Source organism: Oncorhynchus nerka, linkage group LG24 (genome assembly GCF_034236695.1).
Source record: "Oncorhynchus nerka isolate Pitt River linkage group LG24, Oner_Uvic_2.0, whole genome shotgun sequence".
Lineage (NCBI taxonomy): Eukaryota > Metazoa > Chordata > Actinopteri > Salmoniformes > Salmonidae > Oncorhynchus > Oncorhynchus nerka.
In genome coordinates, this window is record NC_088419.1 from 53,965,388 (window position 1) to 54,037,476 (window position 72,089).

Sequence of the window (72,089 nt, forward strand, 5' to 3'; positions counted from 1 at the left end):
TTCTTGGAACAACAACCTTCAATTGTAAAAGGCGCATGGGGTTGTTTTAAGCCGCAATTATTGTAGCAGTCAGTGATCTCTGAGCTAAAAGAAAATTGACCTTGAAAGACACAGCAACATTTTATAAGAAAGCAAAACAACAGAGAGAGGGTAAAGGAACAGAAATCTGAACTTGGTATTGATTTATACATGTAGGTGGAAAAGAACCCCCCCTCGTTAAACAGAATTTTGGAGGGAAGATGTGATTTAGGAGAATCAGTTACCGGCCAGAAGAGGAGTTGAGACAGGATGATGGCCAAATCTCTGTCCTATGTTGTTAAAGCCCAAGTGCAGTGTAATCCATTCACCTGACAGGTAAATGAAACAAAAGTCAAACTTTTTTTGGGGGGGCTCTAATTTGACCATTTTCCTATTTGTTTAAAATGCAATTTTGTACTGATGGTAGCCTAGCGGTTAAGAGTGTTGGTCCAGGAACCGAAAGGTCGCTGGTTCGAATCCCTGAGCTGACTAAGTGAAAAATCTGTCGATGTACCTTTGACCATGGCACTTAACCCTAATTGCTCCTGTAAGTCGCTACCCAGAGCATCTGCTAAATAACTCAAATGTAAATGTAAATACGTACATAAAAGCTTATTCCAAATTAAACTAAAACCCCCTCCTCTCTGTCATGGTTTAACCCCGTGACAGTGGATCAGGTTCTTTCAATCGCATTCATCTCTCTACTCTACAGCTGTATTTGCATCCCACATATCAGCCCCTTTTCAGGTGTCCTGATTTTTCATTTTACAAAAAAAGAGTCTACTGTATGTCCTAATAACAATCAGCGAATGTCATTACACTTTTTCATTTTTTTGTAACAGATGTCTCTTTCCATTTATCGAATGGCTAGTGCACAATACACTGTTCAGAATTATTTTGGGGTGGAACAACAGCACATGTAACTTACTTGTTGAAGTGATTTGTTTGACAATCATGACTGGTTGTGTTCATCAGACATTAAATACATGTTTACCATTAAAATATACTGAACAAAAATACACTGCTCAAAAAAATAAAGGGAACACTTAAACAACACAATGTAACTCCAAGTCAATCACACTTCTGTGAAATCAAACTGTCCACTTAGGAAGCAACACTGATTGACAATAAATTGCACATGCTGTTGTGCAAATGGAATAGACAACAGGTGGAAATTATAGGCAATTAGCAAGACACCCCCAATAAAGGAGTGGTTCTGCAGGTGGTGACCACAGACCACTTCTCAGTTCCTATGCTTCCTGGCTGATGTTTTGGTCACTTTTGAATGCTGGCGGTGCTTTCACTCTAGTGGTAGCATGAGACGGAGTCTACAACCCACACAAGTGGCTCAGGTAGTGCAGCTCATCCAGGATGGCACATCAATGCGAGCTGTGGCAAGAAGGTTTGCTGTGTCTGTCAGCGTAGTGTCCAGAGCATGGAGGCGCTACCAGGAGACAGGCCAGTACATCAGGAAACGTGGAGGAGGCCGTAGGAGGGCAACAACCCAGCAGCAGGACTGCTACCTCCGCCTTTGTGCAAGGAGGAGCAAGGCCAGAGCCCTGCAAAATGACCTCCAGCAGGCCACAAATGTGCATGTGTCTGCTCAAACGGTCAGAAACAGACTCCATGAGGGTGGTATGAGGGCCCGACGTCCATAGGTGGGGGTTGTGCTTACAGCCCAACACCGTGCAGGACGTTTGGCATTTGCCAGAGAACACCAAGATTGGCAAATTCGCCACTGGCGCCCTGTGCTTTTCACAGATGAAAGCAGGTTCACACTGAGCACATGTGACAGACGTGACAGTTTGGAGACGCCGTGGAGAACGTTCTGCTGCCTGCAACATCCTCCAGCATGACCGGTTTGGCGGTGGGTCAGTCATGGTGTGGGGTGGCATTTCTTTGGGGGGGCCGCACAGCCCTCCATGTGCTCGCCAGAGGTAGCCTGACTGCCATTAGGTACCGAGATGAGATCCTCAGACCCCTTGTGAGACCATATACTGGTGCGGTTGGCCCTGGGTTCCTCCTAATGTAAGACAATGCTAGACCTCATGTGGCTGGAGTGTGTCAGCAGTTCCTGCAAGAGGAAGGCATTGATGCTATGGACTGGCCCGCCCATTCCCCAGACCTGAATCCAATTGAGCACATCTGGGACATCATGTCTCGCTCCATCCACCAACGCCACGTTGCACCACAGACTGTCCAGGAGTTGGCGGATGCTTTAGTCCAGGTCTGGGAGGAGATCCCTCAGGAGACCATCCGCCACCATCTGCCAATTGCACACTCCCTCAAAGCTTGAGAAATCTGTGGCATTGTGTTGTGTGACAACATTGCACATTTCAGAGTGGCCTTTTATTGCCCCCAGCACAAGGTGCACCTGTGATCATGATCATGCTGTTTAATCAGCTTCTTGATATGCCACACCTGTCAGGTGAATGGATTATCTTGGCAAACGACTAATGTTCACTAACAGGGATGTAAAACCAATTTGTGCACAAAATATGAGAGAAATAATATTTTTGTGCGTCTGGCAAATTTCTGGGATCTTTTATTTCAGCTCATGAAACATGGGACCAAGACAATACATGTTGCATTAAAAATTTTGTTCAGTAATACATGTCTTTACTATTAGGCCCATACAATTTTTGGGGGGGGCGACAAAATTTCCTTTGTGAGAAGTCCCATGAAAAAAATATAGACCCTGAATGTCACGGTATGATTCTCACTCTGCCCAAGTGCTCGTGAAAAAGGAGGTAATCTATCAGAAGAACAGAAATACTAGCTTGAGGAACCCTGCTGAAGGTTAGAGTGTACTGTATTTTGACAACCTATATTTCAAGATATGGACGATTAAGATTTATTTAAATCAAATCCAGCTTGGCAGTTCATTTATCCTTGTGTCATTTAAACAAACCTAACAGACAACAGTCCAGTCAACTGTCTGTCTGTCTGGATGCTGACATGCTTTTATGTCTATTGACTATCACCAGCCAATTGAATCAGGTATGGGTTTGTCCGTAATCCAGGAACTGGATTGCTAGATGAATGAATAGATGATATTACTATTGCAATATAAGGTTAAACACAGTGGCGTTTCCCTTCTATTCCCTTAGTACCCTACACACCCAACAAATGACACGGCATAGCCTATGGCATTTCCAATTTAAAATGAAAGTAATAGTAGTATTTGCTATCAGCTTTGATGTGGGGTTTCCGGTTTCCTTAAATTCTACGGCAAATCTTTGACTGCTTCTATCACTTTCTCATTGAGATAACTGGAGCCTACAGCAGTATAACACAAACATGTATGAACGAGAGCCAGATTAAGATTTCATCAAAACTGTCTCTATAGAAGTCTGTATACATCACTGTTATTTTTAATTTCAGTTCCAGTTTGGTTCAACTCTGGTTCCAGTCTTATCAGGGATTAGAAAGAAGGCCAGGGCAGCAAAGGCCCAGTCTCAGTGTGGGTCACCCCAGCGTTGACCAAGACTCTGACGTTCGTCAAGCTCCCATGCGCGCTCGCCTGCGGTCCACCCCTGGGCCACCACCTCCCTCTGAGAACGACAGAGAGGTCAAAACACGGTCGACCCACACCACCCCACTGCCACATCCCCTCTCCCCTTCTCTCTCCCTTCCAACCACAGACTCGGCTGGAGGGCTACTTGAGGCCTGGATGGAGCTGGAGTGTCCAAAACACAAAGGATGGGAAAGCTCATCTTATTTTGCACAGTAGCCTAATCTTGTGTTTTTTTCAATGACTTGAATGGTATAATGTTGACTTATGTCTATGAGGTAGCAATCCCTTTGCTCAATGAGGGAGTGTGGAAAAGAAATGATAGGTGGGTTATCCTTCGACGTTTGTCAAAGCTAGTGGGTTATTCAACAGTAATGCAACACTGACACAATGGTATTGCTTTATGACACACTCCATTACATGTCCAAAATACAGCATAACATCAACAGCCCGCTGAAAAGAAAGTCCCACTTTCATGCAGTTGCATAATGAACCATACCCATCAGTCACGCAACACTTTATCATTATGATGTTCTCTGACCAAAACAGTGGTGCAACGCTGCATACTCCCTATCTCACCCAACTAATTGCGGCAAGCACAGAGACACAGAGGAGAAAGAGAGATTGAGTTGTTTATCCCAGTGCCTATCGCTGTCCAGATCACAGAAGAGATCACAGGGAGATAGGCAATAGAGCCTGGGATCAGATAATCAGGGAAGGTTGGTTGAGAGAGAGGTAAGGTAAAGGAAAGACTGGGGTTATGAAGGGAGAGGGCAGGGTGTGCCCAGATCCACAGGGCTCTGGAACGCCTTACTCACAAAGGCCTCATTGTCTGGCTTATCTGGCTGCCATCAGCACCGCTGAAGGCAATATTAGAGCTTATCTGGGACCGGGGGGCTGATTGACGGAAGGACTGCTGGATGGATTGGCGGACAGATGGCCTTGCTGTCCCAGTGCACAACTTGACAACTTCTGTAGGAACGAAGGATTGACATTCCAATGACATCTGTTTCGAATCACACTGATATGTGCTCTCATTCATGCACATGTGCATGCACCCTCACACATGCATGTGTACAGTAGTGGTCCTTACCTAAAATCACTTGGGAAACCAAGCCAGGAAAAAAAGCCATATTACAAGCTATGTGTTGTGATAATTGTGTTGTTTTCTTTATAACTTGTTAATTCATATGCCTTGCCACTGTGATATATATAAGCCTAAGGTCGAGACAATAAGAAGACACCGTGGCAGAATAAATTCAACCACACCTTTGTTTCATCATAAAACCGGAGAGCAACATCTGTCCGGTGAAGTCCACAAAGCACATTGCATATAACAAACAGTTACATGACCTACAGCATGGTCAATCAAGTTAATGTTTCCGTCATTTCGGACTACTAAATAACTATTGATTTAGAAGTCGCAAAAAGCTGCTTCCACTATTCCACTACCATTACAACTTCAACATTTCAACATCAAATCAAATTCCATCGCTGTATTTCAGTCTCCCGGTCCAAGCTTTGATGTACCTGTACTAACCTCACCTTCTGGATGGTAGTGAAGTGAACAGGCAGTGGCTTAGGTGGTTGTTGTCCTTGATGATCTTTTTGGCCTTCCTGTGACATCATGTGCTGTAGGTGTCTTGGAGGGCAGGTAGTTTACCCCCGGTGATGCGTTGTGCAGACTGCACCTACATCTGGAGAGCCTTGCGGTTGAGGGCGGTGTAGTTGCCGTACCAGGTGGTGATACAGCCCGACAGGATGCTCTAGATTGTGCATCTGTAAAAGTTTGTCAGGGTTTAGTCAGGTGACAAGCAAAATTCTTCAGCCTCCCGAGGTTGAAGAGGTCTGTGGGTGGGTGGACCATTTCAGTTTGTCTGTGATGTGTACGCCGATTAACTTTACACCTTTTCCACTACCGTCCCTTCGATGTGGAAGGGTGCTCCCTCTGCTGTTTCCTAAAATCCATGATCATCTCCTTTGTTTTGCTTATGCTGAGTGAGAGGTTGTTTTCCTGACACCACACTCAGAGTGCCTCCACATCAAGCCCACTACTGTTGTGTTGTCTGCAAACTTGATGATTGAGTTCGAGGCGTGCACGGCCATGCAGTCATGGGTGAACAGGGAGTACAGGAGGGGGCTGAGCACGAGCCCTTGTGGGGCCCCAGTGTTGAGGGTCAGCGGGGTGGAGATGTTGTTTCCTACCTTCGCCAGCTGGGGTCAGCCCGTCAGAAAGTCCAGGTTCCAGGAACCAGTTGCACAGGGCAGGGTTGAGACCCAGAGACTAGAGCTTAATGATGAGCTTGGAGGGTACTATGGTGTTGAATGCTGAGCTGACAGAAGTGAGTGCTACGGGGTGGTAGTCATTCAGTTCAGTTATCTTTGCCTTTTTGGGTACAGGAACAATGGTGGCAATCTTGAAGCATGTGGGGAAAGCAGACTGGAATAGGGAGCGATTGAATATGTCGTTAAACACACCAGCCAGCTGGTTTGCGCATGCTCTGAGGACGCGGCTGGGGATGCCGTCTGGGCAAGCAGCCTTGCGAGGGTTGACACATTTAAATATCTTGCTCACGTCGCTCATGGAGAATGAGGGGGGGCACAATCCTTGTTAGCGGGCCGCAACAGTGGCTCTGTATTATCCTCAAAGTGGGCAAATAAGGTGTTTAGTTTGTGTGGAAGCGAGACGTCGGTGTCCGTAACGTGGCTGATTTTGTTTTTGTAGTCCGTGATTTCCTGTAGACCCTGCCACAAACGTCTCGTGTCTGAACCTTTGAATTGCGACTCCACTTTGTCCCTATAATGATATTTCGCTTGTTTGATTGTGGAGGGAATAACTACACTGTTTATATTCAACCATATTCCCAGTCCTCTTTCCATGGTTAAATGCAGTGGTTTGCGCTTTAAGTTTTGCGCGAATGCCGCCATCCATCCACGGTTTCTGGTTAGGGTATATTTTAATAGTCACAGTTGGTACAACATCTCCAATGCACTTCCATATAAATTCACTCACCGAGTCAGCGTATAGATCAATGTTATTCTCTGAGGCTGCCTGGAACATTTCAAAGATCAAAACGATCTTGAAACGTTGATTCCGATTGGTCAGACCAGCGTTGAATGGTTCTAGTCACGGGTACATCCTGTTTGAGTTTCTGCCTATAAGACGGTAGAAGCAAGATGGAGTCGTGGTCAAATTTGCCAAAGGGAGGGCAAGGGAGGGCCTTGTATGCATCTCAATAGTTAGAGTAGCAGTGATCGAGTTGTTTTCCCAGTGAGTGCTGCAATCAATATGCTGATAGAATGTAGGTAGCCTTATTCTCAAATTTGCTTCGTTAAAATCCCCAGCTACAATATATGTGTGAAGATCCTTGAGGGCCGTTGTGATGTCTGCTTGAGGGGGTATATGAACAGCTGTGAAGACAACTTATGAGAATACTCTTGGGAGATAATAGGGCCGGCATTTGATTCTAAGGAATTCTAGGTCGGGTGAGCAGAAGGACTTGAATTCCAGTATGTTGTTATTGTTACACCATGAGTCATTAATCATGAAGCATACTTCTTCCCAGAGGAGTGTTTATCTCTTTTGGTGTGACACGTGAAGAAGCCCGGGGGCTGAACCGAATCCGACAACGTATCCCAAGAGAGCCATGTTTCCGTGAAACAGAGAATGTTACAATCTCTGATGTCTCTCTGGAAGGCAACCCTTGCTCTAATTTCGTCTACCTTGTGTCAAGAGACTGGACATTGGCGAGAAGTATACTTGGAAGCGGTGGGCGATGTGCAGGCCTACGGAGCCTGACCAGGATGCCGCTCCGTCTGCCTCTTCTGCGGCGACGTTGTTTTGGGTCAGCTTCTGGGATTAGATCCAATGTCCTGGGTGGTTGTCTGAACAAAGGATCCGCTTCGGGAAAGTCGTATTCCTGGTCGTAATGATGGTAAGTTGACGTCACTCTTCCCGTCTGTATGTATAACACTTACGATTTTCTGGATTAACAATGCAAGAAATAATACATTAAAAAATGAAATACTGCATAGTTTCCTAAGGACTCGAAGCAAGGCGACCATCTTTTTCGTCTCCATTTCTAAAATGCAATCATCAAATCACCTTTGATTACTCTAATACAGTGACAACTAAAACACTGATTTGTGTGTGTGTGCATACGTAGAAAAACATGTTGACTCAACCTACTTGTAGAGAAAAACCAATGCCATCCTCCTGTCTGAGCAGTCTATTACTGTCATACAGAACACACTTCAGGTTTTATTGTCCTAGGCTACCTGGCTAAAATACTTGCTAGCTGGCTAATCGTTGCCCCTTTCATAGCTAGTTAACATTAGCCTACTACAGGGCTGCCCAACCCTCTTCCTGGAGATCTACCGTCCTGTGGGTTTTCAGTCCAACCCTAATTTAACACACCTGATTCTACTTATTAGCTGCTCAACAAGACCTTAACTATCTGAATCAGATATGCTAAATTAGGGTTGGACTGAAAACCTACAGGACAGTAGATCTACAGGAAGTGGTTTGGGCAGCCCTGGTCTACTACATATAGCTACATATTGAACTTCCATCCTCTCAGTTCAGAGGCACAATGTATGAATTTATGGTTGGATCAGAATCGGCGTTAAAATCATTTGCCAGTATGGAGAATTAAGGAATTCCACAAGTCCAAATATCCAAATATCTCCACCCAAGACTAATTTAGGAAAGGGACAATTTTAAATAGCTAGCAACCAGAGGACAACAACACAATGAGATGCAACAATTCAAGTTTTTTTCTGTCAATGACATTAGGCTTTTAGATGATGTGATTGGTGAGAAGCCAAATCCAAACAGGCTTCCTTTGACACTTTTTTTGTTGGTGCAGCAGAACCATTCACAGTTGAGATCACTCAGTTTAGCTCAACGCTGATTGGCTATTAATCTTTTATCTAATGAGGGCAAATGCTCGCTGGTTTCCCTTGCATTCAAAGATATGGGCGGCAACAATATCATACTCTTTTTGACCAGACAGCATCAGATAGATGGGTTTCACTCGCTCGGATGCCTGCATATACAATGAGTATACAAAACGTTAAGAAAATCTGGTCTTTCCATGACAGAGACTGACCTGGTAAATCAAGGTGAAAGATATGATCCCTTATTGCCGTTGGGGGTACGCCAAATAAAAATGTGAAAAAATATATATATATATATATTTTTTTTCTTCACATTTTCAAACACTACATTTATATTTTACAACGGGGCTACACATTTGGGTAAGGTTTTTTTCTCGCCTGAGTAGCCTCGTATCACTGCCAAAAATAAAATAAAATCACCTAGTGTTCAGTGAAATAACAACAAAATGTCAAATACAGGCAGCCTAGTCAAATAATTAACATCCAATCACATTAACCGTTACTCTCTTGCAGGAAATCTTCACTCTTGCGCAGACATTTAGAAACGAAACATGACAACTTGAAAAATAAGCCACGGGAGCTTTTGGAGCGAGAATAAAGATGACTTTCGAGTAGTAAGACATGTATAAAAGCCACAGATATCATTAATAAGAAGGAGCTAGAACCGTCTTATATGGTGACCTACCGAGCGGCTAGGACAGGCAAGCCCCATACTATTGTGGAGGACTTAATTCTTCCTGTTGTCACGGATATGGCTGGGACAATGCTGGGGGAAAAGGCCCAAAAAACTATACAGACAATGTCTTCATCAAACAACACTGTTTCTGCCAGTGACATGGCAGGAGATGTTTTGAAACAATTACTACTTCACATACAATCCAGTGAATGATATGCGTTACAGCTGGATGAGTCAACAGACGTGGTGGGCCTGGAACAGCTCCTGGTATATGTCCGTTACGTTTATGGGGGGTCAATTAAGGAAGACATCCTCTTCTGGAAACCAGGACAACAAGAGAGGATATTTTTAAAGTACTGGACAGCTTTGTGACATCAAATGGACTTGGTCAAGACGTGTTAATATCTGTACTGATGGCGCAAAAGCCATGACAGGGAGAAATAGTGGAGTAATAACGCACGTGCAAGCAGTTGCTCCCGACGCCACTCGGGTACACTGCAGCATCAACCAAGAGACTTTTGCTGCCAAAGGAATGCTTGACAGGTTGAAATGCGTTTTGGACACTACAGTGAAAATGGTTAACTTAGTTAAAGCAAGGCTCCTGAACTCTCATGTATTTTCTGCATTATGCTGTAATGAACACGAGGGGAGACCTAAAGCTGGTTTAAAGCGCAGGGCGCAGAAGGTGTTTATTGCGAAGGAACACAGGAGGAGGCACGTAGCTGGGTCCAGGTGCAGGCAGAAGGTCATACACAGGGGGTCCAAAAGGGCAACAGTACAGGCAGGGAAAAGGGTAGTAACGTAGTCCGGGAGATCAGGCAATAGGTAGATAGGCTATCGGATTTTCTGTTAAGGTACAGGCAGGGAATTGGCAAATGTGTCTTTAGTGAGGTAGGCAAAAACTATCATACAAAGTAAAATCACGGGCAAAACAGAGCTCCGAACAATACTTCACGGTGATGGGGTGCAAAGAACTGAACTAAATAGTGTGTGATAATGACATACAGACAGGTGTGTGAACAGGTGATTAGAATTCAGGTGATTGGGATCTGGAGAGTGAGCTGCGTAACGCTTTTACAACATGCAGAAGTGCGCTGGTTATCAGGGGGCAAAGTATTGACACGTTTTTTTAAATGGAGAGACGAGCTTAAAGTTTTCTTCACTGACCATAATTTTCACTTGTCTCACCGCTTGCATGATGACAACTTTCTCACATGACTGGCCTGTCTGGGTGATGTTTTTTCTTGCCTGAATTGTCTGAATCTAGGATTACGGGGACTATATTCAATGTGCGGGACAAAATTGAGGCTATGCATTAACAAGGACAACACACAGGTCTTCCATCATTGTATGAATTTTTGTGTGTAAATTAACTCAAGCATACGGATAATGTTGAATGTGATATAGCGAAGCACCTGAGTGAGTTGGGTGCGCAATTACGCAGGTACATTCCCGAAACAGACGACACAAACAACTGGATTCGTTATCCCTTTCATGCCCTGCCTCCAGTCCACAGACTGATATCTGAACAAGAGAGCCTCATCGACATTGCAACAAGCGGTTCTGTGAAAATTTAATCAGAAGCCATTGCCAGATTTCTGGATAGGGCTGCGCTCAAAGTTTCTTGCCTTGGCAAATTGAGGCTGTTAAGGCACTGATGCCCTTTGCAACCATGTACCTATGAGAGAGTGGATTCTCGGCCCTCACTAGCATGAAAACGAAATACAGGCACAGACTGTGTGTGGAAAATGATTTAAGACTGAGACTCTCTCCAATACAACCCAACATTGCAGAGTTATGTGCATCCTTTCAAGAACACCCTTTTCATTAACCTGTGTTGAGGTATTAACCATTTTGATGAACAAACAAGGTTTTATATGTAACATGGCTAAATAAAGAGCAAAATGATTGATTATTATAATATTTGTGCCCTGGTCCTATAAGAGCTCTTTGTTACTTCCCACGAAGTAACAAAAACGCTATGTTTAATAAATGTATCGTATAGTGTGTGTGTGTGGCAGGCTTACAATGATGGCAAAAAACAACATTTGAGAGTGCACTGACCCTGGTGTTAGAGGGGGTACGCAGCTGGAGGTTGAATGTTTGAAGGGGTACGGGACTATAAAAAGTTTGGGAACCACTGCTTTAGACAATTGAGACATGGGTTGTGTATGTGTGCCATTCAGAGGACAAGACAAAATATTTAAGTGCCTTTGAACGGGGTATGGTAGTAGATGACAGGTTTATGTCAAGAACTGCAACACTGCTAGGTTTTTCACTCACAACAGTTTTCCTATCAAAAATGGTCCACCACCCAAAGGACATCCAGCCAACTTGACACAACTGTGGAAAACCAGAGTCAACATGGGCCAGCATCCCTGTGGAACGGCTTCGACACCTTGTAGAGTCAGTCCATACCCCAACGAATTGAGTATATTCTGAGGGCAAAAGGGGGTGCCACTCAATATTGGGAAGGTGTTCTTAAAGTTTGGTTTACTCAGTTTAGGCTTCAAAAATAGAAAACAACATGCCGTCTCTAATGGGAGCACAAGGAAAGGGCGTTAAATAACTGTGTACACTCACATAGAAAGCATGTTGCACCACAAATGACCAAACACCATATAGTTAGCTAATACAATATGAAAAAATATATAATAAATACATTAGAAATAGTTCAGCATTTCAATTTCAGTTCAATGTCTCATCTGCGCCTGTTGGAAAGTAAGGCAAAATAACCCTCAGTACCTGACCAGTAAGAACACAATGAATACATGTTTTACAAAGGAAATAACAGCATAGCTAAAATGCTAGCTAACATGCTAAGGAAAGCTAGCAAATGCTAAAAACAACACTGAAAGCGAGCAGCTGGTGCTCAAGATTACAGTAAGCATTCCATTGAGTTTGTGAACAGATTTTAATAATTTTTTTAATGAATTCAGACTCAATGTATATTTTTATTTACAATAACATATTTTACCACTTATAATTGAAAAACAGCCATATTTACCCATTTCTAAAATCCGCAGAGCAGCAAAACATACCTTCTCTACAAAGAACCCAAGAAAATGTAGCCTTGTGGTTATACAGCTCTTTATTAACCAATTGTCTCATATCAGCTCTGTTACAAATTTGCATTGATCTTGAAATTAATATACCAAATTAATCATGGTAAAAAAATGATACAATACTATACACACTAGAGTATGTATTCAGAAATAGTACCCCTAGTGACCTGATTGACCCAGTCCACTCAGTCAAAGTGTCATACCTCTGTCTGGCATATCAAAATAAAAGCTCACATATTCATAACTAGGTCCAACGGGAACAACACATGCACTCACTCACAAACACACACAGTTCACTGATCCCTAACTGTCCCAGGACTCCAGACTTACAATGAACATAACGAAAAGATGCTTGTGTGTGTGTTCATCATAGGTCTCTGTTGATGTGTTTAGGCACATGTATATCTGACTGTTTGTTTACATATCGTCTTGACTCCTCTCGTGCAGGACAACAACTGTCGGAGCAAGGTTCAGCTAGGAACAATAGCCAGACATTTACCCTGAACCAACTTTGGGCTTAGAAGAATAGGTGGAGAGAGAGTGCAAGGCCTGACAAAGAAAGAGGCCAAACACATTATTAGCCGCTATCAATTGGCTTTAGGTTTACTGACAACAACAAATGGGAAACAAAACCAAAACCTTTCTCTGGCTCTCACGGAGCGTGAGAGCGGGCAGCTACATGTGCTGAGAACACTCAACGTGACTGGGAACAACATGCCTTGGGTCTGTGGTTTTACAGGAAACAGCGCTCTGTGTCAGAACACCAGAGAAGCCCCGCCCGAGGCCCGCTCCCATTGGCTCAGCTGTTGTCAGGCGCAGCTCAGGAGAGAACAAAGCCTGCACCAGCCAATCAGAGCAGAGTAAGAATGTTGGTGCTTTACCAACACCTTATCTCAGGCTGAAGTAGAGCATGTTGTTGTCACATCATGGGCCTTTAAAACTGAAAACCACAATAATTTAAAAGGCACAGTGGATGATGAGACACACTGTTGCTGCTTCATGGTGTGAAATGGTTCACTGCTTGACTGACATCAAATCAAATCAAATTTTATTGGTCACATTCACATGGTTAGCAGATGTTAATTTGAGTGTAGCGAAATGCTTGTGCTTCTTGTTCAGACAGTGCAGTAATATCTAACAAGTAATCTAACAATTCCCCAACAACTACATAATACAGACAAATCTAAAGTGGTGAATGAGAATATGTACATATAAGTATATTGATGAGCGATGGCCGAGCGGCATAGGCAAGATGCAATAGATGGTATAAAATACAGTATATGTATGTGATATGAGTAATGTAAGATATGTAAACATTATTAAAGTGGCCTTATTTAAAGTGCCATTGTTTAAAGTGACTAGTGATCCATTTATTAAAGTGTCCAGTGATTGGGTCTCAGTGTAGGCAGCAGCCTCTCTGAGTTAGTTATTGCTGTTTAGCAGTCTAATGGCCTTGAGATCTAAGCTGTTTTTCAATCTCTCGGTCCCAGCTTTGATGCACCTGTACTGACCTCGCCATCAGGATGATACCAGGGTGAACAGGCAGTGGCACGGGTGGTTGTTGACCTTGATGAATATTTTTGGCCATCCTGTGACATTGGGTGCTGTAGGTGTCATGGAAGGTGGTGCAGTTGTCGTACCAGGCTGTGATACAGCCCGACAGGATGCTCTGTTGCGCCTTCTTCACCACACTGTCTGTGTGGGTGAACCATTTCAATTTGTCTGTGATGTGTACACCCAGGAACATAAAACTGCCCACCTTCTCCACTGCTGTCCCTTCGATGTGGATAGGGGAGTGCTCCCTCTGCTGTTTCCTGAAGTCCACGATCATTATCTTTGTTTTGTTGACATTGAGTGAGAGGTTGTTTTCCTGACACCACTCTCCTAGTGCCCTCACCTCCTCCCTGTAGGCCGTCTCATCGTTGTTGGTGATCAAGCCCACTACTGTTGTGTCGTCTGCAAACTTGATGATTGAGTTGTGCATGGCCACGCAGTTATGGGTGAACAGGGAGTACAGGAGGGGGCCAAGCACAAACCCTTGTGGGGCCCCAGTGTTGAGGGTCAGCGAAGTGGAGATGTTGTTTCCTACCTTCACCACCTGGGGGTGGCCCGTCAGAAAGTCCAGGACCCAGTTGCACAGGGCTGGTTTGTGACCCAGAGCCTCCAGCTTGATGATGAGCTTGGAGGGGACTATGGTGTTGAATGCTGAGCTGTTGTCAATGAACAGCATTCTGACATACAGTTGAAGTCGGAAGTCTACATAAACTTAGGTTAGAGTCATTAAAACTCATTTTTCAACCACTCCACACATTTCTTGTTAACAAACTATAGTTTTGGCAAGTCGGTTAGGACATCTACTTTGTGCGTGACACAAGTACTTTTTCCAACAATTGTTTACAGACAGATTATTTCACTTATAATTCACTGTATCACAATTCCAGTGGTTCAGAAGTTTACATACACTAAGTTACAATACTGTGCCTTTCAACAGCTTGGAAAATTCCAGAAAATTATGTCATGGCTTTAGAATATTCTGATAGGCCAATTGACATCATTTGAGTCAATTGGGGGTGTACCTGTGGATGTATTTCAAGGCCTACCTTCAAACTTAGTGCCTCTTTGCTTGACATCATGAGAAAATCCAAATAAACCAGCCATATTTTTTTAGACCTCGACAAGTCTGGTTCATCCTTGGGAGCAATTTCCAAACGTCTGAAGGTACCACGTTCATCTGTACAAACAATAGTACGCAAGTATAAACACCATGGGACCACGCAGCAGTCATACCGCTCAGGAAGGAGACGCATTCTGTCTCCTACAGATGAACGTACTTTGGTGTGAAAAGTGCAAATCAGTCCCAGAACAACAGCAAAGGACCTTGTGAAGATGCTGGAGGAAACAGGTACAAAGGTATCTATATCCACAATAAAACAAGTCCTATATCGACATAACCTGAAAGTCCGCTCAGCAAGGAAGTTTTGCAACTGCACATGGGGACAAAGATTGTACTTTTTGGAGAAATGTCCTCTGGTCTGATGAAACAAAAATAGAAATGTTTGGCCATAATGACCATCGTTATGTTTGGATGAAAAAGAGGGACGCATGCAAGCCGAAGAACACCATCCCAACCATGAAGCACGGGGATGGCAGCATCATGTTGTGTTGGTGATTTGCTGCAGGAGGGACTGGTGCACTTCACAAAATAGATGGCATCATGAAGAGGAAAATTACGTGGATATATTGAAGCAACATCTCAAGACATCAGTTAAAGCTTGGTCACAAATGGGTCTTCCAAATGGGCAGTGACCCCAAGCATACTTCCAAAGTTGTGGCAAAATGGCTTAAGGACAACAGAGTCATGATATTGGAGTGGCCATCACAAAGCCCTGACCTCAGTCCTATAGAATATTTGTGGGCAGAACAGAACAAGCGTGTGCGAGCAAGGAGGCCTACAAACCTGACTCAGTTACACAACTCTATCAGGAGGAATAGGCCAAAATTCACACAAATTATTGTGGGAAGCTTGTGGAAGGCTACTCGAAGCGTTTGACCCAAGTTAAACAATTTGAAGGTGATGCTACCAAATACTTATTGAGTGTATGTAAACTTCTGACCCACTAGGAATGTGATGAAAGAAGTAAAAGCTGAAATAAATAATTATCTCTACTATTATTCTGACATTTCACATTCTTAAAATGAAGTGGTGATCCTAACTGACGTAAAACAGGGTATTTTTACCTGGATTAAATGTCAGGAATTGTGAAAAACTGAGTTTAAATGTATTTGGCTAAGGTGTATGTAAACTTCCGACTTCAACTGTGGGTATTATTTTTGTCCAGATGGGATAGGGCAGTATGCAGTGTGATGGTGATTGCATCATTTGTGGACCTGTTGGGGCGTTATGCAAACTGAAGTAGGTCAAGGGTGGCCGGTAAGGTGGAGGTGATATGATCCTTGACTAGCCTCTCAAAGCACTTCATGATTACAGAAGTGAGTGCATCATGGCAGTAGTCACTTAGTTCCGTTATCCTTGCCTTCTTGGGTACGGGAAAATTGGTGGCCATCTTGAAGCATGTGGAGACAACAGACTGGGATAGGGAGCGATTGAATGTGTCCGTAAACACACCAGCCAGCTCGTCTGCGAATGCCCTGAGGTCGCAGCTAGGGATGCCACCTGGGCCAGCAGCCTTGCGAGGGTTAACAAGTTTGAATGTTTTACTCACGTCAGCCACCGGAGAAGGGGTGGGGGGTGCAGTCTTTGTTAGCAAGCCATGACGGTGGCACTGTATTATCCTCAAAGCGGGTAAAGAAGGTGTTCATATCTGACCTAGTTTGGGGCCTTTCAGAAATAGACAACAAAAATGCATTTACAGTGTTTCCCAGGAGACCTATATTCTACTATCCATTAACTTTGCTAGCCTTATCCATTTAAGTGGAAATTTTAAGTATTTTATTACTTTGATGACTGGAAATGACTGTTTACGTGGACCTCACTTTTCCTCACATCTCACTTCACACAGCTGCTGTTCACAAACATTCACCAAAAGGTTTTGGGGGAGGCAAACTGGGGAGTGGTTCACTTTCTCAGGTGACCTTTCACCTTGAATGCACCAGATACAATCAGTGATGATTAATTGATATAGATCCATGCCCATTTACAATAATGCATCCCATCCCTGATTGATTGTTCCTTCAATTGGAATGTACTGAAATAACTCTCTGTTTCTGAAGATGTCAAAGGTGTTTATTGAGAATATTGTAAATGTTCAACTAGTTAGACTATGAGGACCCTGACCATTGAAAACTTTCATCTTATTAGATGGGTGTTTACGAGGACACTGGCGACTGAACAACATGGCTTAGAAGCGCTTGTTCGGGATGGGAAGCTTTTGGGTAAGGAACATCATAACATCACTCCACTCAGACTGCAATCTGAATACAACCACTCCTCAATCCATGGCATAGACTGCTAACAAAGTCTTCAAATAGCGGAGCTAACACCAGCACACATCTGATAAACCCAGTGCCCTTTGCTGATAATTAAACCACATCACACATTAAAAGTGAAGCACACTTCATTCCACAGAGGAGAAGTGAAAACCTGGAAATGAATGACAGAATTTAAAGTTGTGAAAAAGTCTATTTACATTGGAGCTAGGTTTGCTGTTGCTTTAAAATAACAGACATTTTCACATTCCTCCATAACTCCCATCATAAACTACCATATATTTGTGTGCTCTATTGTGAATATTATATGTTATGTAGGTGATATTTTGATAGTTGTAGATGAAAAATCACCATTTGGCATATTGATTATATTAGTGGTTAGGGGTGGGATTAAATCAGATCCGTGTTAGATCCGAGTTATGCAATCTCTACGAACGTCGGGCAAAATGCCTTTAAAAGCAGCATTGTTGGCTGTCTAGCACACTGCGCTATGAATTGAATCCTGGCCTAGAGGTATTCAGGTCAATAGTAAATGGCAAACTCTTGACATTATGATGAACTTTATGGCCCACTGGAGGAATACTCTGTCACTGGGTGAAAGTTCAGTGTTCGCCAGAGTCCAACGGATATTAACAGGGTGGAGTTCCTGGAGTTAAGGCCATTTCCCCTGTCACTTAGCCTGCTTGTTCACCCTCAGCAACAGTTATGAAGAACTTAACAATTGTCCACACTGGCAATCAGTCAGGAAAGGGAGGACTGACAACTTCCTCTTGACCCCAACCCCAACATATATGTGTGAGCACACACACACACACACACACACACACACACACACACACACACACACACACACACACACACACACACACACACACACACACACACACACACACACACACACACACACACACACACACACACACAGTGAGAAGGGAAAAGTGTTTTCCTGTGTCCTTTAGCATTGGACTCATGTGACAGTTGAACTATGATGAACAAAAGTAGACCTTTCCCACCTTCTCTGCCTTTCAGTTACAGGATGGATGGGGGGAAAACAAGTCTGCAATGTTGCATAAATAGAACAGCTGCAAAGTTATCTGAAGAGTTAAATGAAGTAGTTGATAATTGCTCACCCTAATTAGACAATGTACAAAAACCATAATATCAATCAACATCCTGTAAATGATGAGACTGCTCTTATGGATTTAAAAGAGCTGTTTGCATTCCTATAGGAGAGAAGACCAACTTCAAAGGAAACAAATGGTTGCTTGATATAGGCACTGCTCTTTCACATTGATTGATTTAAGCACTCCTTTTGATATTTGTACATTTTTGGAACACACTCCAAAAAGAAAAGGTTCCTGGAGTATCCTTTAGGGGTTCTTCAAATTGAAACTGTGGGGGAACCCCTATACATGTAACTTCTTTGAAGAACCCCTTTTAATGGATACTCAAATAACCTTTTATTACGGTTCATTTTTTATCTACACCCCCCCCCCCCATATTATTATTATTAATAATATGCATAACAGTAACAACAATAACACAATATTTTAGTTGTCAGTGTTTATTGTTATTTAAATGGCAAATCAGAATAAAACAATTTAAAAAATGAGGGGAACTCCCAGCAGAGCCCCAAGTCCAATGAGTATATCCTCTGGCGTGTTGATATTAATGTGTTGAGTTCTCCGTATCCATAGCCAGAATGATTTTGCAGTGCATGGTGATCAAACAGGTTTCCTGTTATATTCTATTCATCAGAGGTGTACCTGGGTGAAGTCTGTGGATTCAACATGTTCTCGTAGCATACAATACATATTCTTACCTCTTTGTCGATTAATATCCATTGAACTGTGTCCATTTTCTGATTTAGAAAGATTACCACAAATATGAAAAGATAGATGGTATCATCATAAATCAATATCAATTTAGATCATACAACCTTACCTTAAATTGAGGAGATCTTTACATTTTTCAGTTAAGTGCCGGCTCCTTGCTGTCCTTTCAAATTCAAATCAAAATATTTCAGTTAGGCTACAAGAACCCCCACTAATTAAGGAGGTTCCACGATGAAACCCACCTACTACGGGATTCTTGGAATAACCTTTTGGGGGCAATTTTCAGTGCCTGGAACCCTCTTAGAAGAACCGTTGTTGAACCAGTCATTTTTAGAGTGCATGTATTGTTATTTGGCATGGTATGAACATTTCTGTGAAAACATTGGTCGTTCCACCGGAGAGAATTAAGCAAATATTCTTTTTTAAAGTGAAGTACACAAAGCTTGTTCGTTGAGCAAATAATGAAGAACATGATTTGATTCATGTGGACTATTCAAAGTAATACTCACATGATATTTCTTTTTGTATTTTAAATAGCATTTGCAATCTATTTCTTGAAATAGGAATTAGACATAACATTTCACAGTAAATTGCAGAAAACACTTGCAACAGTCTTATGTCCAAAAATGGGTTTGATCATTGTAGACAAATCAAATCTCTTTGTACTACTACGGGTTGTGGCGGTCACTACATTTTGTCAGCCGGTGATTGTCAAGCAAATAACTGTCGGTCTCACGGTAATTGACCTTTAATCTCCAGGCTTCCACATATATCTTCAAGCCACTGATGCAGACCCTAGGAACATCGATATTTTCAAAAGTATAATACATCCATGTAATATAGCCTACACCTTCACAATAAATTCATGATTTATTTTTGACAGGTTTAAAGAAGCATGCTATGAAGAAAATGTTGTCTATTTCAGAAGAACAAAATAGCATACTCTGAGTTGTTCTTAGGTTAGGTCCTGATCAGGCTAAGCAAAATGGCTGTGGGTATTTTGTATTTTATTAGGATCCTCATTAGCTGTTGCAAAAGCAGCAGCTACTCTTCCTGGGGTCTACACAAAACACGAAACATAATACAGAATGACATAATACAGAACATCATTAGACAAGAACAGAACTACATACTTTTTTTTAAAGGCACACATAGCCTACATATCAATGCATACACACAAACTATCTAGGTTAAATAGGGGGGGGGGGGGTTGTGCCACGAGGTGTTGCTTTATCTGTTTTTTGAAACAAGGTTTTGTGTTTATTTGAGCAATATGAGATGGAAGGAAGTTCCATGCAATAAGGGCTCTATATATCATACTGTACGTTTTCTTGAATTTGTTCTGGATTTGGGGACTATGAAAAGACCCCTGGTGGCATGTCTGGTGGGAATAAGTGTGCGTGTCAGAGCTGTGTGTAAGTTGACTATGCAAACAATTTGGGATTTTCAACACATTAATGTTTCTTATAAAAAGAAGAAGTGATGCAGTCAGTCTCTCCTCAACTCTTAGCCAAGAGAGACTGGCATGCAGAGTATTTATATCAGCCCTCTGATTACAATTAAGAGCAAAACGTGCTGCTCTGTTCTGGGCCAGCTGCATCTTAACTAGGTCTTTCCTTGCAGCACTGGACCACATGACTGGACAATAATCAAGATTCGACAAAACTGGAGCCTGCAGAACTTGCTTTTTGGAGTATGGTGTCAAAAAATCAGAGCATCTCTTTATTTTTTGATATTATTTATTTTTTGAATTTTTCACCTTTTTCTCCCCAATTTCGTGGTATCCAATTGTTAATAGCTACTATCTTGTCTCATTGCTACAACTCCCGTACGGGCTCAGGAGAGCCGAAGGCCATGCGTCCTCCGATACACAACCCAACCAAGCCACACTGCTTCTTAACACAGCGTGCATCCAACCCGGAAGCCAGCCACACCAATGTGTCGGAGGAAACACCATGCACCTGGCAACCTTGGTTAGCGCGCACTGCGCCCGGCCCGCCACAGGAGTCGCTGGTGCGCGATGAGACAAGGATATCCCTACCGGCCAAGCCCTCCCTTACCCGGACGACGCTAGGCCAATTGTGCATCGCCCCATGGACCTCCCGGTCGTGGCCGGTTACGACAGAGCCTGGGCGCAAACCCAGAGTCTCTGGTGGCACACTGGCGCTGCAGTACAGCACCCTTAGCCACTGCGCCACCCGGGAGGCCCCGAGCATCTCTTTATTACGGCTCGACCTCTCCCCATCTTTGTAAACCTTTTTAGGCTGATATGACAACAGCCAAAGTGCAGGGCGCCAAATTCAAAACAACAGAAATCCCATAATTAAAATTCCTCAAACATAGAAGTATTTCACACCATTTTAAAGATACACTTCTTGTTAATCCCAATCCCGGTACACCACACTTTACATGTTTGACATTAGAGACGCTTCCATTAAAGAAAACCCTTTGAGTTATATTAGATAGATAGCTCTGAATCCACGATATGGAAGAGGTTGAAAAGTCATAGCACTTAAGTTTTTTCAACAACAGGTTATGGTCAATAGCATCAAAGGCTGAACTAAAATCTAACAGTTTAGCTCCCACAATCTTCTTATTATCAATTTCTTTCAACCAATCATCAGTCATTTGTGTCAATGCAGTACATGTTGAGTGCCCTTCTCCATAAGCATTCTAAAAGTCCTGAGGACAAAGATTTTCCTCTAAGCTCAGATTAAAAATATGACAGATAGGAGTGGCTATAGCATCAGCTTCCATCCTCATCCTCCATCTAAGTTGTCAATGCCAGGAGGTTTGTCATTATTGATCGTTGACAATAATTTTTCCACCTCTTCCTGCCTAAGTTTGACCACTTTGCCAATGAAAAGTATTGGCAACATCAAATGGTTTTGTGATGAATAACCCATACGATTCGATGAAAGATGGAGTTGAATGTCTTTCTGCATCAATTTCTTTATATCATTGATCTTGCCTTCATAATAAAGTTTATTCTTCTTTTTGTTGAGTTTAGTCACATCATTTCTCAATTTGCAGTAAGTAAGCCAGTTAGATGTACAGCCAGACTTATTAGCCACTCCGTTTGCCCCATGTCTTTCAGATATATACAGTGCCTTTAGGTCAACATTGGAATATTCAGAGATCCTCACTGAACTTCTGGAGAGAGTTTGCTGCACTGAAAGTAAAGGGGCTGAATAATTTTGCACGTCCAATTTTTCAGTTTTTGATTTGTTAAAAAAGTTTGAAATATCCAATAAATGTCGTTCCACTTCATGATTGTGTCCCACTTGTTGTTGATTCTTCACAAAAAAATACAGTTTTATATCTTTATGTTTGAAGCCTGAAATGTGGCAAAAGGTCGCAAAGTTCAAGGGGGCCGAATACTTTCGCAAGGCACTGTAGTATTTCAATTCCTCATCTATCCATGGAGCCTTAACATTTCTAACAGTCAGTTTCTTAACAGGTGCATGTTTATCAATAATTGGAAGAAGCAATTTCGTAAATTCATCAAGTGCAGCGTCTGGATGCTCCTCATTAATCACATCAGACCAACAAATATTTGTAACATCATCCACATAAGAGTCACAGCAAAATATTTTGTATGATGTCTTATACACTATTTTAGGCCCAGCTGGATATAGCCACTATATTGTGATCGCTGCATCCAATGGGTACGGATACAGCTTTAGAACAAAGTTCTACAGCATTATTAAAAATGTGATCGATACATGTGGATGATCTTGTTCCTGTAGTGTTTGTAAACACCCTGATAGGTTGATTCATAACCTGAACCAGATTACAGGCACTGGTTACAGTAAGAAACTTCCTCTTGAGCGGACAGCTTGATGAAACCAGTCAATATTCAGGTTCCCAAGAAAGTAGACCTCTCTGTTTACGTCACATCCACTATCAAGCATTTCACACATATTATTTAGATACTGACTGTTAGCACTTGGTGGCCTATAGCAACACCCCAAAAGAAAAGCCTTTACATGTACCAAGTGAACCTGCAACCACAGCACTTCAATAACACTTGACATAAGATCTTCTCTAAGCATTACAGGGATATGGCTCTGAATATATACACTGCTCAAAAAAATAAAGGGAACACTTAAACAACACAATGTAACTCCAAGTCAATCACACTTCTGTGAAATCAAACTGTCCACTTAGGAAGCAACACTGATTGACAATAAATTTCACATGCTGTTGTGCAAATGGAATAGACAACAGGTGGAAATTATAGGCAATTAAGCAAGACACCCCCAATAAAGGAGTGGTTCTGCAGGTGGGGACCACAGACCACTTCTCAGTTCCTATGCTTCCTGGCTGATGTTTTGGTCACTTATGAATGCTGGCGGTGCTTTCACTCTAGTGGTAGCATGAGACGGAGTCTACAACCCACACAAGGGGCTCAGGTAGTGCAGCTCATCCAGGATGGCACATCAATGCGAGCTGTGGCAAGAAGGTTTGCTGTGTCTGTCAGCGTAGTGTCCAGAGCATGGAGGCGCTACCAGGAGACAGGCCAGTACATCAGGAGACATGGAGGAGGCCGTAGGAGGGCAACAACCCAGCAGCAGGACCGCTACCTCCGCCTTTGTGCAAAGAGGAGCAGGAGGAGCACTGCCAGAGCCCTGCAAAATGACCTCCAGCAGGCCACAAATGTGCATGTGTCTGCTCAAACGGTCAGAAACAGACTCCATGAGGGTGGTATGAGGGCCCGACGTCCATAGGTGGGGGTTGTGCTTACAGCCCAACACCGTGCAGGACGTTTGGCATTTGCCAGAGAACACCAAGATTGGCAAATTCGCCACTGGCGCCCTGTGCTCTTCACAGATGAAAGCAGGTTCACACTGAGCACATGTGACAGACGTGACAGTCTGGAGACGCCGTGGAGAACGTTCTGCTGCCTGCAACATCCTCCAGCATGACCGGTTTGGCGGTGGGTCAGTCATGATGTGGGGTGGCATTTCTTTGGGGGGCCGCACAGCCCTCCATGTGCTCGCCAGAGGTAGCCTGACTGCCATTAGGTACCGAGATGAGATCCTCAGACCCCTTGTGAGACCATATGCTGGTGCAGATGGCCCTGGGTTCCTCCTAATGCAAGACCATGCTAGACCTCATGTGGCTGGAGTGTGTCAGCAGTTCCTGCAAGAGGAAGGCATTGATGCTATGGACTGGCCCGCCCGTTCCCCAGACCTGAATCCAATTGAGCACATCTGGGACATCATGTCTCGCTCCATCCACCAACGCCACGTTGAACCACAGACTGTCCAGGAGTTGGCGGATGCTTTAGTCCAGGTCTGGGTTGAGATTCCTCAGGAGACCATCCGCCACCTCATCAGGAGCATGCCCAGACGTTGTAGGGAGGTCATACAGGCACGTGGAGGCCACACACACTACTGAGCCTCATTGTGACTTGTTTTAAGGACATTACATCAAAGTTGGATCAGCCTGTAGTGTGGTTTTCCACTTTAATTTTGAGTGTGACTCCAAATCCAGTCCTCCATGGGTTGATAAATTTGATTTCCATTGATCATTTTTGTGTGATTTTGTTGTCAACACATTCAACTATGTAAAGAAAAAAGTATTTAATAAGAATATTTCATTCATTCAGATCTAGGATGTGTTCTTTTAGTGTTCCCTTTATTTTTTTGAGCAGTGTACAACAACTCCTCCCCCATAAGCATTTCTGTCTCTTCTATAAATGTTATATCCTTGTATTGCTACTGGTGTATCATCAAACAAATGATCTAAGTGACTCTCAGATATGGCTTATATATGAGCAAGTTAATGATTTCATTAACCTTATTTGTAAGGCTATATATATTAATATGGGCTATTTTCAGCCCTTTCCTGGATAGCTTATCAGAGATAGACATAGTATTGAAAAGAGCAGACAAAGCAAGTGAAAAAAAATACATTCAGCAGTCTATTAATCAATTGGTGTGTGTGTGTGCTGCGGGGTTGAGGCAACAAACCCATAGCCTTGGCTCTCTCATCCCTTCCAGGCTTCTGAGAGGGAGGGTGGACAATGAGCCTGTCGTAGCGGATGTACGTAATGTCCCCACGCACTCTGGCAGCTTTCATGGCTGGGATCAGTTCTTTCCTCTTCTGACGCACAGCTTCAGGATAGTCCTCGTTGAGGAAGATATACGTTCCTCTCAAGTTCTTGGTTCTTTCCAGAACAGCTACCTTGTCCTTGAACCTCTATCGGCCTGGACCTGTCACCTGGGCCTGTGGTGGGTTTTCCAATCCTGTGGGCGCGCTCCACCTCAATCTTCCTGTGGTCCATCTTCAATTTCTCAAAGAACATTTCCCTCACTTTGCCCTCAGACTCCAGCCAGGTGTCATGTGGAGATTCTACAATTCCGTGCACAACCATGTTGTTTCAATTTTGATTGTCCCTCAAGATTTATCTGTCATTATTATCATGGATTCACACAGAAAACTGATGTCCTCTCTCAATGACTTACAGATTGTTGTCATCAACTCGTAGAGCTGACCATGGGGGAACTGCAAATTGTTCTTCAGGTCCTGAACCTCTCGGGTCAGGTCGTCCATTATTTTATTGGTAGAATCCACAAGTATTTGGACAAAACACGTAAACTATTTTCTTGTTGTTGTAACAGCTGCTTATAAGTCTATTTTTGCTCGTTTAAAATATCCTTTATTTGTGATAGAGACACCACTGGCACTGTCCTCAATGGTACTCCCGCCGGCTTTGGTCTTTGTCATGGTAGCTAGCAACGTATGTTAGGCTGTTACTCCTTGCAGTTTCAGATAGGGCAGGTCACAAGGAAAATTGAAAACAAAAAACAGCAGGGATCTAGACAGCCACAAACCCGGGCCAATCAGTGGTCCCAGCCACAATGGCTAACTGCGTCGCGGGCTGTGTTCAAGAACCCTCGCTAGCTTGATGTCCAGCTAGCTAGCAGCTAGGCTAGCTCCGACGCCAAATAGCTCATCAGACCCGTCCTTGGTTGGCAAGATTACTGGAAAGATGCAAGCAGTCCCAGCAACTGATGCCAACTGCGTCGTGGGATCCAACATAAGAAGCTAGGTAGCTACCAAGAACTTTCTAATATACTTTTAAACAACACTAGTTCATTTAGCAGATTTGCTTAGAATTCCATGGCATTATTATTTTATAGTATGAAGAATACAATTGAACAAAGCTGAATAAAATATAAATATTTTCTGAGGGAGTGAAAACATGCGGCCATTCTGTGTTGAGCAGTTTAGTACTCCTATATGCTTCATTTAGAGTTATTAATGTAACTTTAGATGTTCTACAAATGTTGGTCTATATGTTTAGATTTTTAATACACTGTAAGGATGCATGATGTGACTCCAATGATGATTTGAAAAAAGTTGCTAGAAAGGCATGAGCTCTGCTTTGTTGTTTTTTTGCGCAGGCTGTACATGCTTCATTAGTCTCTCATTCACAATTTGACAAGCACTTAATAATTCCTCGAATTTCACAGCGGCATCCCCTTTGTGGCCCTAATGCGCCCTAAAAAAATCCATGCTTTTTGTGGCCAGTGGCCATAGTGCCCTTGGCCCTGAGTGCTGCGTTGTGTCTTTCTCCCTGAATGCTGTGCGCTCCTAAGCAACTCTCACTCACATGGCTCTCCATCACCTTCTCTGGGTCTTTCTCACAGGCTACAAGTGAAGACAGACGCATTAAGGGAAGCAACTGCGCTCATCCTTATCCAATTCTGAGGTGCATATTGAAGATATTGGAGGAACTGTCTACATTTACTTTTCGTCAGCCAACAAGATGAGTAGGCCTAAAAAATTAGCAAAAGCACTAGCCTATGTCAGTCTACTATCCCATATAGCACAAAAGTCGACCTATTCTATTCTGTGCGAGAAATAAATACTCCATACATAGTCTGGGACAGCTGTGGGATGCAATGCCAAATTAATACAACCACCGGCATCAATAAAACTTTTTTACGCAACGTGGCTGACGCAACAGATCAGAACATTTAGCTTCAATTGTTGATAAACTATTAGGCTATTTCTTCACATTATAAGCGTAGCAATGTGCACATGGCAGTAGGCCATAAGCGCCAATGTTCCATTAGCTGGAGAACACCATTATCAAAAGTGACCGCAAATGCGATTATGCATGTAATGCTTTTATTACAAAGGTGCATTTTTATAGGGGGAATTATCTTCCCCAAACTTGAAACTCAGGCAATGCTTATGTATGCCAGTTAGGCTCTAAACCCATTGGAAAGCGGATTAATGTGCTTAATTTTAAGAAGTTATTTGGCCACTTTAGTTGTGATACAAACCTTATCAAAATATATAGACCTATGGGCTAGGCTACATGAGGTGCGCGACTCTGATTTAAAAAAAAGGCTGTTTCTTATGCTGGGCATCATTCACAAGTTATAGGCTATAATTGTCACCCATCAGACTATTCATGATTTATCTTGTCTTTACATACAGTGCCTTCGGAAAGTATTCAGACCCCTTTACTTTTTCCACATTTTGTTACATTACAGCCTTATTCCAAAATGGATTAAATAGATGTTTTCCTCATAATTTTTTTCCTCACAGTACCCCATAATGACAAAGCAAAAACTGTTTTTTAGAAATATCACAAAAATAGAAATATCACATTTACATAAATAAGAATTCAGAACCTTTACTCAGTACTTTGTTGAAGCACCTTTGGCAGCAATTACAGCATTGAGACTTCTTAGTTATGACGCTACAAGCTTGGCACACATGTATTTGAGGAGTTTCTCCCATTCTTCTCTGCAGATCCTCTCAAGCTCTGTCAGATTGGATGGGGAGCGTCCCTGCACAGCTATTTTCAGGTCTCTCCAGAGATGTTCGATCACGTTCGTTCTTCTTTGCCTCAATCCTGACTAGTCTCCCAGTCCCTGCCAATGAATAACATCCCCACAGCATTATGCTGCCATCACCATGCTTCACCGTAGGGATGGTGCCAGGTTTCCTCCAGACATGACGCTTGGCATTCAGGCAAAAGAGTTCAATCTTGGTTTCATCAGACCAGAGAATCTTGTTTCTCATGGTCTGGGAGTCTTTAGGTGCCTTTTGGCAAACTCTAAGTGGGCTGTCATGTACCTTTTACTGAGGAGTGGCTTCCGTCTGGCCACTCTACCATAAATGCCTGATTGGTGTAGTGCTGCAGAGATGGTTGTCCTTCTGGAAGTTTCTCCTATCTCAACAGAGGAGCTCTAGAGCTCTGTTAGAGTGACCAAGGCCGTTCTCCTCTGATTGCTCAATTTGGCCGGGCGGCCAGCTCTAGGATGAGTCTTCATGGTTACAAACTACTTCCATTTAAGAATGATAGAGACCACTGTGTTCTTGGGGACCTTCAATGCTGCAGGCATTTTTTGGTACCCTTCCCCAGATATGTGCCGCGACACAATCCTGTCTTGGAGCTCTACGGACAATTCCCTCAACCTAAAGGCTTGGTTTTACTCTGACATGCACTGTCAAATGTGGGACCTTATCAAAGTCACGACTGTCTTGGTGTGTTTGGACCATGTTAGTTTGTTGGTGATGTGGACGCCAAGGAACTTGAAGCTCTCAACCTGCTCCACTACAGCCCCGTCGATGAGAATAGGGGTGTGCTCAGTCCTCCTTCTCCTGTAGTCCACAATCAACTAATTGGTCTTGATCACATTGAGGGAGATGTTGTTGTCCTTGAACCACACGGTCAGCACTCTGACCTTCTCCCTATAGGCTGTCTCATCATTGTCGGTGATCAGGCCTACCACTGTTGTGTCATCGGCAAGCTTGATGATGTTGGAGTCATGCCTGGCCATGTAGTCATGAGTGAACAGGGAGTACGGGAGGGGACTGAGCGTGCACTCCTGAGGGGCTTCAGTGTTGAGGATCAGCGTGGCGGATGTGTTGTTACCTACCCTTACCACCTGGGGGCGGCCCATCAGGACGTCCAGGGTCCAGTTGCAGAGGGAGGTGTTTAGTCGCGGTGTCCTTAGCTAAGTGATGAGCTTTTAGGGCACTATGGTGTTGAACGCTGAGCTGTAGTTAATGAATAGCAGTCTCACATAGGTGTTCCTTTTGTCCAGGTTTGAAAGTATGTGTGCATCAGGACAAGCCTCTTTATATGGTGAGGGATTATTTTCAGTTAGTCTGCAAAAATATTAACATGCATGTACGTGTGTGAGCAGTACTATACGTGTGGGTACATGGATATGTTTTTTGATAAGTTCTCTGTACTGCCCTGATATCCCAGCACAATGAAAACATGCTAGTCATTAATTGAAGTAACAATGGAAAGACATAAAAGTATGAGCCATCATTGTTGAGTATGGAGTAATATCTTGCCCTTAGAAGTGAATGAGTCATAAGTGGCTAGTGTGATGGATCTTTGTTATTTATCTATACAATTAAATGAAATTACGGATTGCCTCTTATTGGCTCGTCGTTCCCTTTGCCATAGTTTGTATAAGGGCACAGGGCGATACCCAGATGCAGACACGGGGGGCAGATGGTTTGAGTCTCTGATATTTATTATAATCCAAGGGGCAAGCAAGAGAATGGTCATGGATAGGCAAAAGATCATAACAAGGTCAGAGACCAGGAGGTACAGAGTGACAGGCAGGCTCGAGGTCAGGGCAGGCAGTATGGTCTTGAGCGGTAGAACTCGCACTTCTCAGCTTTTACAAACAACTGATTCTCCAGGAGGTGCTGAAGGACTTGTCAAACATGGAGAACGATGTCGTCGAGGTAGACAAAAACAAAACGATTCAACATGTCCCGGAGCACATCGATGACCAGGGCCTGGAAGAAAGCGGGAGCAATGGTGAGTCCAAATGGCATGACCAGGTACTCATAGTGTCCACTGGCTGTGTCTCCTTCGCGTATCCGAACAAGGTGGTAGGCATTCCGGAGGTCCAGTTTTGAAAAGATGGTAGCCCCCTGGAGAGGTTCGAAAGCCAAGGAGAGGAGAGGTAGCGAGTACCGGTTCTTGATCGTGATGTCATTGAGGCCCCGGTAATCAATACATGGACGCAGGGTCTTGTCCTTCTTCCCCACAAAGAACAACCCTGGCCCAGCAGGAGAGGCAGAAGGGCGAATGCTTCCAGCAGCCAGAGAGTCCTAAATGTACTCCTCCATGACCTTGGTCTCAGGGCCAGACAGGGAATATAGCCGGCTTCGAGGCGGTGTGGTTCCCGGGAGGAGGTCAATAGCACAATTGTAAGGATGATGTGGAGGAAGGGAGGCAGCACGAGCCTTGCTGAAAACCTTCAGGAGGTCATGATACTCTGCAGGAACGGCAGAGGGAAGACTGTGCCGCCTTTAGGCAGTGTGATTGGCAGAAAGGGCTCCAACCCAGGATTGAACTCGTGGTCCAGTCAATATCAGGGTTGTGCTTCTGGAGCCAAAAGGAGTATGGGTAGTGGGAATTAGAGGATTCCCAGTCTGGCTCACCAGTGTACTTGTACCTTCTAATGATTGAGGTCTCTTCACTAGGCAGTTGGCTATGAAAAGCCCTGCAACACCACAATACAAACAACAGTTGGAGCTTAGCCTAAGTGAACGTTCCCTAGGCGATAATCTAGCTCTGCCCAGTTGCATTGGTTCCGGTGTATCTGACTCACCCATCATCGATGATTCGAGGGAACTCGGGTGGCTTCAGGTCTTCTCGGAAATACAGCCTTCGGCGACTTTCCGGATTCCTTTGGAGATGAACGAGCAGCAGCGGATGAACGAGCGTGCCCAAGACCAAACCTCCTCTCACTCCTGCGTTCCCGCAGATGCCCATCAATCCTAATAGTAAGAGCGATAAGGGAATCAAGGTCCTGTGGTAACTCCTGAGCTGCTAGCTCGTCTTTAATTTCCTCTGAAAGTCTGTGAAGGAAGGTATCGATTAGGGACTCTGGATTCCAGGCACTCTCGGTGGCCAACGTGTGAAAATCTACTGCGTAGTCTGCCATACTACAGGAGTCTTGACGTGGAAGGGCTTCGTTCCCTGACGGAACGAAGCCTGTAAGTAAGCATTCACTGTAAGGTCTACACCTGTTGTATTTGGCGCACGTGACAAATAAACTTTGATTTGATTTGATTTGAAATCAAGTCGGTTTTGGCCACCTCTCCACGATACGGGAGAATCGAACACCATCCTCACTTCTGCCATGAAATCTTCCAAATTATGACAAATGGCGGATTGTTGCTCCCAAACTGCCATAGACCAGGAGAGCGCCCTTACCAACATAGTGTAATAATATACACTATCTTCAACCGGTCTGAAGGGAACGAAGATGGCTGTAGCTCAAAAATGAGGGAGCACTGAGAAAGAAAACCCCGGCAGGTTCCAGGATCCCTAGAATATTGCTCCGGAAGTGGTAAGCGGGGTTCTCGGGGAGCCAGGGTAGGCTGTACAAACCCACCACTAATAGTAAAAAAGGTTACTGGGTGGTTGGGGTGGCAGGCTGCCTATGAGCTAACTCACTGATTTGCTCCATAATAGCCTTTGGTCGTGGCGTTCTGTCAGGGAACGAAGCCCTTCCAAAAGGTCCAGTAGTAGCTCCTCATGCCTCCTAATGTTGGCTCCCTGCAGGGAGACAGCGTGACGAAGCTGGTCTAAGTCTGCTGGGTCTGTCATGGCCAATTCGTACTATAAGAGCACAGGGCGAGACCCAGAAGCAGACACGGGAGGCAGATAGTTTGAGTCTCTGATATTTATTATAATCCAAGGGGCAAGCAAGAGAATGGTCATGGACAGGCAAAAGATCATAACAAGGTCAGAGACCAGGATATACAGAGTGGCAGGCAGGCTCGATGTCAGGGCAGGCAGTATGGTCAGGCAGGCGGGTTCAGAGTCATGGCAGGCAAGGGTCAAAACTGGGAGGACTAGCAAAAACAGAGAAAAGGGGGAGGAAGAAAACAAAAAAAACAGGCGCACGGAATAACACGCTAGTTGACTTGTCTGTTGCCAGTTCGGCTTGTTTTGTCAAGTAGGGAACACAGGAATAAGTACTCAGGGACTAATGAGGAAAACAGGTGACACCTGGAGGTGGGTGGAAACAATCACAAAGACAGGTGAAACAGATCAGGGTGTGACAAGTTTGTTCGTCTCAATTGTCAGTAAAAAACACATTTGTTTAAGCAAGTCAGCCATATCAGCTTTGTTTTTTAATAAGGCAGTAAATGAGGCTGACTGTTTCGCTGCCAGACAAGGCTCCGCTGATAGCCAGGTGTAGCGGTGGTCAGGATTCACTCCATGGTGCTGAAAAGAAAGCTCTGCTGTTAGGACAGCTTATTGTAGACCCCAACTGTTTGCGTGCACAGTTTGTCACCGTTATAGTGCAATTTATGTATTGTTTAGTGTTGCGTAGTGGCTTTGCTGGCATGCATTAAAAAAATTGGGAGGGTTTGCCCCAACAAGATTTACAAGCTAAAATCGCCACTGTGGCCTAATAATACCACATAGTAATAGAACTCAGAGAGATATAACACCACACCCCACAAAAAAAACAAGACATAGTCTAGATAAGCCTTAAAACCTTGGTTCATAGTCAAATTAAACCAATTTGAATGCCAAGACGCTTTTGATGTTTTGATGATTAAATTGTAAATTAACATCAGTTTACATAAATGGCCTAAAGTAGCCTCCACTGATATAACTGGTTGAGTGTGCAGGTCTAACATGTGTTGGAATCCTGAGATGTTTCCCTGGTGAAAGCTACACCTCCCAGTGCCCAGAGATGGTGGAATCGCTTATTCAGAGGCCGGGCATTAAACAAGGCTCCTGTTGCACAGGAGAGCAGTCACAGCCAGCCAGAGGGATCAGATCATATCTGGTTCCAGTCCGACACAATAGTGAGAGAACAATTAAGCTGTTCATGTCATTAGTATGTTTATTCACTGACACAAAACTGTGTATTATAGTAGCTCTGATCATTCAATATATTTGCTTGAATGGATATTCTCGACTGATCATTCGTCAGGCCTATATTTGCTTGGGTGGAAGCCAGCTTGCTTGACCCCACAGATATTTATGATGTGAATTTGCTTAATTGGATGTCATTGGTTTTATTCTATTTATGGTGGACCAATGTGAACATGCAGCGACTGAGAACAAATGTCAAAGGATGTATTGAAAGCCGCAGGGCTACTTTTGAATTGCCTGTAAATCTCATTATTATTCCCTTCACTTACATTTCAACGACATAACATTACAGCATATGTTATGGTACAGCACACAATAGAATAAGAATCACGAGTATGTGTTGACGTTGTGGACTGGGTTTCATCTGGCTTGTTTTCATGGAACATGGTGTTCCTTTTCCCTGGAAGCATGTCCATTGAGCAATACATTTAAGTCAAAACGAACTTGTCTCATCAGCTTACCCGCCATTGTTTTCATTTTCCAGCGTGAGAAAACTATGTGCTAATCTTACTTTCATCCGAACAAAATACATTCCTCTCTGCACTCCTTTCATGTGTTCGTCACATTATGTATTGAGCTTTGCAGTTCCCCTCTAGACCTCGTGTGCGGCGGAAAATAAACTTGGAGGAAAATACAATTGAATCTGCCTTTGAAATACAGTATATGGCTAAAATACTTTGAAGCATTGACACATTGACATTGACTGATATATTTCATTATTGAAATTATTCAAAATCCTCTTACAATAGCTGATACATTATGTAGTATGTAATATTATATAGTAGGCTAAAATGGTGCAATTTGGTGCAGATGACCTGCACCTATATTCTTCAGCTTCTGTTAGAAATTAGAATTCATCATCTGACATCATCATTCTGTTTGGAGGCTGTTTGTGGACCTTTCAGTGTCATGTAGAGCTGTGAACAAAGAGAACTGTAGTCACAGAAAACAATGGAAGACAGACAGCAAGGGCAATAAACAACAAGCCTAATATGAGCCAACGCGCTGACATCTGTTGGGGGAGAGATGACCCTCTCAAAATACGCCAAGGGAAGAGAGCAAATATTGGCATAAACAAGGGTCCTAAAGGTGGTCCTGAATGTTGTTTTGCTGTACCCCCAGAGAATATTCAGTTCAAAGAGTTGTGCACAGAACACCACAGCACTGCCGCTATAATGAACTGCTTTGGACTCGCCCTCCTCTGAAGTTACATTGATATCCATGAAGCCCTTTGGGGGCACCCGGCGGAGTCAACAAAACACACACACTCCACGCATCTCGTCCCTGGACATCACGCTGCCTTTGCTGAACAAAACCCGAGTGGCACCGGGGGGTCATACTGTGTGCTATCAGGGAGCTACTTAAAACATGTCTCTGGCAGGGTTGGGCACAATTCAGAATTTTGGAATTGACTCCTATTCCACTCAGTCATAGAAAATTAGAGTTTCATTGAATCCAGATACCAGATACTAAATAATGTATCACTTTTCTCTGGAAACAATGTTCATATACTCTTTTAACCTTAGTGCTTAGAATAGCCAATTATATTTCCTCCAATCATTTCATTTGTTTGGCTTCTTTTTGAAAGCCTCAACTTTAGGCTTAAACTAATGCATTCTGGGAAATGTAGCATTTCCGCCATATTGAACAAAAGTTAAGTGATTAATAACTTAGAATATTTGCATACAGGTTTTGTTTTCCTTGATCATCAATTTTAAGAGTTTGTCCTGAAAAACAATTGTTTCAACAATATTTCATATGCATCTTTATAACAACATTGTAACGGTCATCGTATGAAGGAGAGGACCAAAGCGCAGCGTGGTAAGTGTTCATCTTGATTTTTAATACAAATAGTGAACACTGAAACAAAAACAATAAAACGACAAACGAACAGTCCTGAACGGTGAAATAAAACACATAACAGAAAATAAACACCCACGAAACACAGGTGGAAAAAGGCTATCTAAGTATGATTCTCAATCAGAGACAACTAACGACACCTGCCTCTGATTGAGAACCATACCAGGCCAAACTCAAAACACAACATAGAAAAACGAACATAGACAACCCACCCAACTCACGCCCTGACCATACTAAAACAAAGTCATAACAAAAGAACTAAGGTGACAAACATGTTCAATGTTTTATGTTTATATTTGTATAGACTACACATAATATAGAATGGAAGTATCACGTCTCAGGCTAATACCCAGATGCAGACACAGGAGGCAGATAGTACAAGTCTCAGAGTTTATTATAGCACAAGGGGCAGGCAAAAGTTAAGTCAAAGCAGGCAAAGAGTCGTAATCCAAATCAGAGTCAGGAAACAGGAGACAAAGGGCCGTGAGACAGGGGTTTAGTTCTAGATACATGGAAAGCGGGATGTATGTGGAGGGTGCGCGGCAACAGAAGGCGGACAGAAGAGGGGCTAAGAACCTTAGAGATGGGGAATGGGGCCAAGAAAACGGGGGGAAAGTTTGCAGGGATCCACCTGTAGGGCCAGATCCCGAGTGGAATGCCATACCCTCTGCCCAAGACGGTAGCGGGGAGCAGGGGTCCGGTGGTGGTCCTCCTGTCGTCTATACCTGGAAGTAATCTTGAGAAGAGCGACCCGGGCTCTCTTCCAGGTATGGTGGCAGCGACAGACAAACATATGGGCAGAAGGAATGCTGACCTCTTCCTCTTGCTCCGAGAATAGCGGGGGCTGATATCACAGGAAACACTAAAAAGGCGAGAGACTCGTAGCAGAACAGGAAAAGGTGTTGCGGGGATATTCCATCCACACTAGTTGCTGGCTCCAGGTGGTGGGATTGGTGGAGACGAGGCAACGAAGGGTCATCTCCAGGTCCTGATTGGCTCCCTCCGACTGGCCGTTAAACTAGGGATGAAAACCAGAGAATGGCTGGCCCACGACTCAAGGAGGGTGCAGATCGCCTTCCAGAACCGGGATGAGAACTGAGGACCGCGATCTGAGACCATGTCAACCAGAAGTCCATGGATCTGGAAGATGTGCTGCACCATGAGCTGGACCGTCTCCTTAGCTGAGGGCAACTTAGGAAGGGGGATAAAATGGGTGGCTTTTCCGTAAGGGTAGTGGTGTGGATACCCGTGACGAAGTCCAAGGATATATGGGACCAGGGGCGATGAGAAACAGGGAGCTTGCCGTGGAGTCTTGTTCTGTGCACACACAGTGCAGGCGGCAACAAACGCAGAGACATCAGGAACCATGGTGGGTTGCCAAAAAATGTTGTCGGACAAAAGCCAAGGTCAGGATGACAGGTGAGCCTCAAGGAATGTGCCCATTCCAGAACCGGAGCACGGGCAGAGTCCAGGACTAACATCCGGTTGGTCTTGGGGTCCGATGGTGTAGTAGCGGGGCTGTACAGACATGAGCGTGCATCAGGCTTCACGTTCTTGGACCCCGGGCTGTAGGAGATAGTGAAATGGAAATGAGTGAATTACAGGGCCCATCTCGCCGGCCTGGAGTTGCGGTGCTTTGCAATGCGGAGATATTCCAGGTTCTTATGGTCCATCCACACCAATAATGAATGTTCCGCCCCTTCTAACCAATGCCACGACTCCTCCAACACCATCTTAACAGTGAGTAATTCTTGATTTCCCACATCATAGTTCCTCTCAATGGAGGTTAAGATGATGGGAAAGGAAGGTGCAGGGATGCAGCTTCTAGTCCTGGGCGGAACGCTGGGACAGAACAGCCCCCACTCTGACGTCTGAGGCATCGACCTCCACCATGAACTGACGGGAACGGACGGATGGATTAAGATATGAATGTAGTGATTTGCTGCTTGAGGTCTGAGAATGCCCAGTCAGCTGCTGGAGACCATATGAATGGAACCTTGGGAGAGGTGAGTGCAGAGAGTGGGGAAGCAAGGTTCCTGTAGTCGAAACAACGGTAGAAATGAGCAACCCCAGGAAGCGTTGTAGCTGCAGTCTGGATGTGGGTTGAAGCCAACCCACCATTGCTCTCACCTTGTCAGAGTTCATCTGAAGATCCCTGTAGCAATGACGTATCTCCACCGTTTCTCCACCTTCACAAAAAGCTGGTTCTCCAGGAGACACTGGAGGACCTGTCGAACATGGAGGACGTGCTCTTGAGCTGACCGGGAATAGATGAGGATGTCGTCCAGTAGTCAAACACAAATCGGTTCAACATGTCACGTAGCACATCATTGACCAGGGCCTGGAACACTGTAGGAGCATGGTCAGTCCGAACGGCATCACCAGGTACTCATAGCGCCCGCTAGCAGTGTTAAAGGCTGACTTCCACCTGTCACCTTCCCGTATCCGAACCAGATGGTAAGCGTTCCGAAGGTCCAACTTGGAGAAGATGACCGCTCCCTGGAGAGGCTCAAAAGCTGAGGAGATGAGTGGTAGCGGGTAACGGTTTATAAACATAATGTCAATAAGACCCCGGTAGTCGATACACGGAGGCAGGGAAGAACCCTGCGCCGACAGGGGAGGAAGATGGATGCATAATCCATGCAGCGAGAAAGTCCTCAAAATACCCTTCCATCGCTTTGGTCTCCAGACCCGACAGGGAATAAAGTCGCCCCCGAGGTGGTGCGATGCCCGGGAGAAGGTTGATAGCACAGTCGTAGGGCTGATGCAGAGGAAGAGATGTGGCGTGGGCAGAGTTGAAAAGGCTTTACCCAAGCCAGCAGACGTCACAGGGCAGGCTGTGCTTACTTCAGACAATGTGCATGGCAAAACTGACTCCAACCAAGGATGGAACCCGTAGCCAAGTCGATTAGGGGATTGTGCCTCTGGAGCCATGAAACCCCCAAAACCATGGGTACATAAGGAGACTCCAGGAGCAGAAACTCCATAGACTGATGCCTGACACTCACAGATGTATAGGAACCGCATTGTGGGTGACTCTACCAAAAGATCGTCCATCCAGCGCTCTGACGTCCATCGGGATGGAAAGGAGTTGAGTGGAGATACCCAGTTCCGACACCAGGGTACTGTCCATAAAGCTCTCGTCGGCCCCAGAGTCACTGCTGGATTTGGACTTCCCACAACAGGGTAGCGTAGAGGGGGTTACAATTGAAACTCTTTGTACGGCTCACCAGTGTACTCATACTTACTGTTGAGCCTGTTTTTTTTATATGCAGGTAGATAAGAAATGTCCCATAGCTCCACAAAACAGACAGCTCTTGGTGTTTAGTCTGCACTCAGCAGGAGACAATCTAGCCCTACCCAGTTGCATGGGCTCCGGAGGAGACGAGTTGACAGCCCTCTGTGATTTCCGAGAGAACTCGTGTGACATCGGATTCACTCAGAAATGTAGAATCCTGGGATTTCCGGGCTTCCTCAGAGGCAAGGTGGAAATCAAGGACAAGTGACTCCCTGTCCCTGTCCCTCCTACATTGATCCGAATGGTCAAGGCTGTGAGGGAGTTAAGGTCCATGGGAAACTCCCGGGCTGCGAGCTCGCCTTTAATCACCTCCGATTATCCGTGACGGAACGTGTCAGACAGGGCTGACGGGTTCCAGGCACTCTCAGTCGCCAACTAAAATAAAATACATTGCATAGTCTGCCACACTATGGGAGTCTTGACGTAGTTTGAACAGCTTACGAGCAGCCTCTCTCCCGGATAACGGAGAATCGAACATTTCACTTACCTCTGCCACAAACTCCTCCAGACTGAGGAAAACGTTGGACTGTTGCTGCCACACTGCCGTAGCCCAGGCAAGTGCCCTCCTATCAAATACGCTATCTACGAGTGGTCCGAGGGGAACAAAAAAGGCTGCGGCTCGAAGATGAGGGAGCACTGGGAGAGAAACACCCGACTGGTTCCAGAATCTCAAGTGGAATGCTCCGGAGGAGTTAAGCGAGGTTCTCAGGACACTGGGGTAGACTGGGAAGAAGCGCCGCTGGTGGGGGGCCCACGCCAATTTTTTTTTTGCTGATGACAATAATGACAATAAAACATTTACTGAAAGATCACATTTACGTTAGTATTCAGACCCTTTACAGTGATTACAGCCTCGAGTCTTCTTGGGTATGACGCTACAAGCTTGGCACACCTGCATTTGGGGACTTTCTCCCATTCTTCTCTGCAGATCCTCTCAAGCGCTGTCAGATAGGATGGGGAGTGTCCCTGTACAGCTATTTTCAGGTCTCTCCAGAGATGTTCAATCGGGATCAAGTTCGGGCTCTGGCCTGGCCACACAAGGACATTCAGAGACTTGTTCCGAAGCCACTCTTGCATTGTCTTGGCTGTGTGCTTTGGGTCGCTGTCCTGTTAAAAGGTGAAACTTCGCCCCAGTCTGAGGTCCTGAGCGCTCTGGATCAGGTTTTCATTAAGGATCTCTCTGTTTTTTGCTCCGTTCATCTTTCCCTAAATTCTGACTAGTCTCACAGTCCCTGCTGCTGATAAACATCCCCACAGCATGATGCTCCAAGAAAGCTGTCATGTAACTTTTACTGAGTGGCTTCCGTCTGTCCACTCTACCATAAAGGCCTGATTAGTGGAGTGTTGCAGAGATGGTTGTCCTTCTGAAAGGTTATCCCATCTCTACAGAGGAACGCTGAAGCTCTGTCAGAGTGGCCATCGGGTTCTTGGTTACCTCCCTGACCACGGCCCTTCTCCCCCGATTGCTCAGTTTGTCCGGGCTGTTCTTGGTGGTTCCAAACGTGCCTCGACACAATTCTGTCTCGGAGCTCTACGGAGCTCAATTTTTTTGACCTCAAGTCTTGGTTTTTGCTCTGACAACTGTGAGACCTTAAATAGATAGGTGGGTCAACTCTCACAAGGCTGCCGGCCCAGACTGCATCCCTAGCCGCGTCCTCAGAGCATGCACAGACCAGTGTTTTCGGACATATTCAATCTTTCCCTATCCCAGTCAGCTGTCCCCACATGCTTCAAGATGGCCACCATTGTTCCTGTACCCAAAAAATAAAAGGTAACTGAACTAAATAACTATCTCCGCACAGCATTCACTTCTGTCATCATGAAGTGCTTTGAGAAATTAGTCAAGGGTCATATCACCTCTACCTTACCTGACACCCTAGACCCACTTCAATTTGCTTGCCGCCCCAATAGATCCACAGACGATGCAATTGCCATTGCACTGCACACTGCCCATCTGGGCAAGAGGAATACCTATGTAAGAATGCTGTTCATTGACTATAGCTCAGCGTTCAACACCATAGCACCTTCCAAGCTCATCATTAATCTTGAGGCCCTGGGTCTGAACCCTGCCTTGTGCAACTGGGTCCTGGACTTCCTGACGGGTTGCCCCAGGTGGTGAAGGTAGGAAAAAACACCTCCATCCTCAACACTGGGGCCCCACAAGGGTGTGTGCACAGCCCCATTCTGTACTCCCTGTTCACCCATGATTGCATGGCCACACACGCCTCCAACTCAATCATCAAGTTTGCAGACGACACAACGGCAGTTGGCCTAATTTACCAACAATGACGAGACAGCCTACAGGGGGGAAATGAGGGCCATGGGAGTGTGGTGCCATAAAAATAACCTCTCACTCAATGTCAACAAAACAAAGGAGCTGATCCTGGACTTCAGGAAACAGCAGAGGGAGCACCCCCCTATCCAAATTGACGGGACCGCAGTGGAGAAGATGGAAAGCTTCAAGTTCCTCGGCGTACAGATCAATGACAAACTGAAATGATCCAGCCACGCAGACAGTGTGGTAAACAAGGCGCAACGGCGCCTCTTCAACCTCAGGACGCTGAAGAAATTTGGCTTGGTACCTAAAACCCTCAGAAATCTTTACAGATGCACAATTGAGAGCATCCTGTCAGGCTGTATCGCCACCTGGTACTGCAACTGCACCCCCCGCAACCGCAGGGCTCTCCAGAGGGTGGTCTGCCCAACGCATCACTGGGGGCAAACTACCTGCCCTCCAGGACACCTACAGCACCCAATATCACAGGAAGGCCAAAAAGATCATCAAGGACAACAATCACCTGAGCCACTGCCTGTTCACCACGCTATCATCCAGAAGGCGGGGTCAGTACAGGTGCATCAAAGCTGGGACAGAGAAACTGAAAACAGCTTTTATCTCAAGGTCATTAGACTTAAATAGCCATCACTAGAACATTAGTGGCTACTGGCCTATATACTTGAAGTCATTGCCCACTTTATTAATGGAAAACGAATCACTTTAATAATATTTAAATATGTTGTATTCCTCATCTCATATGTATACACTGTATTCTATTCTATTCTACTGTATCTTAGTCTATGCCGCTCTGACATTGCTCGTCCAAATATTTATATATTCTTAATACCATTCCTTTACTTAGATTTGTGTGTATTGTTGTGAAACTGTTACAAGATATTTATTGTAAGATATTACTGCACTGTTGGAGCTAGAACCACAAGCATGTCGCTCCACCCACAATAGCATCTGCTGAACAAGTGTATGTGACCAATAAAATGTGATTGATTTGATTTGTGTGCCTTTCCAAATCTTGTTGTAGAAAAATCTCGAGGATGATCAATGAAAAAAGGATACACCTGAGCTCAATTTTGTGTCTCATAGTAAAGGGTCTGAATACTAATGTAAATAAGGTATTTCAGTTGTTTATTAATAATAAATGTACAAAAACAATTGAAAACCTGTTGCCACTTTGTCATTATGTGGTATTGTGTGTAGATTGATGAGGGGGAAAAAATATTTTATACATTTTAGAATACGGCTGTAACATAACAAAATGTGGAAAATGTCAAGGGGTCTGAATACTTTGTGAATGCACTGTATATTAAGGACATTCAGAAAATAAAAAGCTTGATATTTTGATATTGTCAGTTCCCTATTTTGAGTCTATAGTCCAATTGAAAGTCCTTCAACAGTCTTTTCTCTTTGTTACAATACTGAATAAGTCTCCATTACTGCCTTATGTAAGTCTAATGAAGACAGCTAGTCTGCTATGTACGGTACATTCGGAAAGTATTCAGACCCCTTGACTTTTTCCACATTTTGTTACGTTACAGCCTTATTCTAAAATGTATTACATTTTTAGTTTTTTAGCAAATGTATTAAAAAAATGTAAACTGAAATATCACATTTACACAAGTATTCAGACCCTTTACTCAGTACTTTGTTGAAGCACATTTGCCAGCCTTGAGGCTCCTTGAGTATGACCCTTCTGTCTTTGAGCTCTATGTACAATTCCTTCAACCTTGAGGCTTGGTTTTTGCTCTGACATGCACTGTCAACTGTGAGACCTTATATAGACAGGTGTGTGTTTTTCCAAATCATGTCCAATCAATTGAATTTACCACAGGTGGATTCCAATCAAGTTGTAGAAAAATCTTGAGGATGATCAATGAAAAAAGGATGCATCTCAGCTCAATTTCAGGCTCATATCAAAGGGTCTGAATACTTATGTAAATAAGATATATTTTTCATTTTTAGTACATTTGCAAAAATGTCTAAAATAAAATATTTTATCCATTTTAGAATAAGGCTGTAACATGACAAAATATGGAAAAAGTGAAACGGTCTGAATATTTTCCAAATGCACTGTATGTCATCCTGTGTGTGTTTACAATTGAGAACATAATTTGCTACAAAATACAGGCTTTGCATGTCTGCTGAACTGCCCCAGTACCCTTTAAATATGAAAGTCATTTATTCATACTTCTTTGTATTCAGTAGGCTACATATTGCTCTCTTGCATACAACGCAAATGTTGAGATGCACACAAACACACAGACACACAAAGCAGATACAGATACTCCGTATTGGAAAGGAATGTAAAGCTCTCTTGCTCGAGACAAAACATTTCGCAACCGTGGACATTTCTATCTGCACCCAAATTGCCTGACATTCCCAACGAGGTACAACGAAAACAACAATGGCGATGCTATGTCTTCCAATGCCACTGTCGAACTTCCAGAGACAAATGTTTTGCAACCTGGCAGTCTACAATTCTGAGATGTTGTTGTAATCGCCTGGATACCAGCCAACGTGGAATATGATAGGTTAAATATACAAAGCAGGGAAAGCAACTTCCTCCCAGCAACCTTGACAACCTGGCCTGGTGACATCTCCTCTCATGTGTACGTGCCACTCTGCTACGTTTCCTGATTGGCCCTGTTGGCTTCCTGTCTCTCGTGTAGAGCAGATAAAGACAGAGGGCAGGGAAAGTAATAACACTTTGTTACTTCATTTTGACGCTACAGTGTACCAACACAATGCTACATTGGATGCCTGAAAGGTGTTTATTTGGACCAAAACCTTGACCATGAGGTTGAGTTTGTTTGTCTGTCTGTGTCTGCCGTGCATAATCAGCCAAGACGTTGGGCTTGTTGGCTGGTTGTTTACAATATCCCTGGCAGTTAATACATGAAATCCACATGATAATTAAAGCAATACACACACACTCACACAGAATGCTGTCAGGCTGCCACACATGACTAGCAACAGTTGAGGGAAACACACTCGGACAGACACAATAGAAAACCCCAGGACAGTGACGAGAAGAAAAGTCCGTCTTTACAGTAAGCCCCATGCCCCATGTTCCTTTAATGGGAAATGAAAGACTCCTGCTGTACATTCCCCTCTTCCTCTTCGTTCTGCTAAACACTCATTGCAGATCCCATTATGTGAGGATGAGCTGACATGAAGACACACAAGGCAGTCCAGTGTGCTGCCGATGTTCCCGAATCCCAGGCTCTATTCCTAATTGCTCCATGAGGAATTTGTCAAACAGCAGACCACAGCATCATTCCAATGGGATAATCCCCCTTCTCTTCTCTTGACACACTGGGCAGACAGACACCAAGTAAGAGGAGTCAATGCCCTGTTTGTTGATGATACAGTTGAAGTCGGACGTTTACATACACCTTAGCCACGTACATTTAAACTCAGTTTTTCACAATTCCTGACATTTAATCCTCATAAAAATGCCCTGTCTTAGGTCAGTTAGGATCACCACTTCAGTTTAAGAATGTGAAATGTCTGAATAATAGTAGAGAGAATTATTTATTTCACCTTTTATTTCTTTCATCACATTCCCAGTGGTTCAGAAGTTCACATACACTCAATTAGTATTTGGTAGCATTGGATTTAAATTGTTTAACTTGGGTCAAACCTTTCAGGTAGCCTTCCACAAGCTTCCCACAATAAGTTTGGTGAATTTTGGTCCATTCCTACAGACAGAGCTGGTGTAACTGAGTCAGGTTTTGTAGGCCTCCGTGCTCACACACGCTTTTTCCGTTCTACCCACACATTTTCTATAGGATTGAGGTCAGGGCTTTGTGATGACTTTGTTGTCCTTAAGCCATTTTGCCACAACTTTGGAAGTATGCTTGGGGTCACTGCCCATTTGGAAGACCCATTTGCGACCAAGCTTTAACTTCCTGATTGATGTCTTGAGATGCTTCAATATATCTACATAATTGTCCTTTCTCATGATGCCATCTATTTTGTGAAGTGCACCAGTCCCTCCTGCAGCAAAGCACCCCCACAACATGATGCTGCCACCCCCGTGCTTCATGGTTGGGATGGTGTTCTTCGGCTTGCAAGCATCCCCCTTTTTCTTCCAAACATAACAATGGTCATTATGGCCAAACGTTTATATTTTGTTTCATCAGACCAGAGGACATTTCTCCAAAAAGTACAATCTTTGTCCCCATGTGCAGGTGCAAACCATAGTCTGTCTTTTTTATGACGGTTTTGAAGCAGTGGCTTCTACCATGCTGAGCGGCCTTTCAGGTTATGTCGATATAGGACTCGTTTTACTGTAGATATAGATACTTTTGTACCCGTTTCATCCAGCATATTCACAAGGTCCTTTGCTGTTGTTCTAAGATTGATTTGCACTTTTCGCACCAGAGTACGTTCATCTCTAGGAGACAGAAAGTGTCTCCTTCCTGAGCGGTATGACGGCTGTGCGGTCTCATGATGTTTATACTTGCGTACTGTTGTTTGTACAGGTGAACGTGGTACCTTCTGGCGTTTGGAAATTGCTCCCAAGGATGAACCAGACTAGAGGTCTACAAAAATAAATCTGAGGTCTTGGCTGATTTCTTTTGATTTTCCCATGATGTCAAGCAAAGAGGCACTGAGTTTGAAGGTAGGCCTTGAAATACATCCACATGTACACCTCCAATTGACTCAAATGATGTCAATTGGCCTATCAGAAGCTTCTAAAGCCATGACATCATTTTCTGGAATTATCCAAGTTGTTTAAAGGCACAGTCAACTTAGTGTATGTAAACTTCTGACCCACTGTAATTGTGATACAGTGAATTATAAGTGAAAGAATCTGTCTGTAAACAATTGTTGGAAAAAATGACTTGTGTCATGCACAAAGTAGATGTCCTAATCGACTTGCCACAACTATAGTTTGTTAATAAGAAATTTGTGGAGTGGTTGGAAACGAGTTTTAATGACTCCAAACTAAGTGTATGTAAACTTCCGACTTCAACTGTTTGTGCCATAACCGCCTATTGCAATTTGTCAAGACAACATATATCAAATGTTTTGCCTTGTGTGCCAAGCCACCAACTCACCACCAGCACCAGCCAAGGCCTGTCCCAATGGGTTTGGTGAGAGATGGAAACGTCTATTTTGGTCAGGTTTTGAAACGTTTTTTTATGAATTTGTTATCCTTGATGGCCTGTGTAATTAATAACACCATCTTAGTATTCTGTTTCCTCTTTCACTGCAGATTGCAGGTCTACTAGGTCACATATTTGGGGTTGGTTACATAAACCAGTCACAGATGGAGTTTTGATAAGACAAAAAATGACAAGAAATCAAGTCAGAAACTCTGTAGCAGGCCCCTGCTATCCTTTCATCCTGTTCTTGTATGTATTAAACAATTGTAAGACCCCAACATCTGCCAAACGCTGCAGGAATAGCCGGAATAGCAAAATTATGTAACTGTACAATGTAAAAATATACACCCACTACCACTTCACAATTATTGTTTTCATGGCCTGCTGCCTCTGAGTAAGAGAAGTGTTCTTCAGATGAACCATGACCGCAGTGTTGCCTCAGCTCACATTAAAACTGCTGTACATGATGTTCCAAAAAAAGACAGAATGTAGCAGGGGAAAAAAATTTAAAAAATAATGAGGTTTCAGGTTACATTAACCTAAGTTTGGTCAAAGAAATTTAATTCATATTATGGTTCAAATGTGTGGATGTTTAAAAAAAAGTTCAACGTGACTGAATTACTTTTCACCAGAATTCCCCTGCCCAGTCATGTTTCTTAGCATGTCAACGAGCAGCTGTTGAAAAGGAAGCTTTAATATTCTCTTCTTTGAGATGGCACTCAATCTATTCGAGGAGAACAAGTTGTATTGAACCTCTAGTCAAATCTCACCAACTAAACTTTCTGGGAAATAGAATGAGGTAAATTAAGAAATGAATTAATTGACAGAAAACACAAAAATCTGTCAGTGTTTTTATTAGAAACAAGAATTACAAAAACTTTGGCAAGTTCTGTGAATCAACAATGGCATTTGTATAAAATACATTCCGTTTAAGGTGTGTGCTGCACTGAGCATGACACCAAAGCTGCATTGCTGACCTGAAGCCACCATTCTCTCCATTATTTGGAAATGAGGTAAAAGTCCTCAGTAATTTCTTGGAATGTTCTTTAGTACACTTCAAAGTGACATCCTCAACGTAAGGCTTAATGTAACACTGAACAAATGTTCTGCAGACATGTATAAACTGTTCAGAAACATCAAGGCACAAGGCATCTGGGTTGAGACAAACGCACAAACCACACAGCTCAGACATTTCCTCTTTAGCTGCTTCTAAAAATAATCATTTGAGCCTGAAGCAGCTTCGAAACAGACTCACACGTTTCTTCCTCTTATCATTGTTGTGAACGGTCGTAATAAATCAGTACTCGTCTCTATTTGAGAAGACACTATGCATAGGTTTGTGCTAAAGAACTAGCTTGTACGCAACCCCAATTCCTCTTGAATTCATCCACATACAAAGAAATTCACTTAGTTTCTTCATCCAGTACTGTTATATTAACATTCAGAATATGTTGAACAGCGCCATATAGAGGATAGCTGATGCATCAGAATCGCTCATGCAATCATTTCAGTTCATTTGCAGATACTGCAGGCTTTCCCTTTTGCAATAGCATTACCTGTGTACATCGGCTTAATATCTAAACCTGCTGACTCAACTCCTCTTCACCAAACCATGACTTCTCAGAAAAGTGCTTACTTGAATCTCATTTACTTGACTATCAGTAGAAATAGTCATGGGAACATCATGATTGAGTCATAATACATAACGCAGGTCGACATCTAGGCTATATGTTACAAGGCAAAGGGGAGTTGGGTATTACAGATGCCTCAACATTAAACCAGCTGATTACTTCTTCATATCACATAGCATTCTTTAAGGCTTAGGTATCATCTGCAACTCCAACTCTCCCCCTAACAAAAATCAAGTGATTCTCCCCCAATATTTCCCCAAATTCAGTAAAAAACACAAAACATTTATTGTGTGGGAATCATTGATTGGCAGGAGGGGCTCTGTTTCCTCATCCAGAGCCAAAATCACTTTGGAGGACAGGAACCATGGGACAAGTTATTTCCTTTCCTTGCTCAACATAACCATCTTTCTTTTTTTAAAAGGGCTTCCTCCACAACCAGGTCCTGTCGTCTCCATCTCCTCTTCCACCTTCTCAGCGGTACTCTTAGTCCCTACCAACAACAGAAGCCACATCTTGGGACTGGGTAGCCAGTTTCGGATAGTAATCCAGGAGAAGACAAATCACTTTGCGTAATTAAGTCGGGTCATCGCGTGACGCTCAAGTGGTTGGTTCAACACGTCATGCAGCGACGTCTCATGTTGAGGGGCTGAGGGTTTGGGTCGACCTGCAGGCGCAAAACACAAGGGTATACGTTTCAATAAGGCACATTGGGTCATGAAGTGTAGAGAGTTCAGTTAAATCACAAGAGTATTCCAAGTGGTGCTAGCTCACCTCGCAGTACACCGGAGGGGGTCGGAAGCGGAACTCCTGGACAAAGGCCCTAAGTGGGTGCTCCATGATCCCACTGAGGTCCTCCTCAGGACGGTGGGCCATAGTGTTCTGCTCAGCCTCCTCATCAGTCACCACAGAGCTGTAGTCAGGAGGAGCTGTATGGGGGAGGGAAAGAGGGGACAGATGAGTAAACCATTTTGCCTAAGGTTGGAGATTTTCAGGGGGTTTGGCATTTAGCTTTGAGGAACATGTTATGTCTTGTTTACAAGAGACACACTTACGCTCAGGCTGCTCAGGGATGGCCATGCGGAGCCATTCCAGGTTGACACTGTATTGGCTGCTGACGCTAGAGGTGCGGCTGCCGAAGGGATGCAGGGGGATGGTGCCCATCACCAGCGGCAGCTCTAGGCACAACTTAGAGGTCCCAGGAACATCCACACATATCTAAGTGGTGGAGCGGGGAGAAAGCTTTTAGAACTACAGTAACATGGACTCTTCAGTAGGGGTAAAACCACTAACCTCTAATTAGCTTTTCATTATCAATAAGACATACACTCAACAAGGAACACCTAATAAATGTGAATGAAGTGCTTTCCATTCTGTCTAGGGAGTGAACTCACCCTGAGCATGTATTCCACTTTGATGATGCGGCACTGCAGGATGGAGGGCCCGACTGGTGGGATCTTGATGGCGCGGCCATGCCAGGTCTCCCTGCGCTGGGCCCCCACCACGTCGCCACTAAGCGTGGCCACCACAGCCTGCTTCTGCTTCATGGTGCCCCGGGCGAGGAATGTCTGCGTCTGTGTGATGTAGGCCTTGGGCACCACAGAGCGTGAGGTGGCATTGTCAAACTCAGCAAAGACCGGAATCACCTCACCTGGAAGTTGGAGAATAGAGGCTGTGACATTATATTTGGTTCAGTTAAAAACAGTTATAACTATTTGTTAAGTTCAGGCCACTAGGGTTAAAGGATATGGTTGGTTCTTACCTGGTGTGTAACCTTTACGGTCAATCTTGGCAGTTATTGACACCTGTCCAAAGTTGTGGTACCAAACCCGTGCCATCTTGTCTTTGCTGCCAGCTTGGGGGGCCAATAAGGCCGGTGTGTTGATGTCAATGGGCTCAATGACTGTGAACTCCTTCTTGATCTTCCTCACTGTAGCCCAGGGCCTATGCAGCTTCACCTTCACCCAGTAGCGGACGCTGCCATGCTTGCCTTCGAATGATGTAACCAGTGTCCTGTTGGAGTAAAACACATCAATTGATTAGACCTTCGTTGTTCTTTAATAAGATGTGATGTTTATCATAGGCCCAAATCAAATGCAATCAACATGTAATCAACAGTATGCTAATACTGAACCGAAACCATTCATTCCAGAAAGGGATACTTACTCGTCAGGCAACTGGAAACTAAATGGAAATTCATGTCTTCCAGCAGGGAGGAGGATGAGCTCGGCATTATCTGAAAATAAATTAATAAAACAAGCATTAATGTTGTGACAACTTCTGATACATTCATTGATTACTGAAAGAGGGCCTTTTGCTTTCCAATGCCATGTACTACCTAAAATAAATATTGGATAAGTCACGGAGTTCAATTTCTCATTACAATGAACTGCAACTGAAGTTACTCTTTTCTCATCAAACAAGAGCGCCATATTTATCCGATGGTGGTACATATCACGTCTCTCTCTATACTACTTGCAAAGGGTGGTTCCTTCTCACTGTCACGAAAACAGATTTTTGTCAAACCTGGTGCTCTTGAACGGGTATTTGCAGGCCCTTGATTTGTGGGTTATTTTGTTATTTTATATTATTTATGGAAGCACTGAGTCCCCTTTTAGAGTTATTAGTTTTAGAGTGAATCTAACTTGCATTGACAACACTTGGACTTGTTTATTTTTTAAATGACAGAATAATTCAAAGTTAATAAATAACAAAATACAACATCATGAGAGAAACCCCCCACAAAACGCAGTTGTGTACAATAAAATACTTTTATCTTGATTGAAATTTGCTCGAGATGGTTTGTCCGGAGAGTAGCATAACATGGAGCACGATTGCTTACATTCACCGAGAAGGAGTGAATGACTAACCTGCTTGCAAAAGCACTTCTCTTCGGTTGAGATATTCCACTTCGTCGCTGTAGTTTTGAGTATAAGCAGTACTAGACCCAGCCGAACGAGACTCGGTCCAATACACTTTAGCAAAACCTTTGGCGTGCAACTTCAACGACTCCACTTTACATTCCCCTGCAAGGTCCAAAACAACTTTTCCAGACACCACGTCCCCACTGCTGAAAACTGGAGGAGAGTCGATTTCTGGAGAGTCAAAGACGATGTCAAACTTTTTCAATTTGCCGAAAATCATCTTGAGGCGTGTTAATTCCAAAGGGATTACTTTTGCTAAAATGCTTTTGCTTTCTTGTTCAAGTTGTCAAAAAGCGTAGAGCGTTTCAGTTGTCTCTCTGGCTTGTCGCTACACAAAACTGATGCAGCAGAGACGGCCACAGCTCCTTTTTGCACGATGTGAAAGGGGCGGGATCTCCGAATATATTACATAAGGTGCCATGCATAGACTGTAGCAGGCTAATAAACATCTTCCCTGGGCGTGGAGTGCTCAGAGCGAACAGAGAAAACAGTGCCTGGTGATTGATGGTTACAGGTTCTTAGACAAAAACAGACTTAACTGAGCATGCCTGGAGACAGCAAAGATCCTCCCATTTAGTTTCACATTGTACATTGTACTATTGTGCAAAGGTATTTATATTCGCTTTAGCTCGGGTCCATTTTTAACATCCTGTACATGCGGTCTATGCATTAGTTCCAAGAAACCGAACATGCACAGTTTGCAAAATTGATTTTCTTAGAGAGCAAACATGATCATGATTTGAAACGTCTCTAAAGCCCTGTATGAACGATCATGAAACAGTTTTTTCTTTTTTACTATTAGGCTACCACTTCAAGAAAAATCAATAATGATAAAGGGAATGCGCATAAACATGAAAGTGCATCTGCTTGCAATACAAATACATCTATCATATCTTACAGAACATTTAGTTCCAGGCCCTCTAGATTGCAAAATCAGGGGTGAAAAGTTGTCCCCAAAAAAAACAAAGTTGTTTACTTATTTGTTTCCTGAAAGTATGTGAGGGTTATATACTGCCTCCTGTGGTGTGAACGACACATGCAACAGCTGGGCTTTGTCATGGAATACAGACGAGTACCAGTACTGTGCAACTTTATGATATCAACCGCCTCCTGGTGGCTATATGACAACTTTAAAAAGTGTGTAATCAACTTCAGTGAGCTCTGACCTGAGACTTCCTGTAATTGCTGGGCCGATGAGATAAAAGCCATGTATGCTTGCATGAAGTATGATTTTGGACTTATACACCCACGTTGTATCAAATAATGAATGGTATGCAGACTCATCACACTAACAAAGTTAATACCATGTACATATGTGTTCAGAACAGATGTTATTCAAAACAAAGACCTATCTTGGTAGAGTGCCAAATTATGTATAGAAGGCTATAGCTATGTTTTCCGAGGGTCTCAAAATGAGTACTGCCACCTATTTTAGTCCAAGTCAAGCACTGAGTATGACATGTAAATTGTGTTTTGAACACCATCCAATAAATAATTTCCTGTTATTCTTTGGGAAATGTATTAGAATTGGCCTATCCACATATAAATACTGGCCAACACTTTTATATTAAGCTGCCCCTCTGCTATACTAACTTTATGTAACCATGAAATTACTCTGTACATGGTAGTTAATGTGTTATAACATTAACTAAATCCACTTTGATTTTACCTTGAGGTTAGAGAAGGCGGCCTGTCAAGAGGTCAGCAACATGTACAGTACCAGTCAAAAGAATGGACACACCTACTCATTGCACGGTTTTTCTTTAATTGTACTAATTTCTACATTGTAGAATAATAGTGAAGACATCAAAACTAAGAGACCTGGTCAGAGACCTGGCCATGTGGTGCCAGGATTACAACCTCTCCCTCAACATGATCAAGGCAAAGGAGATGATTGAGGACTACAGGAAAAGGAGGACTGAGCACACTTCCATTCTCCTCGACAGGGCTGTAGTGGAGCAGGTTGAGAGCTTCAAGTTAAGGTGTCCACATCACCAACAACCTGGTGGTCCAAGCACACCAAGACAGTCGTAAACAGGGCACGACAATGCCTATTCCCCCCCAGGAGACTGAAAATATTTGGCATTGGTCCTCAGATCCTCAAACAGTTCTACAGCTGCACCATTGAGAGCATCCTGACTGGTTGCATCACTGCCTGGTATGGCAACTGCTCGGTCTCCGACCGCAAGACACTACAGAGGGTAGTGCGTACGACCCATTACATCACTGGGGCCAAGCTTCCTGCTATCCAGGACTTCTATACCAGGTGGTGTCAGAGGAAGGCCCTAAAAATGGTCAAAGACCCCAGCCACACTAGTCATAGACTGTTCTCTCTGCTACTGCATGGCAAGCTGTACCGGAGCGCCAGGTCTAGGTCCAAAAGTTTTTTTAATAGCTTCTACCCCCAAGCCATAAGACTCCTGAACAGTTAATCAAATGGCTACCCTGACTATTTGCAATGCAGTTTAAAACGTTTAATTGTCTTGAAAGTCATTCTTTGGAGGGAACATTTATGAATTATACCACAAGAAAATGTAGCCTGTGACACAAATACCTGATGGCACCTTGTTGTTTGTGAAAAGAAAACATGAATTATGCATAAACACGGACCTGCCTATACTAAATTTAACCATTTTTTAATTACATATTTCACACCTGCAGACCAAAGTTCTGTCAAAGAACACAAACCAAACCTACCTTCAAAAAATGGGATGGTGTATTTGAGTTCTTCACTGTAATATTTATATTGTTACAATGTTTCTACCACACAATTTCTATGCTCAAGTACGAATGGGTTTCTTTAACATAGACAAATGAGAAAAAAGCACATCAGACTCACGCCGTCCACTCGTGTATACGAGTGTGGCCAGAAAGCGACCACTGTTTTCAGTGCCTGAAACTTCATTCAAATCAATGCATGGAATAAATCAAATGGAATGGAATAAATCAATGCATGGAATAAATCAAATGGAATGGAATAAATCAAATACAACATATACAATATATTCAATAGTTGCAGGTATATATTTATGAAAATATAGTGTGAACATAGAATATTTTCCATATTCTATCGGATAGTAATTGTGCATTCACAAAAATTGTTAAATAAATCAGGGCTACCGGATTCACATGCACAAAACACAGGATCAGAAAGCTTACTTTACACACACATAAACACCTCATTTCAATATTAGAGGTCAATTATGGGTAACCACATGGATGCAAAGTGTTGTTAAACAAAGATTGAAATTAAATTGATGCTGAAATACTGATAGTCATAGACTTGAAGTTGGATACAAGGCCAGCTCCAGGCATACACAGCGTCCAATTCACGTCATAAATTACAACACGCAAAGCTATGCCCCTCGTTCAGGGGACACGTTCCAGGTTCGTCGCATAGACCGGCATTCAAAGTTGGCTTCTTTCAGCGGTACTTTTAAAGCTGTCTGTCAAATAACGAGAACATGCCCAAAAGTTGTTGTGTAATGGGGTGTACCTCTAATAAGAGGAAAACCCCAGACCTCTGGGTTTTAGCTCTACCAAATCCAAAAACAGAGCCTCACAGAAGAGTACTGTGCTCTAGTCCAGGGTTTCCCAAACTCGGTTCGTCACACACACTACGTGTGTAGTAAACACTTCATTACAGGTAAGAAAATGCATTGTTGTTTACATTAGACAGGGTGTGTAGTTGTGTCTTCCGCTGTTGATTGGTATTTTTGTGTATAACAAAGAGCACTATTGTGAGGTTCTGTGTTATGCACTATAGCCCGTTACCATATCATATGTGATTGAATATTATCTGCTGTTGGCTTGTGTGGATGAATATGTTATGCAACATGGCTGACTTGAGACATTGTTAACAGTTTCAGGGCCATGGGCCTTTCTCATGATGGAAAAATACAGAATGACATGAAGACAGGAACTGTGCAACGAGTTGGGGGGGGCACATTCAGAACGTAGTCTTGCGAGAACAAACAGTATTTTGTTAGATAACGGGAGCCAGGTGCCTGATAACTGTATATTCTACACAGCTACAACGACTGACCGCTGAAGCGCTTAGGGGGCTGGGACCAGCCTCTGTGCCAACAATCAACAATAGGCTGGGTGAGTCTAAACCACGCCCAGTCTCTACTCTGACAGGCCGACTCGGAAGCAAGAACTACCCCTGTCAGAGTATATTTATAATTTGTCAGGAAAAAGTCAGTTCTCTGTTTGCCCTGCGAGGTGGAACAGAGAGCCCGTATATACGAAAATTGCATTTACCACTTATTGCTTAGCTAATAAAAAAATACAGAGTATACAATCGGTGACTCAATGTCATATTTATATTGATGCCAGATTCGAATTGACGCAACCCTAAGACTATCTTGTTTTTTTCCGTATGCTTTCAGTCAACTCTAGTTAGAAGTAAAGTTATCAGACTGCGGCCCGGAGCGAAGAGGGTAGCTTGCAGCTAATGTTAGCTATCTCAAGTCCGACCGATGGTGTAAATCATTGAGTCTAACATTGTAATCGGTTATAAACGAGGAGGGTGGAGGGAAGGCCATCCTGAAAGTACATTTGCTAACCTGTCTAAGAGATAGTGAAATGTGTTGTGTTGGCCTGCTGAGTACACGGGGTAACATGCTGACCAGGCCGGACACGTCTCGTGCGCGAGCGTCACAAAATAAATGTAGAAATCCATGTTATTATTATTACTGCACCCACACTGCTCGTACACGCCAACAAGCGTCTGCGTTACCAAGGGCTAAAATAGAACTCCTTTCTATTTCTGATGCAGATCGCGCTGCAAGTCCTGCCTCTCCTATCTCCTCATTGGTTTATAGAAGCAGGTACCCACCTGCCATCTCCTCGTGGGTGATTGAAAGATGAACTTTGTTGCCGGTTGTCATGGTAATACTATGACAGTTTGGATGCGATCACCATATAAGTTCAAAGATGAAAAGCGTGGAAGGAAGAGAGATGACTAGAAACAATTCGGTTGACCGTTTTATGTGTGGATTAATTGTCAGAGTAGAGGACCTTGTGCTTTTCAGGTAAAATAACAACTCAATGTTTATATCCCAGGACAAATTAGCTAGCAAGTGCAAGCTAACTAGCCATACATGTTTAATGCTTTTCGACCTGTCCCCAAATTAATGTCCTGCGTGTCGTGATCACTTTTGGTGTAGGGGGACAAAATACATTTATGCACAATAGCGCACGACGGGGCACACGCGCAGTCGGTTTGGGTTCCATGAAGGAGTAGCTATTAGACCTACTAGTTCTCAATGGGCTTTGGTCATAAGCCGAGCACAATGTAAAAATAAAATGCAATTTTAGACAAACACGTTTTCTTTCAATGTTCTTTCTTCTAATGAGAGTTATTAGGTAGAAACAGTAAAACTGTGTGATGTGACGATTGCATTAACTCTATCTCTGCACATGTGCCTGCTGTTCAAGGGTCTACTATAATTAATCCCACTTCTAACATTGCCTATGATTATTTATTTTTCAGGGCACAACTGTACTCAAACTACAATAAATGGACAACTGTGAAGTATTTCATAGCTTGTAGTAGAGGTCGTCCGATTATGATTTTTCAACGCAGATACCAATGCCGATTATTGGAGGACAAAAAAGCCGATACCGATTAATCGGCCGATTTTTAAAATGTATTTGTAATAATGACAATTACAACAATACTGAATGAACACTTATTTTAACTTAATATAATACATCAATTTAGCCTCAAATAAATAATGAAACATGTTCAATTTGGTTTAAATAATGCAAAAACAAAGTGATGGAGAAGAAAGTAAAAGTGCAATATGTGCCATGTAAGAAAGCTAACGTTGAAGTTCCTTGCTCAGGAGAACATATGAAAGCTGGTGGTTCCTTTTAACATGAGTCTTCAATATTCCCAGGTAAGAAGTTTTAGGTTGTAGTTATTATAGGAATTATAGGACTATTTCTCTCTATACCATTTGTATTTCATATACCTTTGACTATTGGATGTTCTTATAGGCAGTTTAGTATTGCCAGTGTAACAGTATAGCTTCCGTACCTCTCCTCGCTCCTACCTGGGCTCAGACCAGCCACCCTCGAAGCAGCGTTACCCATGCAGAACAAGGGGAACAACTACTCCAAGTCTCAGAGTGAGTGACGTTTGAAACGCTATTAGCGCGCACCCCGCTAACTAGCTAGCCATTTAACATCACATCGTTACACCAGCAGGGCTGCTGGCAAAACGCATGAAAGGGTTGTTGGAATGAATGCTTATGAGCCTGCTGGTGCCTACCATCGCTCAGTCAGACTGCTCTATCAGATCATAGACTTAATTATAACATAATAACACACAGAAATGCGAGCCTTAGGTCATTAATATGGTCAAATCCGGAAACTATCATCTCGAAAACCAGACGTTTATTCTTTCAGTGAAATACGGAACCGTTCCGTATTTTATCTAATGGGTGGCATCCATCAGTTTAAATATTCCTGTTACATTGCACAACCTTCAATGTTATGTCATAATTACGTAAAAGTCTGGCAAATTAGTTCGCAATGAGCCAGGCGGCCCAAACTGTTGCATATATCCTGACTCTGCGTGCAATGAACGCAAGAGAAGTGACACAATTTCACCTGGTTAATATTGCCTGCTAACCTGGACTTCTTTTCGCTAAATATGCAGGTTTAAAAATATATACTTCTGTGTATTGATTTTAAGAAAGGCATTGGTGTTTATGGTTAGGTACACGTTGGAGCAACGACAGTCCTTTTTCACGAATGCACACTGCATCGATTACACGCTAGATAAACTAGTAATATCATCAACCATGTGTAGTTATAACTAGTGATTATGATTGATTAAGTTTAATGCTAGCTAGCAACTTACATTGGCTTCTTACTGCATTCGCGTAACAGGCAGGCTCCTCGTAAGGCAGGTGGTTAGAGCATTGGACTAGTTTACCGTAAGATTGCAAGATTGAATCCCTGAGCTGACAAGGTAAAAAATCTGTTGTTCTGCCCCTAAACAAGGCAGTTAACCCACCGTTCCTAGGCTGTCATTGAAAATAAGAATGTGTTCTTAACTGACTTGCCTAGTTAAATAAAGATTAAATAAAAAATAATATATACAAATATAAAAATATATTTTTTAATCGGCGTCCAAAATTACCGATTTCCGATTATTATGAAAACTTGAAATCGGCCCTGTTTAATCGGCCATTCCGATTAATCGTTTGTCCTCTAGCTTGTATTCCTGCTGGCAGTATCACATACTATACCTGTCGAAAGGCTGCGGTGGTCGTACTTCTGATGTGACTTTATCTCTCCACAATATCATCATCCTGGCGGTCAGGTATGTATTATGTAGGCTATGCCTATGTGCCTGGACTTTTTAAGCTGTTCTGACACCTATTGTTTCTTTGATGAGAGGAGTTTGCAAAACAGCTCAAAGAGATGGCACCCAGACTGTATATCGTCCTGGTAATATTTTTTTACATTTCTGATCTTGGCTGTTTGTTTTTTGTTGTGATTTCAGATCTTGGCTGACTTAAAGAGGTGGATTCATATTGGTATGTGTTGACTTCAATGCTTTCCACAGTTGTGACAAGTTGGCTAAGATGCCCTTTGGGTGATGGACCATTCTTGTTACACACAGGAAACTACTGAGGGTGCACTTGGCACCTACTACCATACCCCCTTCATTGGCACTTAACCTGTCTCCTCCTCTTCATCTACACTGATTTAATTGGATTTAACAAGTGACATTAATAGATAGCATAGCTTTCACCTGCATTCACCTGGTCAGTGTATGTCATGGCACGTTTTCTTAATGTCTTGTACAGTCAGTGTATATCTCTGACAACTCCTCATCAACTGCATTAGCTATTTGCACCCACACACTTTATATTGTATACTTTAACTTATATGACTTACTATTGTGTATTATGTGTATGTACTTCTATCTAAATACAGTTCATTCATAGACATTTTTCACCAGACCGATTACATGGGTTGAGTCCTTCGACTGAACTACTGTATTCCTAACATTTCTTCATGTACCAGCTTCTCCTTCTTCCTCTCTGCACTGTATTCCACCCTGGACTGTCTGTAGACTGGAGTCTGTCTCCTAAGAAGGAAACGCATCACCGTCAATTGTTTTTGGTTGTTGATGTTTTTTACAGCCAGCGGAAGATCCGTATTAAAATGCAAAAGGTCATTTCCGATTGAGCCGACATATGCAGCGTTTAATTACGAATGCAGTCTCTGCGAACACGGGAACATGGCCTTTACATTTCAGACGAGCTAATAAAAGGTGGATCTTCCTTGATACGGATTGAATTCAGCCCATAGTCTTGGTTTTCTTAACTTATTCCCAATCTCTTATTCTATCAGTTACAGTATATGAAATAAATGTACCGTAGACCTATATCACAACCTAGAGTTTGTACCTTGTCTATGGGCTGTGCCAACCATCTTGGTGTAGATATACTTGGCCCAGAATCGGTTCATTGTGTTCAGAGCCTTGGTGAGGAAGTCATCAGCTCACGGGACACGGACGATTATACATTGTTTTGTGGTCCACGTGATGAAATCAGTTCTTGTTCTACAAACATCTGCACCTGTGTTGAACATAACATAGTGAGAACAAAACCTTGTGAAAACTGACTCTGCACTTAGCAGTCCATGCTCCTATGAACTTTTTGATGTCACTCAACATTTTGGTCAACTGTGAACTTTGTTGATATGCATTTTCCCTTATAACTGCCATTTAATTCAGTGTAAAAGTTTACCAACCTGAGTGTTGGAGAAGTGGTTCTTCCTCAAAGAAGTTGCATTTGCCAGATGGCCTCTCTTGTTCTGTAGCCAGTCGTCCAGAGTGCTGTTGTCTTGTGCCCAAAGGACACTTGACCTCCAGGACTCTGTGTACAGCCACCCATGTCGGATGTGACTCCTCCCTCACCCTCTACAATGGTTTGACTTGAGCATTCATGAGGGTGCAGTCGGACACCCCAGGTTTGTGATGATAAATCACTTGTACCCATCCACTTGTACCCATCCACTTTCAAATAAGTTATTGGGCTTCCAAGGAATGGTAATTGTTCATATTATGTGCAGTGCAGATACCTTGTAAGATAAAGGGCAAAATACATTAGAAAAATGTACTGAATGCACAACTCATGGAGACATCAGACTATGTTTTTTAGGAGAAGAGGTAGGCAGGCACTGGGCAGGAAGGTGATGCCAGTAAGTCTAATGTTATCACCCCTCTATCCTAATGCCAGGACTGGAAATGTAGTCGTTTTTATATAGTACATTGCTATAATACTTTTGACTATTGTATTTGATATGAAGTAGGACTGACAGGTGTCTAATAAGCTGAAGTTTTGAACTGCAATTTAATGTAGGTAAAAAAATGGAGAGAAGGCTATTATTACAGCCTCAGATCTTGGAATATGGGTCAGACACTACAGACCCAGGTTTGATCCTGGGTGCCGTATCACAACCGGCCGTGATCTGGAGTCCCATAGGGCGGCGCACAATTGGCCCAGCATTGTCTGGTTTAGGGGAGGGTTTGGCCAGGGGGGCTTTACTTGGCTCATCGCGCTCTAGTGACTCCTTGTGGCGGGCCAGGTGCCTGCAGGCTGACATCGCTTGTCAGTTAAACAGTGTTTCCTCTGACACATTGGGGTGGATGGCTTCCCGGGTTAAGCGGCCGGTGTTAAGAAGCGTGGTTTGGGTAGGTCATGTTTCGGAGGATGCATGACTCGACTTTTGCCTCCCGAGCCTGTTGGGGAGTTGCAGCGACAAGACAAGATCGCAATTGGGGAGAAAACGTTTTTATGATCTTGCCAGACTTGTTGGGGTCATTCGTCAGGGTGAATCTGATGGGGCAGCAGGAAAGCCCCACAATATTCGTAAAAACGAAAAGATTTTACCCTGCTCTTCGGCAGGAAGGCTGGACGAATAGTTTCTGGACATTTTTTGATTAATATAATGTATGAATCACTTCAATAAATAGTTCAAGTAGTTGAAATAGCAAGATACTTTCCCCTCAGTTTTGCAATGAGCGACAATCGGTAACCAAGGATTACGGCAGGTCCTGTGTCCACCAAACAGTAGGTGGAGTCTCCAACCAAGGGGCGTGGCCAACACGTGATTGCCCCTAAAACGACATAAACAGTCACTTAGGGTGCCCAGGGCCCTGACCTCCAAGGTGCCCCCTATTGATTTTGTTGGTCAATCTCACTCAGATATCATTCAAATGGCATGTCTTGATAAAATGTGTAGAATTGCAGGATATGTGCTTTAAAACGGCAAGAATTGCTCCCCAACCCATCGCTAAATGCATAGGATTGCAGGAAATTAGCTGTAAAACAAAAAAAAACTTTTTCTCTGTCATCAAAATGGGGGCCACTAAAAGGCTAGGGCTGGCCCTGGGTAACCTAATATAGTGTATATCTAATATAATGACCTTGGGCTATGTTTCCTCATGATAACTGGGTCATTGCCCTTTCAGGTGGGTGAAATCAGGTTTCAAATATTTACGTCTACCCGCAAACTCACTGTTTTGCTAAACAAAGCAGCTCCCAAAACATGGCAATTAGCATCTTGGTTTAAGGTTATGTTGCTGTTTCATCATTATCCTATTTATTTTTTACACAGATCATAGTTAATCACTCGTTAAAAAAGGTAGCAAATCCTAAAACTAAACCTGTCATTGGCCAAACAGACACTAACCGAAACTAACCTCGTTAGTACAGGTATAATATAGGTATAAGGGTGTCATACATGCTCATGACAAGTCTTACAATGTTTTCAGTGGTGACACCAGTTTTGAGCCCCACATTTTTAACCTAATCACATTTTTTTTGGGGGGGGGGGGTGCCTGTTTTGCGAGTTATTTTGACATTCGTACGTGTCACATATCAGTTTGCAAACAATGTAAACAAAAAATATATTGTTGATAAAACGTATCGGTGCTTATCGGCCATTGGACATAAACTTTACATAACAAGTTGGAAATTGCAAATTCAACAATGAGTGGTTTGGAAGAAATCAGTGGCTAACTGCAAGCATTGCATAGCAATCATTAGCCCGCTATTCGGTGGAGTGGCTGTGTGGTCCCAAGTATAATCTTAGTTGACTCTTTTCCAAGTTTAAAATGATAAACATTCAACATTGGCCATGCTGTCAATGAAGCATGATTTGTGCCGTGCTCAAAAGAACTGTTAACTCGGAACTGCAAAATCTGACGGTGAGTAGTGAGTATAGTGAGTGCAAGGCAACTGGGCACTCGAGAAAAACCAGCTACGACTGGGAAAACGTTTTTTTAACTTTCATCCAACTTGGAATTGTAAATTGGGAACTCGGGCCACTTTCAACAGCTACTACCTGAAGATCACTGACATCATCATGATTTAACTTTTTTTTCGAGTTCCAAGTTGTCTTGAAAGCACCATACATCCAGAGAATGACAGACTTTGATGACAAAGTTTGATGACAAAATTTGCCCACGAAGGACCGCCGTGCCACCTTCCTGTTCAAGTGAGCACAGCACAACAAGGTGAGGCAAAAAATGTTTTGTATGCTGCTGCATAAATAATGTAATATGCCAGGGAGATATACAGTTTCTTGTTTGACACAAGTAATTTTTCCAACAATTGTTTACAGACAGATTATTTCACGTATAATTAATTCACTGTATCACAATTCCAGTGGGTCAGAAGTTTACATACACTAAGTTGACTGTGCCTTTAAACAGCTTGGAAAATTCCAGAAAATGTCATAGCTTTAGAAGCTTCTGATAGGCTAATTGACATCATTTGAGTCAATTGGAGGTGTACCTGTGGACGTATTTCAAGGCCTACCTTTTATAAATATACCCACGCGGGTGATTGAAAGACGAACTGTTGCCTTCCGGAGACACCTGAAACCCCACCTCTTTAAGGAATACCTAGGATAGGATAAAGTAATCCTTCTCCCCCCCCCCCCCCCTTAAAAGACCTAGATGCACTATTGTAAAGTGGCTGTTCCACTGGATGTCATAAGGTGAAAGCACCAATTTGTAAGTCGCTCTGGATAAGAGCGTCTGCTAAATGACTTAAATGTAAATGTAAATGGTTGTCGTGGTAATACTATGAAAGTGTAGATGCTAATCACCATATAAGTTCAAAGATGAAAAAGCCTGGAAGGAGAAGGAGATGATTTGAAACGATTCGGTTGACCGTTTTATGTGTGGATTAATTGTCGGAGTAGAGGACCTTGTGCATTTCAGGTAAAATAACAACATAATGTTTATATCCCAGAACAAATTAGCTAACAACAGCAAGCTAGCTAAATAGGACAAATTAGCTAGCTAGTGGAAGCTAACTAGCTAAATTGCCATACATGTTTAATGCTTTACGACCTGTCCCCCAAATGAATGTCATTGGTTCAGAGTTTGTTTTGATGTTTGTTTGTTTTTTTGTTTTAACCTGCTTGTCGTGATCACGTTTGATGTAGGGGGACAAAATAAATGTATGCACAATGTTGCACGCACGCAACCGGTTTGGGTTCCGTGTAAGGTGTATGTAAACTTCTGTCTTCAACTGTATGTATACTGTAGCTAATAAATTAATACTAAGTGTATGTTCTGTGGTATGCTGTTAGTAGCTCATGTGTTCACCGTAACAATTTTGTCTATTTTGTTCGGTATTCTGTCGTTGTACATTTCAAAAGTGCTGAACAAATAGTCATATTGACTACATCCGTCCTAGCTCGCTCATTAATGTCTTAAACTAAATTACGGATCGCCTCTTATCCGCTTGTCGTAACCTTATGCCATAGTTTCTACATCTCAATTGTCAGTAGAAACCACATTTGTTTGAGCAAGTCAACAATATCAGCTATGTTATTTTAAAAGGGAGTAAATTAGGCTGAATGAACTGTTTTGCTGCTAGACAAGGCTTCGCTGATAGCCAGGTGTAACAGTGGTAAGGTGTTGGGACTGCCGTTGGGACAGCTTTATGTAGGCCCTAACAGTTTGTGGGCACAGTTTGTCACTGTTATAGTGCAATTAATGTGTTGTAGTGGCTTTGCTGGCATACATCCCACTCCCCCCCACACACACACAAAGATATGCATGCTAAAATCGCCAACTAATGTTTTTCAAAAGGCAGTTACCCTTATCAACAGCCAAAGTTTCCATTGTAAACAAAGTAGGAAGGTGAGTAAGCTTACCAATGCAAAAGTGTGTAACATTGCTCTACATTATCCAGAGGCCCTGGTTTGTGTTTAAACTTCCTAACTGCTTCGATACTTCACACTCGACTGCAAGGTCCGCAAACTTCTGGGTCAAGGTTTTTATCTTATCATGTCAGTGCGATTATCAGGCTTCTTGCACGGTTCCTCTCTAGGCATGCAAGTCACTGGAGGTGATGTGACAGCCAACACACCGAAGCTTAGCCTGGTCCCAGATCTAAATAAGGTGTATAGCCAACTCCTATGGTCATTGTCATGCCTACGACGTGAATGGTATGACCGATTTGGGACCAGGTTTCCAAATTGTGCCGCATGGGCTTTTATTTCCATATTTATTTGATCGTGTGTAGGCAGTCAAGTGTACAAGTTTAGCCAACAGAGGCAAGCAGTTGCTCCATAACACCAGGGCATTTGCTCAATAAACAAACAAAGCATTGAATAAAAGCATGCATTTCAAGAGGAGTAGGCCTTAAAAAAAAGGTTTTGTGCCAGAGTTTTTTTCCTTTCAAATCCCCAAAATGTCACAAGATGATATACACTGAGTGTACAAACCATTAGGAACACTTTCATAATATTGAGTTACACACCCCTTTGTCCTCAGAACAGCCTCAGTTTGTCAGGTCATGAACGCCACAAGGTGTCAAAAGCGTTCCACAGCGATGCTGGCCCCTGTTGACTCCAATGCTTCCCACAATTGTGTCAAGTTGGCTGGATGTCCTTGACACACTTAAACCGGTGCGCCTGGCACGTACTACCATACCCGTTCAAAGGCACTTAAATATTTTGTCTGTCACATTCACCCTCTGAATGGCACACATACACAATCCATGTCTCAAGGCTTAAAAATACTTCTTTAACCTGTCTCCTCCCCTTCTTCTAAACTGATTTGAAGTGGATTTAACAAGTGAAATCAATAATGGATCATTGCTTTCACCTGGATTCGCTTGGTCAGTCTACGTTATGGAAAGAGAAGGTTTTGCTAATGTTTTGTTTACTCAGTGTAGAGTAAATGCACATGGCTAATGTGGGTTGTCCAGGCAGGTCCTGGAGAGAGGCTTGGCACTAAAAGCCTTCTTATGGGTCGTGCTGAAGTGTTTTTCATTGTAGAGAGCGGTGATGTGGCTGAATTTACAGTTTTCCTCGATTGCTAAACACAAAAACTGGTTCTTGGAGCAGAAAAACCCATACCCTTACGTCATTCCCCAAAACACACACACATTTCCCATAGCCGTAAACACTATTCACCTGTTTCCACACATGTTTCAATATTCAAAACTCTTTCTGCAAAACCTTACCCAAGTGGCCAAATAAATCAATCATTGCATTATATATTAATTCAGCAAACACATGCTCTCAATATAATTAACTCATGTCCTCACAACCTGAACTCAAAGAGCACACCTTTCTCCAGGTGCAAACACTAAAGCCTCAAAATTGTTAACACACCAATCAGAATGGCAGGATCAATAAATAGGGCCTAGAGGCATGTCCATGTGCTTTGGAGCAATGGATCCTGACGACGCCGAAGTTGCAAGACAACAGAGCGGAAGAGGACGACAAAGACAAGTAATCCCTGGTGACATTCGTGCCACCCTAGTTCATCATGTGCTCATACATGGGAGGACTATGAGAGAAACTGGACAGCTTGTGCAACCCAACTTTTTTTTTTAACTAGGCAAGTCGGTTAAGAACAAATTCTCACTTTCAACCTAAGCCTTTACAGGGTTGCATCCATTGTCCGTACTTTCAGAAGGGGAAACGGGTATTTTGCCTTGTTACTGTGCTACATGTAATGTTGTAGTGCATATAGACTGAATCTCCACTTGTTTTCCATGTTGTTTTTACCACGGTAATGGATGAACATCGGTCAGTAATGGTCAAATTTAATTTTTGCAGAGCTGAGCCGGCAATCTATTACAGGTAGGCAGAGACTTCTCACAGCTAAGCAGGAGACTGCCCTGGTGAGTATAGTGAGTGCCAATAATGCCATCTGTTTGAGGGAAATTCAAACCTTAATAGTTGAAGACCAGGTAGTCTTCCAAGGAATTGACAGCATCAGTGTTTCCACCATTGACCGGATTGTTCAGAAGAACCACAAAAAGACAAAGCAGCTGTGCCTTTTGAAAGGAATTCAAAGTTAAGGAGCAATGATTTCAATATGTGCAGGTAATTGCTATACTGCATTTTGACAGTATGTAGAGTATGGCCCATCTCTCCAGCATATCAGTACAGTACCATATAGTAATGTGTTACAGTAACTGCAGTACACAATCTTTCATTCCAGTACTGTTTATAGTACAGTAAAATGTGTTTTTTACCTCAGAGAATCTTTGAGATGGATGCCATGGCTGACTCACAGGAGTACATCTTCATCGACGATGCAGGGTTCAACCTAATAAAAGGGGGCGCAACATAATTGGTCACCGTGCGATCATACAAGTTCCTGGAGGGGAGGCAATGTCACCCTATGTGCAGCAATCATGGCGTCCTCCACCGCCATGTCAAAGTGTGTCCATACAACACGGCACAACTCCTTCAATTTCTAGATCACCTGCAAGATAACATTCTTCAACAGGAAGGGGAACCAGAGCAAGCCCAATATGTTGTCATTTGGGATAACGTGAGTTTCCATCGGGCTGCTCTGGTTCGCGCCTGGTTCAATGACCTCCCCAGGTTTCCCCATTCTTTTTTTGCCAGCATATTCCCCATTTCTGAATCTGATTGAGGAATTTTTCTCAGCATGGCGGGGGAGAGTGTATGACAGCAACCCCTACGCACAGCAGCACCTCCTGGAGGCAATGGTGGACGCCTGTGGTGATGTGTCTGTAGAGTCTATCCAGGGTTTTCTAAGGCACACAAGGGACATTTTTTCCCCACATGTTTTTTCCTAACATGTTTTGTCAGTGTGACATTTCAAAGGTAAGTTTCTTCACCAAAACAGCATATACTGTATTCCCTTATCCACTAATGTAAGAGGTATTTATTACAGTACTGTTTTGAATTTCTCTCGCCAGGATGTTCCTGAAAGGGTATCTGGATAGTCAGTGCTGTGATTTTACAAAGTTCCAAATTATTTCTCTGAACCTTTTCTAAACATTTTTGTAGCAGTGTTTTGACTGAATCCCTCTAGTGTGTAACAGTCATGTAGTCTGTGTTTTTGACTGTGTTTTGAGGGCAATGTTTGAATTGGGACCCAGAAGTTAGAGGTTTGTACCGTTGGGCTTGAGTTTTAAAAAATTGGTGTGAAGATTTGAGAAAATTGTGAGTTGTTCCAGGAATTGGGTTTAAGCAATTGAGAAACTAATTTACAGATGGCAATCTGATCTCAGAGCATTTAGTATTTATGTAAATCTGAGGCACTCCTTTTAGTATATGTTACGTTTGGAATGGTTACTTAAGGCAAAAACAAAAGGGTGGATGGGTAGGACGGATAACTTGAACTTCTAGCAAGCTGAAGGTTGTGAGTTTGAATCTCATCACAGACAACTTTGGCATTTTAACTTTTCAACTGCTTAGTACTTTTTAGCTACTTTGCAACTACTTATGTTAGCTAACCCTTCACCTAACCATAACCTTTTAACCTAACTCCCAAACTAGCTAATGTTAGTGAGCTAGCTAACAGCCACCTAACTATGATATATTTGTAATATGGTACGTTTTTCAAATTCGTATAGTACATTATGAAAATTCGTAACAATATGAATTGTAATTTGTAACCTATCATATGAAATGGGTGATACTTACCATACCAAATGTAACATACACTAAATAGAGTCTCTATTTCAAATACATAATTATACGAAATGCTCTGAGACCAGGTTGCTGGCAGATGGCGAGAGAGGGAGATGATTAAAAGACCCTAAGATACGAATAACTTGCTGATGCTTGCACACAAAAGGGACAAAGAGCGTGTCAATGTTTCTGCTCTTTATGGGGTTTTAGGCTGGGTATCTGTCAATCCTGTGACAACTGCTGATGTAAAAGGGGATTTATAAAATACATTTGACTGACAAAGAGCTTGTGTGTGTACATTAATCAGTGTCTTGGTGTCAACTGGTTCTCTGAGAACGTATTAGGTAGCAGTGGAGGCTGCTGAGGGGAGAATGGCTGGAACGGGGTGAATGAAAATGGCATCAAACCATGTATTTGATACCATTCTGCTTCAGCCGTTGCCACGAGCCCGTCCTCCCCAATTAATGTGCCACCAACCTGTGGTACAGTGTTGGGGAAGCTACTCAAAGTATAGTTTACTAAACAACCAATTACTTAACACTGCCAGAAGTTAAAGCTATACTAAATAAAAAATATTGTTTACTTAACGAGAGTTACTTTCAAAAAGTAGTTGACTACATCCAAACTACTTTGTGAAGAATTTTCATATCTATGTAAATCTAAAATGCAAAAACAGATCACTCTGGAATCAGATGTTAACAAAATGTGTAATTTAGCCTATTAAACACAAAATGTTTATTGTAGTTACGCACAAAAGTTTTTCAAGTAAGAATTAGGCAGGTCTGATGCTGCTTCACCCATAAATAAAAAAATGCCCCAAAAAATTGTGTGTAGTTTCAGTAGATAGCTACACCACTACATCAAGTAATATACACTACCAATATTTGAATTTAGTTCAACTACCACCTAGCTATTGCAAAGTGTAGTTAAATGACTAGTTCAATTACATGTAGTTGACTACTTCCCAACACTGAGGTATTCTCAGATATCTGCATTGCTTAAGCACTGACAACTTCAGCACATTTCTGTTCAGCATTACACATTGTGCTGTGTGTGTGTCTAGGGAACATACAGTGAAATGTGCACATAATAAGCCTGAAGAAACATCCGTTTAACCCCCTTTATGAAATATTCATTTGCATTAACAATACTGTCTTCTAGTGTTCGTTTACATAACCATAATTGACTTGAAACTGCTGTTGCTCTCAGCAGTATTGGTTTCCAATACTGGCACAGGATCTTCTGTACAGGAATTTCTGTACAGGAACTTCTGTACCAATGAATGATTTATTTTTTATTTCACCTTTTATTTAACAAGGTAGGCCAGTTGAGAACAAGTTCTCATTTACAACTGCGACCTGACCAAGATAAAGCAAAGCATTGCGACACAAACAACAACACAGAGTTACACATGGAATAAACAAACATACAGTCAATAATACAATATAAAAAGTCTATATACAGTGTGTGCAAATGAGGCAGGATAAGGGAGGTAAGGCAATGAATAGGCCATGGTGGCGAAATGATTACAATATAGCAACTAAACACTGGAATGATAAATGTGCAGAAAATGAGTGTGCAAGTAGAGTAGTTTGATAGTGCCAATTGTGTGCAAAGCTGTCATTAAGGCAAAGGGTGGCTACTTTGAAGAATCTCAAATATAAAATATATTTAGATTTGTTGAACACTTTTACGGTTACTGCATGGTTCCATATGTGTTATTTCATCGTTTTTATGTCTTCTCTATTATTCTACAATGTAGAAAATAGTCAAAATAAAGAAGAACCCTGGAATGAGTAGGTGTGTCCAAACTTTTGACTGGTACTGTATATATAAAAATCTCAAGCCTATTGAATAGACCCCATTCCAGTACACGACACACTGACGTCACGCAGAGATGTGCACGACCCTTTGCTGCAGTAAGAAAGCCATCGCCATCTGCGCCTTTTCATCATAGCCTAGATTTACAGTTGTATTACTTCTTAACAAAATAACTTTTTGGGGTTCTCATACACTTAACATTATGTTTTGTTTCTTGCTTAAACAGTCACTAAGATTATTTGGTTGTGATCTTTACAAAATAACTATTTTGGATGAAGCGGTTGTTAGTTCTCTGCTGCCAATGACTGGAACAAACTACAAAAATCTCTGAAACTGGAAACACTTATCTCCCTCACTAGCTTTAAGCACCAGCTGTCAGAGCAGCTCACAGATTACTGCACCTGTACACAGCCCATCTATAATTTCGCCCAAACAACTACCGCTTCCCCTACTGTATTTATTTATTTTGCTCCTTTACACCCCATTATTTCTATTTCTACTTTGCACATTCTTCCACTGCAAATCAACCATTCCAGTGTTTTATTTGCTATATTGTATTTACTTCGCCACCATGGCCTTTTTTGCCTTTACCTCCCTTATCTCACCTCATTTGCTCACATCGTATATAGACTTATTTTTCTACTGTATTATTGACTATGTTTGTTTTACTCCATGTGTAACTCTGTGTTGTTGTATGTGTCGAACTGCTTTTCTTTATCTTGGCCAGGTCACAATTGTAAATGAGAACTTGTTCTCAACTAGCCTACCTGGTTAAATAAAGGTGAAATAAATAAATAGCTATAATGCTAATGCTCATTGACATAGGTTGTAGCAAAAGCTAGACGAAGAGACATTTTATTGAAGTTCAAGTGTTTTATAAGTATAATGCAGTTGATTTGCGATGATGACATTTGCACATTATTATTTTCCAAATTCTTCAAGCTCTGTCAAATTGGTTGTCAATCATCACTAGACAACCATTTTCAGGTCTTGCCATAGATTTTCAAGTAGATTTAAGTCAAAACTGTAAATCGACCATTCAGGGACATTCTCTGTCTTCTTGGTAAGCAAACTCCAGTATTTTAAGTTATTGTCCTGCTGAAAGGTGAATTAATCTCTCAGTGTCTGGTGGAAAGCAAACTGAACCAGGTTTTCCTCTAGGATTTTGCTCCATTCTGTTTCTTTTTTATCCTGAAAAACTCACCAGTAATGATTATAAGCATACACATAGCATGATGCAGCCACCACTATGCTTGAAAATATGGGGAACGGTACTCAGAAATGTGTTGTATTGGATTTGCACCAAACAGAACAGTTTGTATTCAGAAAGAAAAAAAAATGTAGTATTACTTTAGTGCCTTGTTGCATACACAAAGCATTCCTTCTTTTCACTCTAACAATTAGGTTAGTATTGTGAAATAACTACAATGTTGTTGATCCATCCTCAGTTTTTTCCTATCACAGCCATTAAACTCTAACTGTTTTAAAGTCACCATTGGCCTAATGGTGAAATCATGTTTGGTAGCACGCCTGTATCTTTGTAGTGACCGGGTGTATTGATACACCATACAAAGTGTAATTAATAACTTTGCCATGCTCAAAGGGATATTCAATGTCTGATCTCTTTTAAATGTACCCATCTATCAATGGGTGCCCTTCTTTCTGAGGCACTGGGAAACCTCTGGTCTTTGTGGTTGAATCTGTGTTTGAAATGAACTGCTCGACTAAGCAAATTTTTACTCCTGAACCTATTTAGGCTTGCCATAATACATGGGTTGAATACTTATTGGCTTAAGACATTTCAGCTTTCCAAATTTGATTGTGGGCCTCCCATTGCTGAACCGGAGAAAGCCAAGTACAGTACACAGTCAGAGAAGTCAAATACACCCTCAGCAACATTTCATCACATTTTGACATCTTATCAAATGCATTAGCAAAGACGTGGTGTGGGTTGGTTGTGGCCTTGTACTCCACAGGGAGAAAGGAAAAGTAAGTGAGAGTTATCAAAGGCCAGTTTAGTCCTATTAGTCCATTTCGTGGCCGTTAATAGAAAATATTCACGATGCCATTATTCACATACAGCTACTGTAAAGTAAACACATCATTTCACAGTAGCCTAAATATTCCAGGATACCATCTCCACAGGTTGAGTTGGACTGCACCATTGTCCCTGGAATATGTCGTTGTGGTGGGAGCTAAAATGGTGGTCATCCCTGTTCCCTATAAAGGTGGGTTCTCCCCCTGAATCGCACAGGAATCGACAACTTCACAATCTGGTAAGGGGAGAGCCACCCCTTGTTTCTAGGAAACCATACACAAAATGAATCATGTGACCAAATATTTAGAAAGAGGTCATCATTTCATGGAGTCTGAATCAAGAAACCACATGGAAAAAGAGCTAACTAAGTTAGGTTCAAAAAATGTATTTTTGCAAAGTCAAATTAATGTATTGTGTTATAGGTTTCATGATGCTTGTATCTAAACCAAAGTAGATAGCTAAGACATTTTATACATCAGTTGGGCTCTCTATAAGCTAAAATATGAGGTCTTAAACCTAACATGAAAGTGAATCCTTGTAGTTGTGTGGGCTAATATAGTCAAAATTAATGCGTCGGGGTAAATTGTGCAATTTGGCCAGGGGCAAGTTGCGGTAATGGCTAATGAATTTACCCCATACAAATTAAGATTCCATTTAGTATATTTTAAGCATAATATAGTGCATTCTGAAAGTATTCAGAACCCTTTGCTTTTTCCACATTTTGTTACGTTACAGCCTTATTCTAACATGGATTCAATTGTTTTTTCCCCCTCATCAATCTACACACAATACCCCATAATAACAAAGTAAAAACAGGTTTTTATAGATAAAAACAATTACAGAAATGGAAATATTGCATTTACATAAGTATTCAGATCCTTTAAACAGTACTTTGTTGAATCACCTTTGGCAGTGATTACAGCCTCGAGTCTTCTTGGGTATGATACTACAAGCTTGGCACACCTGCATTTGGGGAATTTCTCCCATTCTGCTCTGCAGATCCTCTCAAGCTCTGTCAAGTTGGATGGGAAGCGTCGCTGCACAGCTATTTTCAGGTCTCTCCAGAGATGTTCAATCGAGTTAAAGTCCGGGCTCTGGCTGGGCCACTCAAGGACATTCAGAGAATTGTTCCGAAGCCACTCCTGCGTTGTCTTGGCTGTGTGCTTAGGGTCGTTGTCCTGTTGGAAGGTGAACCTTCGTCCCAGTCTGAAGCAGGTTTTCATCAAAAACCTGCCGTTGAAAAACATCCACACAGCATGATGCTGCCACCATCATGCTTCACCTTAGGGAGGGTGCC

The 72,089-nt window shown here is 42.8% G+C and overlaps 1 protein-coding gene across 1 annotated transcript; it reads right to left on the reverse strand.

The window, feature by feature from the left end:
- Positions 1-46,260: 46,260 nt before the first annotated feature.
- On the reverse strand, positions 46,261-50,432 carry LOC115108171 (arrestin domain-containing protein 2-like). Its single transcript, XM_029632217.2, has 7 exons — positions 49,921-50,432; positions 49,217-49,286; positions 48,813-49,063; positions 48,445-48,701; positions 48,106-48,268; positions 47,825-47,979; positions 46,261-47,717 (listed from the first exon to the last, which is right to left on the reverse strand). Exons 1-7 carry the CDS (start codon positions 50,192-50,194, stop codon positions 47,664-47,666), a joined length of 1,224 nt encoding a protein of 407 aa, XP_029488077.1. The 5' UTR covers positions 50,195-50,432; the 3' UTR covers positions 46,261-47,663.
- Between the last annotated feature and the right edge of the window lie 21,657 nt (positions 50,433-72,089).

Excerpts from the sequence above, each read along its gene's own strand:
- LOC115108171 (XM_029632217.2), bottom strand. The coding sequence starts at position 50,194 with ATGATTTTCGGCAAATTGAAAAAGTTTGACATCGTCTTTGACTCTCCA. Across the intron at positions 48,702-48,812 it reads CCGTAAAGGTTACACACCAG|GTGAGGTGATTCCGGTCTTT; the intron begins GTAAGAACCAAC and ends TCCAACTTCCAG. Across the intron at positions 47,718-47,824 it reads CCCCTCCGGTGTACTGCGAG|GTCGACCCAAACCCTCAGCC; the intron begins GTGAGCTAGCAC and ends TTGCGCCTGCAG.